Here is a 72,089-nt window from a genome sequence, read left to right as displayed (position 1 = left end):
AAACCACTTTGAGTTCCAACAAACTTGGCAAACACATTGCCATTCTTATCCTTCCCTAGAGAATAATCATTATCAACAATTATAGAGTTAGATAAGGTACCACCTAAGCAAGAAGAAGCAAAGTGCCCCTTCTCACGACATAAGTAGCAAGTGTTCCCCTTTCTCTTCTTTATTGATTTCCTCTCTTGGGGAACAATATCTTGATTCTTCTTGGGAAGTGGCCTATCTTCAACTTGAGGTCGAGCATGAGCTTGACCTTTACCTTGTGGCCGTTTCCCTTGTTGTTTCTCACTCAAGTGCTTCTTCTTCTTCTTCAATGGGCATGATCTAACATGATGCCCTTCAACCTTGCACTTGAAACAAACCAACTTGGCCGGATCCTTGACTTTGTCTTGGCCCTTCTTCTTGTTGCTCTTGCTCTTGGACTTGCTCTTGTTATTGGAGTTGAATCCAAGTCCACTCTTGTCATTGGGGGATTGTTGCACACTTAGCATCTTGTCAAGTGCGGATTTCCCTTCATGACGCTTTTCCAAGTCTTTCTTCAAAGAAAGAACTTGAGCCTCGAGCTCTTTTATTTCCTCTACATGGTTAGTAGAAATACAAGTACTAGAGGAAGTAGAAGCTTCATTGTTAGAGCAACAAGGCAAAGTGAGTAATCCAACACAAGGTGTATCACTAGTTTGACTAGATGGATTACAAGGACTAGCACATGGCAATATAACATTTGTAGTAGAGATTGTGCTAACATCCATATGAGGCTCACAAGATGTTACCTTAGTGATACTTGCCTCATTAGCTAACTTTAGCCCATCATAGGAAATTAGAAGATCATCATGAGAGCTTGAGAGCTTTTTATGACTTTCTTCCAATTCCCTATAATTGCTAGTTAGCAACTCAAGTTGAGCCCTTAGCTCAACATTCTCCTTTAAGGTCGATGCTTCACAAGAATTAGAGTTAGTAGCACAAGCATCAACAATAGTTTTCTCATTTTCATGCATATAGGATTCAATTTTTTGTGTAAGCATGAAATTAGCATGCTTCTCATCTTTTAGCTCATGCTTGAGGAGAGTGAATCTCATTTCCCCATTTTCAATATGGGACTCCAACTCCACTATGGTTTCCCTATATTTATTCAAGGTATCCATAGAGTGTTCGAGATAAGCACGAGCTTCTTTATTACCACGAAGAGAAGCATATACCATTGCCATATCATGCACCAAGATATTATGTTCTTCATCATTATCATCATCATCACTGTCATCATTAGGGGATGTGTTAGGAGTCAAAGTAGGAGATACCTTTGGTCCATTTGCCATAAGGCACAAGTGCATACCGGAGGATGAAGATGAAGATATTCTTGAATCCTCATTTGAAATCATGTCTTGATCCATAGAGTGTTCGGTTTCCTCTACAATGTTAGTCAACAAGCAACTAGAGGAAATAGAAACATTTTGATTATGGGAGCAAGACAAGGCAAGCATATCCTCATGAGATCTATGTAAGAAATTTACACATGATATGCAAGAACTATCAACACAAGCATGTAGATTATTTTCAATGCTAGATGTGTTTACGTCCAAAGAGGAAACATTGCAATGAGATAGAGATGAAGAGTCATCACTATTGAGCACAATATCAACATTGCAATTTCCCTCACCACTCACCATATCATTACCTTGTGTCTTGCAACACGTTGGTGAAGTGGAAGAAGATGATGAATCATCACGGCCGGAGGTGGAAGCAACTTGGAACTCTTCATGATGTGAAGGGGAAGAGAGCTCCTCGGAGTCACCACCGACCAAATGAGAAGTGGATCCACCAAACATTTCTTTAAGCTTGATCCACATCTCATGAGACGACTTTCGCTTTATATATATCAAGAACCTACGAAAATCGGGTCTCAAAGAGAATAAAAGCTCATTAGATACTTGAGCTTCAAGATGTAAGTTTTTCTCATCCTCTAAAGATAGATTTTGAGGATCCATCGGAGGAGAAAAACCCACATCTAGAAATTGCTCAATATTTGGACACAAGGTCCGAAGTTTACAAAGCAAGCAATTTCGCCACAAATGATAATTTGTGCCAACAAAGATAATTGTGTCATTGTGCACTAAACTAGCCGACATCTTTACTCTCAAGGCGGTGAAGCCTAAAACAAGGAGAGACCTTGCTCTGATACCAATTGAAAGATCGAGATGTCGCCTAGAGGGGGTGAATAGGCAATTACAAACTCTTGCGGATTTGTCTTGTAAGAGTGCGGAATTAAACTATCGTTTGGTTTACAAGCACAAACCCTAAATATGCTAAGCTCAACTAAGTGTAACAATAGCAACTAGAGCTAAGCAAGATAGGCACAAGATATATGTAACACAAGGCTAAGCAAGATAGGCACAAGATATATGTAGCACAAGTGATAGCAAGATATATATACTTCAAGCACGATGGCTATCACAAGGAAAGAGAGCTCGGGTATAGAGATAACCGAGGCACGCGGAGACGAGGATGTATTCCCGTGTTCCCTTGCTTTGCAACAAGGTACGTCACGTTTGGAGGAGTGGAGGTCCCACGAAGGATTCCCCGCGCCACGAAGGCTCACCCTATTCTCCGAACCACACCCACGAAGGATAATGGCCCTTTCCTTATGGTTAGCTTTTCCTCCGCTCCGGAGATGGCAAGCTCCACAACCACTTCACAAGCTCCACGAAGGAGAAGCCCGGGCCTCTTCACAATCTTCTTGAAGAGATCACCGGAGCACCAATCACCAAGCCAACTAGGAGGTCACCCTCCAAGAGTAACAAGCTCACGGTCTCTCACTCGAACAAATCGTGGTGGAGAGCTCAACACTATGCAATGATGCAAAGCAAGAACACCGGTGGTGTTCAAATCCTTCACACTCAAATCCCACCAAAGCAACGAATGCTAGGATGAGATTGGAGAGGAAGAACAAGGGGGAAAGTCAACCAAAGACTCCAAGATCTAGATCCCAAGAGATTCCCTCACTTAGAGAAGAAACGGTTTGGTGGAAGTGTAGATCTAGATCTCCTCTCTCAAATCCTCAAATATGAGCAAGATTGATTGGAGGAATCAAGGGAGAGAGCAAGTTCTTCAAATAGGAACAATGGAGGTGAGAGAGAGTGAAGAACTAGTTGCTCAAGGTGGAAGAAGGGCTATTTATAGTCTAGGGAGAAAAATAACCGTTGGGGAGAAAACCGGGTGAAAATCGCATTAAAATCGGGCAAAAAAAGTGCCCAGGCCGGCTGCCAGGACGGTTGACCGGAGCCTGGGCTGGGGAGGCCGGCGGCCTGCCCGGTCCGACCGGCCCAGCAACCGGTCAGGCAGATGCCGCGCTGGGCGGCGGAAATGCTTCAGGCCGCGGCTGGGCCGGTGAGGCGGTGAGGCCCAGCACCGGCCAGGAGGCCAGCCAGGCAAGGGCGCTCGGGCCGCACGGGGGAGCCCACGGCCCAATTGCGCACGGGCGGCGCGGAGGCTACAGGCCGCGCGGGGGAGCGATGAGGCCGCGTGGGCCGAAGGCGGAGAAGAGGCCCGGTGCGGGAACCGGTCGAGCCGGGAGGCGGCCGAGCGGGCCGGCGTGCAGCCCGGCGAACCGGTCGCCAACCGGCTGCCCGGGTGGGCCGGCGTGCAGCCCGGCGGACCGGTCGCCAACCGGCTGCCCTTCCTCCTCTTTTTCTTTTTCCTTTTATATTTTCTCTTTTTCCTTTTTCTTTAATAACTATTGCTCCTGAACTCCGATTGACATGAAACAAATTCCGTTGGAGAGATAATAACAAATGACATCCAATAGAAAGTGCAAACTCAAGAAATTGTAGGAGGGAATTTTATCATGAATATAAAAGGGTAGAACCTTATATCATGAATAACCGGTAAAATCACCCAACCTCGAAAACGCAATAGAAGATGCATGCGAACTCCGTTTTCGATGAACTTGGGCTTGTTGTAAAGCTAGCAACAAGCTCAAGAACCTCACATAGAGAAATACCAAGAAGCAATAAGGATATGCAAAGTATGCAAAGGGTTGAGCTCCCTAAGACGATGTGATCAAGTTACCCAACCGAAAGCCCCTCTTAATAGTGCGGCTATCTATCCTATAATCCGGTCTCCCATCAACCACCTCGAGACCGGTAAAAGGAAAACCTATCAAGGTCATACCTTTGCCTTGCGCATCCCGATTGATCTTGATGATAACACTTCACGCTCCACTCAAGCCGGAAAGCATCACTTGGTCAATGTTGCTTCATGTATACTAACAAATGCTCCCCCATACACTAAGATGGGAAAGCTCCATTGATGCACATCTTCACATGTCCATTATCACCAAATGGACGGCAAGCTTCAAGCACGTGATCCACTCAAGATGCTCATCTTGAACTTGCCCAACTCAACCTTGTATCTTCTCATACTCACATAAGATAGAGCATGGCTAGTATTGAGTTCCACATAAGAACTCCATATGTATCTTCAAATCGATGATCTTGATGCCAATCCACAAGGTATATCTTTATCTTCATGGCATCCATACTTGAATCCAACGCATGGAGAACAAGTAGAACCTATGGAATATTCCTTCATATAAACTCAATGAAAACATTAGTCCATAGGGGTTGTCATTGATTACCAAAACCACACATAGGGGCAATATACCCTTACAAATTCTCTCATCGGACGAAAAATAATTAATCACAGCGGTAGTGCTTGCCAATCACCGTAACACAGCTCATACATATAAGGTTCTTGCTCTAAAATGCCAACACCCTTCGTAAAGAGGGTGGAGTGACAATCTGAATCCAGAAATGAAGATGAACAAATAAAAGGAGAGCAGAAATTTACGTAGGTCAATCCGTGAATGGGGGAACAAATAATCTGCTGGTTTGCCTCAAACAGTGCTGCACCACCTCGTTCGCATCTCCACGGCTGAGCGTGACCACAGGAGGGAGGACCTACCAGCCTCAGAAATCTAGGATTTTGTAGTTGACAGAGACGGAAGATGAACAAATAAAAGAAGAGCAGAAATTTACCTAGGTCAAGTCGTGAATGGAGAAATAATCTACTGCTTTGCCTCAAACAGCGCTGGACCTCCTCATCCGCATCTCCAGGATGAGCGCGACCACGGGAGGGAGGGCCTAGCGGTGGCAGAACCTGGGATTTGTAGTCGACAGAGACGGCGACGTAAGCGAAGAAAGGACGACGACGATGGCTCAAAGATCCACCCCGCTGAGGACAACGACATCAATCCTACGCCATTGAGCCATCTCTCGGTACCAGTGACATGGATGAAGAAATGTCGACGACATCGGTGCCACGCTCCACCACGCCGGCCGAGGACGACGCTATCTATCTTGTGCCCTTGAGACATCTCCCGGCTGCCTCCTTGTCCCGTGCAGAGGAGATGGAACTTGGCAAGCTGCTAGGCCCGCCGAAAACGAGACGGTCGCATGCGAAGAAGAGGGCGGATGGGAGGAGACGAAACGGTCATGCTAGGGTTTCACCGCGAGCGGGTCGGTGCAATCTTTTATCTCTGGTAGTGAAACAGATGGAAAACTGGGATTTGCTGGGAGGTCCATCGGATGGCCAGAAATCCAAAAAAAAAAGCAGGAGGCTTCGTGAGGGTGCAATGTATATACCCGTGGATTATAAGGGCGAAGCATATACTAGTGTTTTACCAATGGCACGAGGAAAATCTTGTAAGTCAGCCTCGTCCAACAAGGAAGGTTTTTCTAATTCTATGAATCTGCCTAGAATCATTTTCTCTTGAATAGAAGTTAATAAGATAGTTTCGAATTGTCAGGTATTCCACCAATTCTTAATCCAAAGTTCCATACATTTGCTAATGGAGAAAGTCCCGTGGAAAAAGTACAAATAAATACAAGATATATTAATGAAGGCAATGATTTTTGTTCTATTTTTTGATATGTGGGTTGTTATTGAACCCGCTTCATTCACTATTTCATTCCCGTACTTCATATGATGTCTCTTTTTTTGAAGCCAAAAATCTATAGCAGGGTTTGATACCATGTATCTATTATTCTCCTTTTTTGTATATTAGTGGAATTTTGTTGTGTTCTTAGATCTAGATGGGGTGGAATCGTGAAACAGAATAAAAATAGACCTTTCGGATGAAAATGGAAGAATAGTATGGGAGATATATCACTTGGACAAAATAAATTAAAAACATTGTTCTCGTATCCTCATTTCTTCCCTTCTTAAGATAAATACTCAAAAACACCCTTACAATAACAAATCCAATTTCGAGGGGACTTCCTCTCTGTGTTAAGAAAAATGTTCTTCTTTGAATTATTCTTCATTTAGTTCAGTTCAAAAAAGGGTACTGATACCTTCGATCCGGATTGCGGATTGTAGTGTGATAAGTTTTTTCTCTAGAAGATCTAGGTTTAATCGAATCTTGGGAAGCATTGCTAAAATGGTGTAAACAAAATGTCTACAAGACCTGCTAGTGTATTTTATCTTCAGTTTACCGGACCTATCTAGTTTACTTTTAAGGAGGTTGTGTTCAATGATGAAAATAAGTCAGGGTTAAGGTTTCTCCTACATCTATGCACACACACACACACACACACACACACACACACACATATATATATATATATATATATATATATATATATATATATATATATATATATATATATATATATGTATGTGTGTGTGTGTGTGTGTATAGGTAAACTAACTGGTGCACCATGGTGCCTGGGCACCACGAATCACAAAAGGAAACCTGCACGACAAACTGGAAAGTGATTTGTCTCTGTTTCTGATAATTGGAAAATGCATTCTCTCTCTTGTTGATTTTCGGTAAGTGATTTGTCTCTGTTTCTGATATATATATATATAAAGAAGGACATATTCATACTACACCCGGGTGTAGTTACACCCACGTGTATTTCTCATAATGTAGAGAGTATCTATCATACCAATGAGTATGTACATGTAGTATGAAGTATATAAGACCATTTTGGTAGTATATATACTATTTTGTAGGAAGTATGCACAATTTTGTACGTAGACTCTTTTTTTACATATATATATATATATATATATATATATATATATATATATATATATATATATATATATATATATGCATGTATTTTATATGTATAGTGCAAACTACGTGGTCACATGGAATTTTTTCACCAAACTTGGTTTGAAGTATCTTAGATATAGTGTATGAACATGTACAAACTGATAAAGTATGATATATACTTCTGTATGGTAGTATATGAGACGTGGGTGTAGTTACACCCAGGGGTAGGAAGTATTTATCCTATAAAGAACATATGTGTAACAAATGAAATAGAGATAAAAGATTTGTGAGTAGTACATCTGTAAATACTCTTACCTCTAAACCCAAAGGTGACAAGATCATCTTGGTTCAACCACTATCCTTACAGCCGCAAGCAACAATAATTATTGAGTAAATGAATATAGACAAAAGCCTTAAGCTAGATGATTGTGCCATAATCTCGAATAAATCACTAAACATGTACCGTCATTTTCCCCTTTCTGTCACTGAGTTTTCGCGGTAGCACGTTGTTATGCACTCATTCCACCTCTTTCCTTGATCGAATCGAATGATATGTGTATTTGCAGATCACCGAGACGAGGCAAAGAGACAAGGATACAAGATTGTAAAACTCCTATTTCATATTTACACATATAATAAGATTAGATGCACATAAACGCTACGAGGATTCACCCCAACCCGCAACACGTGAGGACTACTCACACATAATATCAAGATCAAATACAAAGATAGAAATCATTGTGCAAACTTAGATTGAAATCACAATATTCTTGCAATGGTCACCAATTCTCAAGGATATCTATATTACAATAGTGATGGCTATGGAGGAGATGGAAGATGGGATGGATGAACTATGGTGGTGGATCACCTTCGGTGTCGGGTAGATGAATCTGACAGATGGTGGCTCTTTTTAGCGACGAATGGCTCTCTATTTGGCATCGGCCCCTTTACGAAATTTATAGGGTTTAACCTCGGGAATGCAGTGGCACATGGTACGGGCGGTGCTTGCCCGTACCGATGCCCGTTAAAGCCCCTTGAATCGCCTTTTCGAGCGTAATCAACTTTGCCATGCTCCTGACACGATTTTCTTCAGTAATTGCAGGTCCATTTGTCATTATGACGTGATTTCCTGCACAACATCAAAAAATAGAAGAGATTGCACATCTTTGCATTAATTAGTCATTAGTGGAAAGTTGAGAGGTAAACTTAGTCAATTTCTTGACTTAGCTAAGGGTTTAAACGCGATAAAAGTGGCGTATTTCACAGCCATCAACTTCCACAAGCTTAAACTTGATTGTCCTCGAGCAAGAAACAAAGAACCATAAGGAACTTGGCGTTTCAACCAAAACAACGAGAAAGCAAAGTCACTTACAGGTAATAGTCTTATGAATCCAACACTTCTTCCATTTGAAAGCTTAGCATAGTTAGAGAAGTGCCAAGAATATAATACAAGCATTGGCAACTCGAGACAATCACACTAAAGATTATAAGTATGAATAGCTAGTTGTGTAAACAATCACTCTAGCTTAATTAGTTAACTCTCAGTTTCCCAGTAGATTATAAGTATGATGGAGTAAACCTGGTTGCTACTTACAATTAACTTGGTGGTTTTCCAGTAGATTATCAAATTTTTGCATCATTTTTTACTTCTTCTCATGATTTGCAACATAATCTAATGGTTAATACATGACCGGTTATCTATTACTGATTTTTTTTGTGCCAAATAACTTTTGCAGTTTTTAGGTGGCAACTGTGATGTAATAAATCTGGTAGCTACGCACAATTAACTTGGCAATTTTTAATTACATTATCAAATTCATACATCCTTTAGTTCTTTTGGCATGGTTTGCAGTAGAATCTAATGGCAAATACATCACTGCTTATTTGTTCATGCTAATATGTGTTTGTTGAAGCTACTTGAACTGATAAAGTAGCATTAGGCGCATCTCATCCTTTAATTTCTGTGATGTTCATCTTCTGCACCCTGCAAATCAAAATCTAGGTTAGTTTCTAATACTATTGTTTACCCCTTTTTTGTAATGTAGGAAGTAGGTGTGCTAATTCTTGTTTTGGAAGTTGACCAATGTAAAGTGCACATGAAAAAATATTAATGTAGAGGGAAGCAAGATAAATGCAGAGCGAAGGAAGTTGATCCTACTGGCTGTGTAGTTTTGTTTTTGGCTTTTTTTTTAGCATGTGGTACTCTTGATTTTAGAAACCTACCAGGCAAGTGCTACTTCTTTTGATTTTTAGCAAGTGCATGGAACTCTTCTATCATGTCCTAATGGACATGGTAATCAACAAAACCCTAGCAGGCAAGTGCATTTGAATCTTGGTTTTAGAAACCTGACAGATTTTTTTTTGTCTTGATGGACATGGTGATCAACGAAATCCTACCAGAAAAGTGCATGTGACTCAATGCTTCAAATATTTTTCCCAATATGATGTTTTTTCCAAGTGTATGATGTCCTTTTTCTCTGGGGTTATGGATCATGATTTTCTGTACCTAGATGATGAAATCAACTTGTTAAGGGGGATGAAGGAGGGTGAAAAGTTTGGGGATTGGTGAAACATGGTGGTTGTTTGGTAAAGAGAGAGGATGTTTTTTCAGTTCATGTCTTGATTTGCAATTCCCTTTGAAATCTGCTAGTTTTGACCCTTTTGGACAAGGTGGTCACCTCATCTAGCATGGATCTGCGTTCTTCTCTTTTCTCCTAATTTCTTCTACCAGATCTACTTTTCTGTTATTTTGGAGAAAACTTGAGGAAGAAGAAGATGGATCCCGCTGTATGTGATGGAGGCCACGACACTTATGGCTGCCAGGACGAGAAGCTTGAGGAAGGAGAAGTCATGCACGTGATTGTGTCTACCTGGACCAAATCATGGTAGGGCCCACCTGGTTGTTTTGATTGGTTAGAAATATCAGGGGTGGGGCCGGTAGAACAGTTCGCCGCTCACTCCTCATGCTAGCGCGCGACGCGCGCCCTCGGTTCCATCACATTGGTGGTCCCAAGCAAAATCATCGCACGGTGGACTGCCCTGTGAGGCGCCGCCGTGTAGTGCGGTCCTTTTATCATATCCCATCCCCAAAACGAAAATCGAGAGGAATATTTTGAAAGAAAAACGAGAGGAATGCAAGCAAAGGGATACCATACGAGAAATCTCTAGCTCCCATGAAGTCCCAGGTCGGAGAAGGACCTCCTTTGCACGGAATCCGAGCCCTTCGTTGGGTGGTACCCCTGCCCCCGCAGGAAACCACTGCCAACTGGCCGCTCGGGACCAGCCGCGACGAGGAGGAGCGGCACGCAGTGGTTGTGCTACTGGGGTGGATCGGCTCCTCTCCTCCAGCCCCCTCATTCCTCTCTCTATCCCCCTCTGTCCTTTTCTTTTCCACATGAAACTGAGGCCATTACACACCAGCATCGGCGTGGTCGTCGCCTGGTGCGATCGATTGCACGCCGTGACAGAATCTATAAAACATGGCTTCCTGTTTTTCCAACGTACGAAGCTAGGACGATCTAGCCATGTTTTATTGATGGACGAAACGGTTTTTTCGACCTACCAACACCATCGATTGCTATATAATAGTTAAAAAAAGATTAAAATAGCGAGAGCACTGGAGCTCGGGAGTGAAAAGCACTTTTCACACAACATGTCAATACAAGCGTGCACCGCAATGCTCAAGCAGGTACATGTGAAGGCAAGAACCCTACTAGTCTCAGGGGCGGCCCTCTGGCAATGAGACGCTCCCCAGCGGGCAAAACATCTTTTATAGCGTTCATCCGCACTCAGCACCGTACGTTCATGTTTATTTCTACGAATTATCCACGTGTGATGCTCATCCCGCAAACTATAATCGCGGCACGCATAGCTCGATCTTGCAGAAAATCGCGAGAGATTGTGTGCTCCAATTCAGTCCAACAATCGTAACGGGTACATCATGTTCCTCAGAGGTCTCGCTGCTGCCTAGATTGCACAAGCTAGGCTGTTGGCCCGATCAGAAGATAAAAGTTGTGCCCCAGGCGAGCTCCATCAGCAGTACAACCTTCTCCCTTCTGACTAAGCATTTCGTTCCTGGTGCCTCATATTCTCACCCTAGCCTCATTTTAGAGGTGATTGAAGCTTCATTGGTGGTCTCCTATTCACGAAGCACGGAGAAATATGCTCCGTCTCCATGGGTACTCGTATTTATATATGATGGTTCGTCAGTAGTCACACATGCTGCAGTTGCTGGAAATATTTATACAAGGTAAATTTCATCAGATATTTCTGCACCAAAGGTCTTCAGAAATTATGGTGTCCATAGGGCTACAGAAAGGGCATGTGCTATTTGTTGTTTTGTACGTGGTTCAGACTCATAATTTCAAGTTCGATAAATTAACAACTCATCATCCCCCGGCGATGAAGAGGAGCAAGTATTTCTTCCGTTCACTGTTTCAAAAGTTCTTTTCTTTAGGTAACAGACCTAATCTTGGTTTTATACATAGAGCCCCTAAGGACCAAGCTAGGTAGCATACAGATATGAAGACCAACAAGTTCGACAAACAAAGCCGAAACTAAACGGTTTCAAACTTAGGGAGCTAACACGTATGATAGCAAAAGAAAACACACACAAACGGTGGACGAATCACTCGGGCAAGGCGGATTCATTAGCATGCAGGGCCGGTCGCGAGGGAGGTGTAGTCCAGCTACTGCACTTGACGCCGGAGTTCAGCGATCTTGGCTTGATGCTAACGAGCAGGGAAGAGGTTGGGTCTTGATTCATGCTTCGGCCCAGCGGCTTCTATACCTAAAAATAGATAACAACTTCGTAAATATTGTCAGCAACTCAGCATGGCACCTAATAAAAACGCCCTCAATAAGGGCTTTGTTGCGGATATTCCAAAGAGCTCATGCCATGGCCGCAAAAGCCAACCGCTACATGTGTTTAGATTTTCCATTCATACCCTGAAAAAGGGTAAACGCATGTGCAAAGGAGTTGGGAGCCTATTTACACATTAAGAGATGAGATAAATTCGTCATCTTGTTTGGACAGGATTTCGAGAAGCACAAATCACTTGAATATTAGGTATTGTAGTGCAAAGTACTCAGGCATAGTAGTAGGAAAGTGTTTTTTTTTTTGAAACTCATATATATTAAGCCAGCAAGCCGCCTCATTAAAAACCTTCCAGCCCCCTTCGGTACCCTGGAAGGAAAAGAGTGCGTCTGGTACTTGCTACTTTTCGAACACAAAGGATTACATCGTGAAGAGGTTTACATCGTTTGCTAGTACAGCCCCTATACAATCAGGTGGTTCATCAATCCAAACGACAGATTGATACCCACTAGCACTAGCAGCTAACCTATGAGCAGCTTGATTATTCTCTCTTGGGCAAAAACTAAAGCTCACCTTAGAAAAGCCCCTAGCTAGAAAAGCACACTCCTCAAAAATCGCCGATGCTACCCCCGCTGAATTGCCATTGTCTATCATAGTCTCAATAACCTCCATGCAATCGCTTTCAACCTCAACCTTGTTGCAACCAATCTGTCCCGCCAGGAGTAGCCCGTCCCGGACCGCTCTGGCCTCTGCCGTGGTAGCATCACAAATGTGCTCAATGCCACAGCTACTCCCAGCTATAAACACCCCTTTCTCATCTCTAATTACAGCTCCCGTTGCCCCCGAGCAAGAATCCGGGGAGAAAGCCGCATCAATGTTTAATTTCACATAGTCTTCCTTCGGCTTCTCCCACCCGAGGCTTCGGTCTCTCGCATTCTTCTTTAGCGCACGCCAGTAATTAAGAGCAATAGCCGCTATCGCCTGCGCCGATTTAGCTGGTTTCTGAACTTTTTCATCATGAGCAATTTTCCTTCTCTCCCACCAAATATACCAGCAAGCTATTGTGATCAGCTCCTTCAAACCGAGTTCAGGCATCAGAGGCGACTTCTTGTCAGGAAGTCTGAGCATAGCCTCAAGAGCTCCAGACCCCTCTCTATCTACAGTGCAAGCCTCCAATATCTCATTAGCTATACCCAGATTTTCTCAAATCTCTACCGCCCTTGAGCACTTAAAAAACAGATGCTGGGTATCCTCGCAATGCACCAAGCAAACTGGGCAGACACTACTAGTGATGATATGTCTATTAGCCAGTGTTGCCTTACATGGTATGGCCCCGTGCAGAAACCGCCACGCAAATATTTTCATCTTGGCCGGGATTCGGAGAGACCACACCTTTGCCCATACAGGATTCACACTTGCCGATCTCTGCTGCATCGTTCTACGTAGCTTCTCCCCATGTTGGTGATCCCATTCCAAGTGATAAGCAGTCCGAACAGAAAAAATGCCAGTTTTCGTAGCATTCCAGGAAACAAAATCATCCATCATTCCAACTGAGTGGAATTCTTAAAATTCTCATCACATCGACACTCCTGAATATGGATCTAATCAAAGGTTCATCCCATAATCGTATCGGGGTGGATGAGTTCAGCTACTTTTGTAAGAACCATATTCCCTCGAGGAGTAATAATCTTCCTGGAACAAGCAGACAATATCCAGTAGTCAGACCAGATATTAATATTTGACCCGTCCCCAACTCTCCAAATATGGCCGCGCTTCAACGTTTGTAACCCGGCCCAGATACTCTGCCAAGAGTAAGAAGATCCCTTTTTCAGCTGTGCATTGAGAATATCGCCTGAAGGATAATATTTTGCTCTAAGAATCTGAGCACATAGTGACTCTGGTTCACACAGGAGCCTCCGGCTCTGTTTAGCTAGCATAGCAAGATTGAAACAATATAGGTCTCTAAACCCCATTCCACCTTTCGACTTCGGAACGCACATCTTCCACCAAGCAAACCAGTGCATATGTTTCTGCTCCTCATCATCTCCCCACCAGTAACGGGACATAGCATCTTGTATCCCTTTAATTACTTGTTTGGGCAGCTTGAAGACTGACATAGCATATGCAGGGATCGCCTGAATCACAGCTTTCAACAGCACCTCCTTCCCACCATAGGATAGTAACCTCTCCTTGTATCCTGCTAGCCGAGCACAAATTCGATCAATAAGATGTAAGAAGCAATCAGTTCTGTCCATCCCAATCAGAGGCGGTAGACCCAGATATTTATCCGTAATCGCTTCCGTCATAATATCCAATTCAGTGCAAACTTCTTCCCTGACCTCTACACGAGTACACGGACTAAAGAATATGCTGGATTTCGCCCCACTCACCAGCTGACCCGAGGCATTACAGTAATCCTCCAAAATATTCCTGAGACACCTGGTGTTTTGTAAATCTGCTCTCATAAGAATAAGAGAGTCGTCAGCAAATAATAAATGAGAAACCGCCGGTGCCCCTCGACAAACCTTGACCCCGATGATATTACCCGCCTCCTCCTCATGCCGAAGCAGACTAGACAGTCCTTCAGCACACAAAAGAAATAAATAAGGGGACATGGGATCACCCTGCCGAAGGCCCCTTGTTGGGCGAAATTGGTCTGTCTCCTTCCCATTAAAGCGGACTTGGTATTTAACCGACTCCACACAGGACATAATCAGATCAATCCATACCTGGTCAAAACCCAACCTGGATAAGATCTTTCTCAGGAAACTCCATTCAACTCGGTCATAGGCCTTATGCATATCTAGTTTGATCGCACATGTACCATATTTACCTTCTCTCTTCCTCTTTATTGCATGGTAGCACTCAAACGCCACCAACACATTATCAGTAATCATCCTTCCAGGGACAAACGCACTCTGTGTAGGTGAAATAATTTCAGGAAGAATAACTTTTAATCTTGCTGCCAAGACCTTAGAAATCACCTTGTATAGAACATTGCAGAGACTTATCGGCCTATACTGTGATATACTCTCTGGATTATCAACCTTAGGTATAAGCACGATATTGGTGTTGTTCCAACCCTCTGGCACAACCCCAGAATTGATAGCCTTTAAAACCTCATCAGTAAGCTCCTCCCCAATAACACTCCAATACCGCTTATAGAAAATAGCATGAAGGCCGTCCGGCCCTGGAGCTTTCAGATCCCCAATATTAAACAGCGCTTTCTTCACCTCCTCACGAGAGTAGGGGGCACAAAGAGCTGCATTCATATCGTTCGTAACACAGGGCTTGACCTTGTTAATCACTTCCTCCTCTGGATCAGACACCTCCCTGGAAAACAAATTTTCAAAATAGTTATTAATATGCACTTCCAGGGCCTTATCTTCTTCTATCCACCCTCCCCCTTCGTCTTTCAGCCGTTTTATAAAATTCCTCTTCTTACGAGAAGTCGCAAAATTGTGGAAAAAAGATGTATTTCGGTCCCCCGACTTCATCCAATTAGCCCTGCTCCTCTGCACCCATCTGATCTCCTCTTGTTCATGGAGGTTTTCAATCTGTATTTGAATATTTTACGCCGCTGTCGTTGCATCATCAAAAAGTGGCCCCCACAGAATTGCATTGAGCTCATCTTGTAGCTCCTTCAAGCGCCTCTTCGGCTCCCCCAAGACTTGGCGGTCCCATGCATGGACCTCGGCGCCAAGTTAGATGAAGCCGCTGTGAGGACCCGATTAACCTCTGAGGGGGTCCTCAGGCAATGGGACGCTCTCCAAAGAGCACATCTTTTATACTTCTCATGTTCATTACTAGAACTATATAACACGTTTTAGAAAGCCAATTAGTTTTTCAAAACGTTTTATCGTTTACCTGTGTTGTTTATTTGCACGAATTATCCACGTGTCAAGCTAATTCCACAAAGAAAAATCCTAAAACGCAGTTGTAGACAATCACCAGAGGTTCTATGCTTCAGTTGAATTTTTGTCAAGAAGAACCACTAGCTTCGATGAAATACCAAAATAGACTGCTTCTCATAAAAAAAATGGCAAAATTGTCATAGCAGCATGGTTGACAAGTGGCACATAGCATGTGTCGCGACAAGTTGAGGCAGCAAGGCGTGCCGTGACAAGTCCACGAGCTCTGGCGGCAGGTTCGCTAGGACTCGCGGCCCTGCCGCCTCCCTCCATGGCTGCAAGGTGACGCAACAAACTCAAAAGCAGCCTCAGCTCACTCAACGCGCCTATTGCCATGTGTTTCTTGATGTTCTCTTATCCAATTGCAAAACTCAGTTGGTGATTATATAAGTGGTTGTAGGTCCACGGGAGGTGCATTCGTTCTTTCTTTACGAATAAATAGCCACTCGCGTCTCGCTATGCATTGCCAAACCAGTGAAACCACTTGAGGAAGCAAGCTAGTGTATGCCGCCTGGTCAACTTGCCGCCATGGAGGGACAGTCGCGGCATGCCTTGCCGCCTCAAATTGTGGCGGCACGTGACACGTGGCACTTGCCGGCCGTGCTGTCGACCGTGCTGTCACAGTAGTTTTGCCAATTTTGATGAGGTTATCATTTATGGCATTTCAATGAAGGTAGTGATCTTTCGAGACAAAAAATCCTTGGATTCAGCAGGACAGTACATTTCATTTCTTAGAGGTGTGGCTACTGCCTAGATTGCACAAGCTACGTTGTTGGCCCGGTTAACAGAGAATAATTCTGCTCCGGCTGATAATCGTCGGCCATACTGTATCCTCAAAAAAGACCAGGGGTATGTTTGGTTTGAGCCCCAACTTGCCCCACCAAAATTTTGGCATGACCAAATCAAGGGCATGACCAAAATTTTGGTTCCTTGTTGTTGTTTGGATGGTAGCTAACGCACCTTCCAAAATTTTGGCAAAATGGAGATTTTATTTGGTTTGCAGACACCTGTGACTCCGTGACAGAACTCACCACGAGCATGTCAACTGTCAAGTGATTGTTACCGCTGCGCTGGAAATAGCTGAACATTCCGAGCTGCATGCACTCCATAATCGCAAGAGACAAAGGACCCAGGGCTTAATCAAAGGCTAAAAGAATCAAACAGCTGTTCTCCATGCACTAGAAGACAGAAAAAGTAAATAGAAAATTACATGGGGCCACCTGGGAGAGAGTGGCAAGTACCACGCCAATTTTTTGGCGGAGCTTCTCCACGCCCTCAATTCGCCCGCGCGGCAGCAAAATTAGCACAGGCGTGGGGCGGGCGTCGCTGGCGAGCCAAATAATTGGCACCGATCCAAACGGGTACCAAATTTTTGGGGCGAGCCAACATTTTGGTATGGTTGCCCCAAGCATTTCATTCCCGGTGCCTCCTAATCACACCCTAGCCTCATTTTAGAGGTGTTTGAAGCTTCATCGGTGGTTTCCTATTCACGAAGCGCAGAACAATACGTTCCATGGGTGCTCGTATTTATATATGATTGTTAGTCACACGTGATGCAGTTGCTGGAAATATTTATACAAGCCGAGGTTCACCAGATATTTCTGCACGAAAGGTCTTTGGAAATTAGGGCTTATACAGGGCTACAGCAAGGGCATGTGCTACCTTTTGTTTTGTACGTTAAAAAAAAGTTTTCTTGTTTTTAAATTGGCTGAGACTCGTTGTGTTGATAAGTAACTGGCCATAAAAGGGAAAGAGTTGTGGCCCATATATCAAGTATTTCTCCAGCTCACTAACCAAGTCCTAACTCCTAATTTAGAGATCAGAAATCAAACTCCCATTCACATAGTAAAAGAAGAGACGAATTCGCTGCCTGGTTACTTGTTTGGGCAGGTTTCGAGAAGCAAAAATCACTTGACAGACCATGTTATTAATTCGATGACTGTAGACCCTCCAAATCATCATATCGACAACAAAACAGAGAATCGTGAAGCTCCAAATCATCATATTGAGAGAACAAAACAGAGAATCGTGAAGCGTTGGACACGATAATTGCAAGATAAACATTTGTTACCCCATTGAACAACTAAGCAGGTCATCTTGCAAAGTTTCTTCTAAAATTTTAAAATAATAACCTGGTCAGACTGTTACAAACTTTTGAAGTGAATACAATTAGCTCAGCTCAGCACAACAATATTCGACATATCTATCCTATGCACAGGACTTGGGCAAGTACGACAGTGAGGCATGTTCCACAACTTCTCCGTATATGGGCAAATCAGATCCTCGATCGGTGCTGCATAAGATACAAGTACGAGCCTTTAGTTTATAGGTTTACTACAGCCAGAACATGTAATAGAATAAAGAGAGCACAAAGTTGAACACAATGTACCGCCATGTTGGAAAACAACATTACCTCCACCAATTGTTGCTTCAGGAAGTCGTTCTATCGAGTACCTGTGTTGTGTGATGTACATTATGGGAACACCAGGAACCTGCCAAACCAACATGTACACGATATCAGCATAAAAGCATTGCTTATCTGAATACTGATATCAGCTTTGAATGCTGAGCTGTAAGGCTGGAAGACATAGCTTTCTTATTCTCCTCTTCAAATCTCTATGACAAGTGGCAACAATGTAAATTTTGTGCTGTTACATAAAACGCTTGGTTTAGTAAAATTAAAAGGAATGCTTGACATAAAAAGTAACAGATGCAAAGAATGATTATGGACTAGCTTTCTAAAGATGAACTTTGTAACAAAAAGCAATATAGTATGAGAAAATGTTGTAGGATAGCCAGTGCACGGGCCATTGGTCATAGTAGAACTGGACATAGTATATTCATGGGCACACAAAAGTATTGAAGCTTCTACAAATGCTCCCTCTGCTCACTAATGTAAGACCTTTTTTGCTTTTTGTAGATTCACTTATTTTAGTCGGTACCTAGTCTACTTGTAGTGTGTAGATTCACTCATTTTGATCCGTATCTAGTCTATTTTAAAATATATAAAAGGTCTTACATTAGTGAACAGAGGGAGTAGTACATATCACCTAATAGGGATTAATAGGTTCACTTGGAAGAAATTTGGATGACACGAATGGGGACATAAATAAAGAATGCAAATCAACATCCACTATCATGTGAATCTAAATAAGTGTCACTTTTTATGTTGAATTCTTAATAACTTCTTATGATCTTCAATTTCAAGGAGTGACCAAAACCGAATACCGAAATTGTCAATATAGACTAGCACAAAGATGGAGGGTGATTGATTTTAGCTGAAAGGTTGGAACACCAAAAGGATATGGCCTTAAAAATACCAGTGAGATATAGATATGCAGATTATACAGGACATCAACATGTTTCAGCAAGTAAACTAGCATGATCTATATACCACCTAAAGATAAAGAGCGTAACTTGTACTTAAAAATAATCCGAGAAGGCGAATTCGACCTGAGTGATCCTGTCCACAATGCAGTCATCAGCATAAGTTCCCTTGTGTGTGCTTGCTAATATCTCGAATCTAGGGTCCTTGGCAATTCTGTAACACGAATTTTAAGTATTAATGGATAACAATTGAACAACATCCAACACTAATCAAACATATGTGGCAGAAACAAACTCATACCTCAAAGCCACACGATATATTTGTCCTAACTTTTCAAGCTCAGCCATAACACAGTCGGTTATACAAGGGGTACCTTCAGAATAAGAAGGCTGAATTTATCAGGAAGAAAATATATACAGTTTGAAATACGTCAAAGGAATAGCACAAGTCCATACTTATCAAAATGGCTATCCAAAGTTGCGACCCATGATTGGACCTGACCGGTCCTAGCTCAGCGTGTTGCATGTATTTCTCGAGACAGTCCCCTTTGGCCATGGAAGCTCACTTGGCCATGAGTTTTTGTGCTAGTAAACCACAGGCCCCCAACCTCCCATGTAGTCAAGTGGGCTCGAGGGTTTCCATCTTACGTGGTGCGAGTCCCGAGCGAAGGGGTTGGCACATGTTACTGACGATTGTATTGCTCTCTGAATGGTACCAGCGCATTATTGGATGCGCCGGTATAGCTCAAAACAGCACCAGACGCCCAAACAGGAGGTTGCTATTAGAGCGGCCTGTGGAGATGCTCTAAGCCCCAGGGCCCCAACCTCCTTGAGAGTACACATAGAACTCCGTTTGCTCCTTGGGAGTACACATAGAGCTCCATTTAAAATCCAAAATATTGCATACCATCAAATCAAAGCATTAATCAAGTCCTAACCGCTAATGTGGTGATCAGAAAACAAACTCGTATTCACACAGTAAGAGAGGGGATGAATTAGTTGTCTGATCAGTTGTTTTGACAGGTTTCGAGAAGCACAAATCACTTGAATGTTTGGTACTGTACACTGGGTATGGTGCAAATTACCGAGCTAGGCGCAACCGCTGGCTACCCCGCAAGGCTTGAGGAGATACGTGAAGGCGAGGAGCCTCGGGGCCGCTAGCTCAGGCAATGAGACGCTTAGGTATTTCCTCATGCAATGTGAATGGAGGGAGTAGCGTTCGTCGGCACCATGTGTTGCTGCTTATTCCCACAAATTATCCACGAGTCAAGCTAATCCCGCAAACTAGAATCGCCGCACGCACAACTCTTGCATAAAATCGCGAGAGATTATGTGTTCCAATTCAGCTATGCAGTTGCAGTAGGTACATCACATTTATGAGAGGTCTTGCTACTGCCTGGAATGCACAAGCTAGGTTGTTGGCCCACTTAGCAGAGAATAATTCTGCTCGGAGTGAGAAACATCAGTCGTACAGAATCCTCATGTTAGACTAAGCACTTCATTCCCGGTGTCTCCTATTCTCACTCTAGCCTCGTTTTAGAGGTGTTTGAAGCTTCATTGGTGATCTCATATTCACCAAGCACGGGGACATAGGGATCCATGGGTGCTCGCATTTATATAGGATGGTTACTGGTTAGTCACACGTGATGCACTTGCTGGAAATAAAGGTCTTCAGAATTATGGCATCCACGGGGCTACAGCAAGGGCATGTGCTACTTATTATTTTCTACTCGGCTGAGACTCATAATTTCAAGTTCGATGAGTAACTCATTTGCACTCTGTTACTAATCAAGGCCATAAAATGGAAGGAGCTGTCACGTATACATCATCCCCCATTATTCCAAAAGATTTCATACCAGCAAAGCAAGCAAAACAAAAAAAAAAAAGCAAAGCAAGGGAAAAGATAAATTTGTCGGCTGGTCAGTTGTTTTGACAGGTTTCGAGAAGCATAGATAATTTGACAACATAGGACCATATTATTAATTCAAGAAGCACAGATAATCATCATATCCAATGCAGAGAAGCTTGAAGCGTTGATCAAAACAATAGCAAGATAAACATTCGTTGCCCCATTCAACAACTAAGCCGGTCCTTTTCTATTGAAGTTTTAAAATAATAACCCAGTCAGGTTGTACCAAATTTTTAGGTAAATGCAATTAGCTCAGCTCAGCATAACAATATTCGACATATCGGTCCTATGCACAGGACTTGCGCAAGTGCGACAGTGAGACATGCCCCGCAACTTCTCCGTTATGGGCAAATCAGATCCTCGGTGCTGCATAAGATAATAGTACGGGCATTTAGGTAGGTTTTACTACACAGCCAGAAACATAAAATATAAAATAGAATAAAGAGAGCACAAAATTGAACACAATGTACCACCAGGTTAGAAAACAATATTACCTCCACCAATTGTTGCTTCAGGAAGTCGTTCTATCGAGTACCTATGTTGGGTGATGTACATGATGGGAACACCAGGTACCTGCCAAGCCAACAACATGAACACGATATCAGCATAAAAGCATTGCTTATGTGTGTGAATACTTATATCAGGTTTGAATGCTGAGCTGTAAGGCTGCAAGACATACCTTTCTTATTCTCCTCTTCAAATCTCTATCACAAGTGGCAACAATGTAACATTTGTGCTGTTACAGAAAACGCTTGGTTTAGAAAAATTAAAAAGAATGCATGCTTAACATAAAAAAGTAACATATGCAAAGAATGATTAGAGCATCTCCAAGAGATGATTTATTTTACATCGCATGTGATGTATTTTAGATCACCTGTTTTTGCTCTTTTTCCTGTTTTTACATCACCTGTTTTTGCTCACAGAAGTCAGATGATGTCAAATACACCACCTCTCCTGTGAAAGTGCTCCTGGAGATGATGTATTTTACATCACCTCTTACGAAAGTTCAAATAAAAATTCAAACTTTGGCCATTTCAAATGCAATTTAAACCTTGACTACTTAATTAAACCTTGGCAGATAGTTTGATCGATAGTAGAGACAATTTGACACTAATAATAACTTGAAATTGAAACTAGATAATGATGACAGTTCGATACTCGACACTCCGACACTACAAACTCGATACTCGACACTAGTCCCAGATTTTAGCTGAAATTTTGGAACACCAAAGGGCATGGCCTTAAAATACCAGTGATATATAGTTATGCAGATTTTACAGGAAATTGGCAGGTTTCAGAAAGTCCGCTAAAATGAGCTATACTCCACCACAAAGGTAGAGAACATAACTTGTACTTTGAGTTCAATAGCACAAAAACACAATTCGTGAAGGCAGAATTCTACCTGAGTGATCCTGTCCACGATGCAGTCATCAGCATAAGTTCCCTTGTGTGTGCATGCTAATCTCTGGAATCTAGGGTCCTTGGCAATTCTGTAACACGAATTTTAAGTATTAATGGATAACAATTGAACAAGATCCAACACTAATCAAACATATGTGACAGAAACAAACTCATACCTCAAAGCCACACGATATTTTTGTCCTAACTTTTCAAGCTCAGCCATAACACAGTCAGTTATACAAGGGGTACCTTGAGAATAAGAAGGCTGAATTTATCAGGAAGAGAATATATACAGTTCTAAACACGTCAAAGGAATAGCACAAATCCAACGAAGCCAACAGAAAGCAAGAGAACATCGCAATAAGCTTACATTTTGCATAAAGGCAGTCCATCATTCCTTTTTCCAAATCCAACTGCATAGTAGAAATGAAGCATTCAGTTTTCACACAGACAATGTCCTATCCATGAAGACAACTCTGGCTTAAATGGAATGAAAACTAGCAACCTACATCTAATGGCTATATAACCCGTTTATCCTGGCAGTTTGAAATAGAGCTGTCCATAATGTTAGGTTACCTAGTAAGAATTGGCAGCTCCAGGTTAGGGTAGAAGCTGCTTACATTCGTGTATGGATGCAGACAGCACACAACAAGATACAAACAAGTGGATTGTGAATGGAGAAAAAAAAAAGATATGGAAGGACGGACCTTGTTCTGGATGGAGAAATTGATGAAGTTGGTGTCCACAATAACCCGGTACGGCGGCCCGAGCGCCATGTTGTAGCTGAAGAAGAGCGCCGAGGACACCTGCGGCCTGCAAGCAGATACAGAGCCCAAGCAGCATGATACATCAGAACGAGTACCCAATGAAAACGACAAAGTAGCCCAAAATCCAGCCGCGAGAAGGCACCCACACATTCCGGCCGAGCTTCTCCGCCTCGGCGTCCTTCTTCCTAGGGTCCAGCACCTCGTCCTTGTACCTAAGCGGCGCAGATTTCAGGGCTCTCAGCATACAAATCCACGAAATCGTAGATGAGCGGGATTGGGGGAAGGGAGATGGCCGCTTACTTCTTGATGGTCTTCTTGCTGATGATCTTCTTGACGGCGGCGAACTTGGCGCCGTTTCGCTTCGCCTTCCCCATCCTCAAATCGAAGCCTATGATCAGCTGCAGCAGCTCAGCGCTCTAAACTGCAGTCGGCGGCGGCGGCGGCGGTAGCGGTGGCGGCGGCTCCGTGTAATAGCTGTCGAGGTCGGCGGGCGAGAGGAAGAACGGCGGCGGGCGGTGGCTCCTGGGCTGAGTACTTCTTCGTAGTCTATTGGGCCGGGCCGGGCCTAATTATATGGGCCGCGGGTTCCCCTTCTCTTACTTGCCCATGCTTCTTCCAGCCCAAGTTCTAACCCAATCGGTGGTTCTTCCCCTGATCCCACCCCGAGCACTGGACGACGGCGGCCTCGGGCAGACAGCCTGCGCCGGCGCGCGGCGTCGCGATTCCGGCGTTCCCTGGTCACCCCAATTCCCATCGAGCGAGGCAGCGAGACGCGCTCGCTGCGCTAGCCCCTCGGCATCCACTCCCGCTGGCTCCGGCTAGGTGAGGTGAGGAACCGATGAATCATCGACTATTTCGATTGTGATTGTTGACTCCATTCACAATGCTTGCAAATTATATGAGTGCTCTTTTGATCCATGTTGAGTTAAACTTTGAATTGTTAAATTTCACAACTTGTGAGGGATTTCATTTTACCAAGTTCTTACTGGAGTACCTCTTCTCTTTGCCAACAAAATAAATAAATAAACTATAGTTCTATTAGTCACGGTGAGATATTTCCTGGTGTGTCCGATCCTTTTATCTGAAAAAAGGGTGTAGCACTCTTTTGCTCTCAAAGCTAATACCATTGCTGGGCTTCTCTAGAAAAATATGCTTTCGATAGCCGCCGGTAGAATTGTAAGGTCTACCTGAAGGAATTTTTGTATTTTATTTTGACATACATTTTGCTTTTGGTTTGCCTAGGCTCGGCCTGTTGGAGAATGGCGGCGGCAACGCTGCGATGGGTAGTCCAAATGCACCGGGACGTGCCGCGGGCAGCGCGCTTTTATGCGGAGGGGCTCGATTTCAGCGTCAACGTCTGCACGCTCCGTTTTGCAGAGCTGCAATCTGGGCCGCTCAAGCTCGCACTCATGCACACCAATGACAGGTTTTGGAAACGCACTGCTCTCTCCTCTTTTCGCTTGTTATAGTTCCTAGGATTTGAGGGTTGTAGTGGATGTGACTAAAGAGTTGTCTGATGGAGGACGCCTTGCTAAGGCATGACGTCCATGTGTTTGTTGAAATGTTGAATGGCATCTCTCGGGCATTTCATTTTGTCAGTTGATGAAAATTGTATAGCCTGTATGCTGGTTGTGTCCAAGAAGAAGAAATCTGGTCAACAACAATCTGGTTCATATGGGTGAAAAGTTGAGCTCTGCGAATAAGATTATCCAGAAACTTTAATTATTGCGCTCTTCCAATTTCTTCATTCACCACAGGTTGCAAATGAGCTCCACAAATTCTTGCTTTTTCATTACAACTGTAGAAGATTATTTGTGTTGATCTGATTAGACTTGTGCTAGGTACTATGCTGAGTTCAATACATATCAATTTTCAAACATGCATCGTACTCTATCAGAATAACAGTAGCACTGCTCCCATGCAGTACAGGAGTGTTGGATCTGCTGGGTTACTGGTTTGCCCATATTCTTCACTATACTACCACCATGCTGAGTAATAGCCTGATTTTAGATACTATATGAACAATATTGTACTGTATGGTTAAGTCTCATATAGTACGTGTTCCTTGTTCCATTATATAAAGTCTCTTTGCAAAGGAGGCATACATCATGTGCTATGTTCATCAGTATGATGATTTGAGATGTTTAAAGTATTACACATTGTAGTAATGCCAAATTTATTCAGAAGTTTTTTGAAACTAAAAATGTGATATAGTTATGCTAGTTTCCTGAATTGAAGCTAGGTTACTTTGCATTTTGTGTTCTGCTTGTTCTGTCACTTTGACCTTTTTTTCTGATAGTTATGGTTGTTCTTTTGTAGTGTATGAAAAAAAAAATACTTCATTTGATGCATATCTTCTTAGAGATTGTTCTGTTTTTCTTGTGGATTTCTTATATGATCATTGTTTTGATATGAGATATAGCACATCATGTCTATATGGAGATAGCTCTATGTTGAGAAAGTAGTATGCAATGTACAAAATATGAAGTTTTGTAGTGCCTTTGTATTGGGATATTCTGGCATCTTGTTGCAATTAACCAGCATAATATTGTAACTGCTTTTATCTGAATGTTGATACATATCTTTACAGTACCCTTGCAACACAGAGAGCCTATTCTTCAATGCTGTCCTTCACCGTACCGGACATAAGCAGTACGGTAACAAAGTTAATGGCTCTGGGAGCTGAGTTGGATGGTCCCATCAAATATGAGATCCATGGAAAAGTAGGCTATCTATATCCCACAACGTTCATATATGATAGTGCCCGTTTGTGGTTTCCTTGCAACATTTGTCATGACATTATATTTATTTTTTATGCAGGTTGCAGCCTTACGATGCATCGACGGACACGTGCTAGGTCTTTACGAGCCAGCCTGAAGAACCTATTGCACAGTGCACGCGATGAGAAGTCATTTTAGCCGCTTGCAGATTAGAGACACTATATGAGCTTAATAATCGTGGAAAGGAGATGTTTTGCCATGGCAACTGACTCGGTGTACAATATCTGGATGTTAGGTGTGTGTGGGGAATTAGGATGTCAGTGTGCTGCTAACTGTTTAGCTCATATTGCCGGTGGTGAAGCACATTTTTGTCACAACCAGCTGCCCAGCAGCTAGGATGAAACTATCTTTAGTGGTAGTGCTTGATCGATAATCATAGCCTTGACTATAATTAGTGTAGCAAGTAAACTTTTCCTCATATTTCAGTTTTTTAATGTATTGGATGGATATTCTGTGCCGGATAAAAGTCTTTTATCTGTCTACCACAAGGAGTACAATGTCATCACTATATATCTCGCATGACTTGTCGAGTGAAGTGGTTAATGTCTTCTCGCAGCAATCAGTTAAAAAATTTGGCACCAAATAGGCGTACGACCCGTCAGAGACCTAAGACCAACTAGGCAGGTCCACGGAGAAGAGAGCCAACCCGGGTCGGTCCACGCAGAAGACGATCATGTTCCAGCCAACCTGCCCCCACTATTATCAACAGTGACATGAGCACATCAACCCATAAGCGAGACATTCTGTGATCACCCTATACCATATATTTCTCGACAGATTTGGAACGGATCCAGTACTAATCGGTTACGAATTTGAATGCGAATATACAAGACCACATATTTAGAACGAAATCGGAGCAGACTCAGGATGGAAACAAAATTGATCTGACATGTAGGTTGGCAAACCATACACAACGAAAAATAATTGATAGAAAGAGTTTAACGAATCATTCATAAAGTAAATAATGTTACATGATAGAATGAATAAATATATCATAAGCATATGAACAAAGGAGTTTTATATGGATGTAATAACACAAACGCAAAGGTTAGGATGCCACCGATGCATACTTCAGCAGTTCAATATTCCAACAAGTTTGGACTCCATATCCAATAGAGTGACCAGTAAGTTAGCTATTGCTTAATGAACGAACTCGGTAACTCACTAATTGCAATATATGCTCTATTAGCTTCAGCATTTCAGATGAAAATCAGATTATCCGGATAAAACCATCGAATGATCCTAAATAAGTTTCGAATACATGTATACAAGTGCTTTTTGCATACCATATCCAGTGTCAAATTGGAAATCGAATATCCTTATTCATTAGATTCTTTTAAACCGGATAAGAAAACTCTAAAATGGATACGAAAACCATCTGGGCGTGAGATCCTATACTCGATTCGATCTATTGGCGGACCTCCCATTGTTGAAGGGGATTTCGCGGAGTGGTGGACACTGGTGGTGCGTTCCAACCCACATCATATGCGCAAAGGAACCTCATCGCTGGTCATTCTCACGGCGTGGTGGATCTGGAAGCATAGGAATGTGATTGTCTTCGACAACGAGCTGTCTTCGGTGACCTCCCTAGTCGACATGGTCAAGGTGCGGGCAAGATCATGGGCGGATGCGGGAGCACGAGGGCTACGTCAAGTTCTCCCTTAGGCTAGGTTTTCCGAGTTGAGTTGTATGGCTTGTGAGTGTCGGCCCACTCTTTGAACTTGTAAATACAATTTCTTTTTCTATCGATGCAGCGTAACGCAAAGCTTTTTACTTTTTCGTGATAAAATAGATACGAAAACAAATTCCGTAGGAAAATTATCCTACCCCTCCACGCCGCTACTTGTACCATTAGCAATACGAATTCAAAATGATGATTTTAGTATGATGATGGGAGAGTCAACCCGGCCTGCCGCGCGCCGCCCCGTAAAGCTGCCGCACTACAGGAACTCCGGTGACGCATGTTCCCGTTGTAAATTAGGTGCTCTGCCATCAACTGCTCCATTTGAGGCAGGGCCTGTTGTGAAACGCAGGACTTTCGAAAAGTGCTGCAGATGTTCAACAAAGCATCACACGAAGAAATACTCTCTCGTTCCAATAGAGAGGATTTGTTTCGCTCAAGGCAGTGACACCGGGCCCCCTAAATAAAGCAAACCATTTCCCTCCTCTGGTGATACCAGCCTCTCGCGCGTCCTCCGTTCCGGCCACCGCCAGCTTCCACCGTTCCGACGGGAAGCCGGTCCCGGTCGATCCCTCCGTCGAGATGGCGGCGTCCTCCAGCCGCCGCCACGTACGAAAGCGTTAGCCGTCCATGCACAGAAGCTACCTACAATGGCGATCACGTCATCGCCCATGCTGTCGCTGCTCCTTCTCGCGTTGCTGTGCCATTCCTCTCCGTCCGCGGCGCAGGATCACGGCGCCGTCATCAACATCTCGGCCGTCGAGGCGGCCGTCCGCGACCGCGCGTTCGAGCTGCTCCGCCGCACCAACCAGCTCGTCGCCGTCGCGCCCCTCCCGGACCACGTCTCAGCTTCCGCCGGCGCCGAGGTCGAGGCCTCGGCGCTGCGCGTGCGGAGCAACTCCCTCTGGGCCGACGGCGTCAACGAGACCGGCGCCACCGCGGGGTTCACCGTCCCGCCGCGCGTCGTGCCGGCCCCGTTCGCCCGCCGCGTCGACGTCGTCTTCCTGCGCTTCCTCCTCCCCGACGGCGCCGCGCTCTTCGTCGCGCCGCCAGGGTACGCGCTGGCGGCCCCCGTGGTCGCGCTGCTCGCGTACGACGTGTCTTCCGGGCCCAACGGCAGCGAGGTCGCGCTCCGGGCGCTCGGCGCGCCGGTGCGCGTCGAGTTCGGGAACCTCTCGCTCTCGTCGTCGGTCAACGCCACGGAGGCGCCGAGGTGCGTCACCTTCGCGGCGGCCAGCGGGAAGGCCGTGGCCACGCACGCCATGGCGTCGGCGACCGAGTGCACGGTGACCGGCACGGGGCACTACGGCGTTGCTGTGCGGCTGGAGGTGCCGCCGCCTCCGACGCCGACGCCTGCGGCGGTGAGGCAGCGGTGGTGGGCGTGGACGGTGGTCGCAGGCGCCGGCGGGGTTGTGGCCGTGAGCTTCTTGGCGGTCACCGTGGCCGGAGCGGTGCGGTGGAGCAGGAGGCGCAGGAGGGAGGAGATGGAGCTGCGGGCACTGGCGGGCGAGGATCTGGGGCGGATGGCAGTGCGAGGGAGCAGGATGCCGTCGGCGAAGATGGTGCGGACACGGCCTGAGATGGAGGAAGGCAGCCCGCTGCCCTGGCGGCGCTAGCTAGCTCCTCCGCGAGTTGCACCGGCGCATCATTGTTCAGCTAGGTGTAGTTTTCAGTATGGGACTTTGTTGTACAGTACTACATACATTGTACTCTATAATTTTTGGTGTGTACTCTATAAAAGTGTAAACTCAGCTCAAATCAGATTTAAATGTACATTACTTGCAGTAGGCTGTTCTGGGAGTAGACTGCAATAGATTATGATGAATCTGTTTTTGTGTTCCATCCAGGATAGATACTGACAATAAGTGGAACTACTACGGTAAGCCAGTACAGCAAAGTATAATGTATACAAACTAGTATATGCTCGGTTATGAAAAATATATCATCGTAATCAGATCATTTGTTCTCCTAAGAAGTTCCAACAATATATCACCAGAATGAGATCATTTGTTCTCCTAAGCAGTTCCAACAATATATGAATGGTGACAGCAGGGTTACAGATTTGAAGTCCCTCCCATTTAGACATCGATGGATGTCTGACTGCTGGAGCAAAACAAATGCTCATGATTTATTTCAGCCTCAGCGCTTCTGAATAGTGGCAAAACTGTCAACGGAGATAAGCTAAATCGTATGTTGCTCCAAAAACACATTGCAAAAGATATTTCCAGGCAATAACTGGAAGATAGCTCTGTATTTTCTTCAGATCTCGGATAGATGAATCCCATTGAGGTACAGCAACAGATCACCTGTTATATTTTCAAGGCAAAACATATCACTTTCTGAAACTGATTCTAGCATATCTCCTGAGAAACTGCAGCTGTATACACACACCATCGATAATCTCTCCTAAATGTTTCCATTCGATGTGTATGACCAGTACTCGTTGACCAGCTCGCGGAACAGCGACCCTTCAGTTTCCATGAGCTTCTTGGGTTCGTCATACTCCGCTACTCTCCCTGGAAAAGTAAATGGCTCATTAGTATGGAAATATGGACTATGGAGCTCTATGCTCCAAAACCCTAATAAGTAGGCCATAAGAGAAACATACAACATACCATCCCTCATTGCAAGCACCATATCGCAGTCCATGACTGTCGGTATACGGTGGGCGACTGTAATAACGGTGCAGTGTTTGAACTCGGTCCGGATCGTTTTCTGAAGGATGGCATCTGTTGCATTGTCTATAGAGGCTGTTGCTTCGTCAAGAACTAAGATACGACACCTTCTCAAAAGTGTGCGACCTAAACAAAAGAGCTGCCTTTGACCCATGCTCCAGTTTGACCCATCTTCTGCAACTGTATTGCAAGATCTTAATTAGTACTATGAACAAGACAATTCCAGACACCCTGCTAGAAATTGCCTAGGACTGCTAACATTTTGAAAATTTAGTAGCACATGTATTTTAAGACCCCTATTTTTGAATTCTGAAACAACTGGATCAGAATTTTATGTTGGCCCAGTTTGTTAGGGGCAGAAGATGAACTCCAGAGATCAAATTATAGATACACTGAGGTTCCTACCAAGTGAATCCAATCCCTGCTCCTTCTCCTGGACAACTTCAAGATTGCCAAGAACCTGCAGAATAACAAAATATGAATCAACCAATTTAAAGATTACTTTCAAGATGTATGAATGCCTTAAACAGAGAACGGTAACTTGTTATTTGACATGCCCCTAAATATGGTTCATCTGGTTATTCATCCCAATTTGATAAGATGCTGAATTTTCTATTGTACGTATATTACACATCTTACCTCCCATATTTGTTGATCCGAGAATTTCCCAAGAGGATCTAGATTATATCTTACTGTACCCTGAAAAAGTGTTGGCTCTTGTGGAATGATACCCAAACGCGAACGCAAGTCATGTAAGCCTAGTGTGGTGATATCCACAGAGTCGATACTTATATACCCTCCAGCAGGTTCAACAAGACGGAATAGTGCACCAATTAGAGTTGTCTTGCCACTTCCTGTCCGACCAACTATGCCAATCTTATCTCTACCTTCAAACTTGCAAGTGATACCATGTAGTACCAGGGGAGCATCTTTTCTATACCTAATCTGTCAAACAAAAATCAATCACATACATTCGTAAGAATCTTTAAAGGGTTTCACCTAGTCAGGCATGCATGTATATTTGGTTACCTTCAAATCTTTAAGCTCCACACTGCCAACTTGGGGCCAGTCTGGTAATGGTCGATTTTCTTCAATAACTTCTGCTGCTTCACTCTGTATGTCCATGTACTGGTTTACTCGTTCCACAGATATTATTTTATTTGCAAGGTCGCATTGCTTTTGAATAGAGTTCACAAAAGAATTATTTAGGGAAAGGCCATAGGACAATGCCATACCAACAAAACCTGTGCAAGAATGTTATAAAGTAACTAGTTAACTGATGGTCATGTTAATTTCTCTATAACCTGGTTGATGCTAAACAGGTATATTTCTTAATGACTGGCACATAGACATTATATACTGTGTTGCTAAAGAGAAGATTGGATATGTGAGTACCAGACTACCACTAGGGTTTTGAGCCATTCACTATTATTATCATAACAAAGTTTAACCCTCATAACACTTAATACCAGGAGCCTATGGAAATATAGAGAAAAATTCTTTGCTATGCATATAACAATTCACTGCCAAATGCTTGCAGGAATGAATCGTCTTAAAGCTTGTAAGCTACTATAATATTTTCCAGCATGTGAATCTTTCTTTTGTGATGGTTTTACCTACAATAAGCTACTTACCAGGGCTAAATGTTCCCGGAGGAAGGAGAGCCATGACAAAAGCAGAAAAGGAAAGAACTGCAGCACTCATTATTTCCAGACGTTGGATCAACCATTCAGTTGCTGCGAAATTATAGAAGTATGGACCAGCATTCTTGTCAACTAGCTCCAAATTTTTAGCAAAAAAACGATCTTCTTCTCCAAAGGCACGTATTGTTATAGCTCCTGAAATTGATTCACCCAAGTGATTTGCTAGAGCAGACTTGGTGGTGCCATTTATTCACATCAATTCCTTAGCAGAGGCTAAATAATACCTCTGCATGAATAAACATAGTGGACCTCAGCCAATGGTAATTATGAAACGAAAAGAGTAGACTAATTAACCTCTTGGATGAAGATAGCGGTAGAAGATATGATTCGGTGAATGAAATGCCCAAAGAATGGGGCTTTATAACAAAGAATAAAGCTTTAGCCATAGAGGAAAAAAGCAACACGAATCACCTGCAACCGAATTGCCAAAACAATCATCAGGACTGATACAAATAGAACTTGCCATATAACAACAGCAATTACACCCAGATTGCTATATGCATTTAAGCTGGAACTAAGGCCAAACATGAACGCAAATGGAATATCAAGGTCAATGATACTCAAATCTGAAGATACCTGTAAAAAATACATCATTAAAAAACTACAAAGCTAAAACACAACAGAACTGTAATTTATCATAATTGTCATTTGTTTCAGAACTTTTACCCGGCTAAGAACCCTTCCTAGAGGGGTAGAATCAAAAAAGGACATAGGTGCACGGAACAATGTATTAAGTAATTGGGAAAACAAGGATCTTGAAGTCTGGACTCCAAGAACAACGACGAATAAAGACCTTGATAGCACAAAGAACATTGTGCAAACTCCAAGACCAATGTACACAGAAATTAACTTCAGCGTACTAACACGAGGGTTTTGGACATTAGCAGCCATCCATGAATTCTGTGATATTTGCCCAGCTATGAAAATTATGTGAGATATAGCACAAAGAGAGGCATACAAGAAGCCTTTGTTCTGGTGCAGGTAAAGTATATAAGGCTTAAGACCTGTATCCCCCGATTCTCTTTCCTCTCTCTTGATCAGTTGATCTACTGGTGATGGCTTCACAGACTCTATATATCTGTTTCTATGAATATCACCAGTTTCCTTTGTTGGTATTTCTTTCTCTTGGCGATAAGCCATATTATTAATATCTGAAACACCAAAAGTGTCTTGATGGGCATTTACAAGGTATTTAAATTCTTGACAATCTGCCAACAAAACTTGATATGGTGCTGACTGAATAACCTCTCCATCTGACATTAACTGCCAAAAAATATCACTAGTTTAAGATCAAATAGACAAATAAATACAGCTCACTGTAAAAATATGTAAATCATAGTACCAAATAAATAATGAGAGAGAGAGAGAGAGAGAGAGAGAGAGAGAGAGACCGACCAGAATGGAATCAAATATGGGTAGAAAATCCACTTGGTGTGTCACCAAAAGAACAGTCTTCTCCGATAGAGCACTCATCACATATTCCTGTCACACAGCTAAGAACGTCATAACACAGTCATAATCAAGTAGTAATGCTATCTGCACCTGCTGATGTGATACTTACGTTGAAGAGACTTGTTGCTGTATGGGCATCAACAGCACTGAAGGGGTCATCGAGAAGATAGATGTCTGCATTCTGGTATAATGCACGGGCAAGCTGAACACGCTGCTTCTGACCACCACTAAGATTTACTCCTCTCTCCCCAATTTGGGTAAGGTCGCCAAATGGAAGCACTTCAAGGTCCTTGACCAACGAGCACCTCACAAGTGTCTCTTGGTATATTTGTCTGTCCATTAAAGACCCAAAGAGTATATTATCTTGTACAGTTCCTGTTTGGATCCACGCAGTCTGAGAAACATATGCTATTTTCCCACAGACTTGAATCTGAAATATGTACACAAAGATAAATGATGATGATCTGATATCAAGTTCTTATCAAAAAGGATCTAGTTAACATATGTTATGTTGGCAACTATTATGAACCAGAATTATCAAAACAACTTGGCAAAACGAAACATGGTGCAGTGGTCAACGGTCTGTATGTTGATAAAGAAATTAGCAACTAAACGTTGACCAATGGGGGAATGATCCCTCCCTTGGCTATACGTTGTTAGGTAGAAATGAGACTCTCCCCGCGGATGGACGCTAGGATGATAACCCGATTAAAGTTCGCCCCTCCCGCGAAATTACCGCGAGATGGGGATTCGAACCCGGGTGGGCTGGCTGCGCACTCGCCTTGCCTTGCCACTGCCATACTGAGCGATATTGTGTTTCCCATGCTCAATGAATATGGCATTTGGACTTGCAGTATGGTGGAAGAACATATCATCATACAAAATCTACAATCCGATAAAAAGGGGCCTAATGAATGTGCCAATAACAATACATTGCAAGACCAGCAAATTATTTAGTGCATGAGAAACCCCAATAGGGGTAGCAAAAGTACATGTTTCGAGATAAGCTCACCACAGCCATTTGATTTTCTAGTTCATAAAATAGATGAAGGTGATAGGCTATCATACCGTGCCTTCTGTTTTGGGAACCTCTCCAAGTATAGCAGCCAAAAGCGTGGACTTTCCTGATCCTACCTCTCCACAAATTGCAATCTTTTCTCCAGTTCTAACTTCCAAATTTATATTCTTTAGAGTTGTTTTTGATGAAATCTCATCCCATGAGAAACCACATGAGTTCATCGCTATCGGGTAATCAATGCCCATACTGTATTTCTTCCTAACTTCCCCATTCAGCTCAGGTGCATCAAGGAACTTTGATACCCTAGTGAAAGAAACCTTAGCTTGTATGAACACTGCAATAACAATTGGTATTGACCTAACTGGGTCTTGCACAAGACGCAGAGTTGCCACAGTGGTAAAGACGTTGCTAGCGTCAAGAGGGATTTTCAAAAGATAGCATGTTAGAAAGGTTGCCGCTGAAACTAAAACAGGTGATGACCAGAACAGGAAACTGTTGTATGCCCTCCTAATCAGGAATGCTGATAACCACTTATATTCAACCTCCCTCAACCCTTCAATAACCTTCTTGAAATGAGCTTCCCATGCATAAAGTTTCAAGATCTTCATATGAACTAAGGATTCAGACATGGCCTTCAATCTCACATCTTGCGCTTCCATAAGCTTACTCTGAAATTTATTTTGCAGCTTGGCCAATGGAGCATTAGCAACTACAGTGATAATGATGACAGCCAACGATGAAGCCGATGCAGTACCAACTGAATTGTACAGAATTGCCAGAGCAATGCAAAGTTGAACACTTGTTGTCCAAGTTTGGTGGAACCAGTATGGGAATTCCCCAATCCGGTAAGCATCGACAGTCACATAGTTCATAATTTCTCCAGAAGAGTGCCTCATTTTTGCAGAGTTAGACAGCTTCTGTTGCTTCTTATAAATAGCTGCTGACAGGAATGATCTCGCCTGTAGACCTAATCTCCGAGTGCGGAAGTACCACTGCCTCTGTGACAAAGATTCACAACATTTGCAGAAAAACATTGTTGCAGCCAGCACAAAGCCTTCATATTTAAAGGTCCCTTTCCCAAGCGATATATTGATGAATGCCTTGAGAAGTATTGGGCCTGTAGATATGGTTAAAACCTTGAGCAAAGCAAAGAAACCTGACACGAAGATCGCACGCTTATGACAAGAAATGATAGTCCACAAGATTGACGGTATGTCGTGTGACTGGGACTGCTTATTGTTCAGTTCCTCCAAGAACATCAAGTATTGGTTATGTGCACGGTCTGTGGTTGGTAGAAGTGGCACATCTTTGTCCTCAAGAGGTTTCTCATAACCCTTCTTCATCAAATGATTCAGCCACCAAAATGACATGTTGCTGAAAAAACCAGCTTTAGCTAAAGGAGTCACCTTACTGTCAGAATCAGCCATATCACTATCTTCCCCCGTGTTCAGGGGCTTGTATAAATTATTTCCGGTTCCTTGGTAACCCTCTTCATCATGGCTGCACCGAATGACATGAAATAGAAGAAGAATTGCACCTGGTAGGGACAGAACATCTAAGAAAGCCTTGATGGTGATCGCCTTTTCTGTAACAATGTGAAGAACTGAGGAACAACAGATAAATGCTGCATAGATGGTCAGCGAGACTGACCAGAACAGAACAAATCCCGATTCAAGAAACCGAGCCCTGATGCTGAAAGCAATGCTGGGAAAGATCGAACTGAATCCTTGAGATAATGTCACCAGCCACAAGTGTGGCAGGTAAACATAAGCATCCTGACTGAAGATATTCAGCAGCATCCACAGTCCTAAGCCAAGATAAACCAAACCCAAGCAGAAATTGAACACTACCGCAGCCAACTGCAGTGGTGAACTGAGTGTGACAAGCTGTCGCACAGATGCTGTACTCTTCAGTACTTTGACAATCAATTGGAGTGCGAGCACGACTATGAGCAGGACACCGGTGGCAATCACCACCAGATGATTTATGCAAGTGGAAGAGTCGAATACTTCCTTCAGCACACATGAAAGTACAGCTTGGTTGGAGCATACTGGGCTCCCACACAAGTTTGTCATCCAATTACCTGAAGAAATGTCCAAGTATTGGAGTGAGATTTCCAGCATGCTTTTTTCCCGAACAAAGTTGATGGTAGGAGGTAGCAATAATGATGTAGCAAGCTATGCTTCAAAAAGTTGATGTAGCAATGTAATTTGAGAAAGATGAAGATAGGACCACTAACTTGTGAGGGAACCCATCTGCACAATCACCATTGCACTGCCGGGTGGATCAGCTCCTCTTTCGGCCCTGCACGAACCCAAGGATAGGAATCTAGTTAAGACAAAGAACAGATATAAAAACGAAAACATTTGTTTTACTGAAGAAACGGACAAAGAGCAAAGAATAAAAACACTTGTACTGGAGACTCCGAGACTGTTTATTTATTTATTATGCAACCACTGATCTTTTCTTATAAAAATGTAGCCACAGAAATTCACACGCTCACACAAGACAAAGAACCCGGAAAGCTACACTTGCTTTTAGAATTCCAAAGCTGCACAGTTCTTCATGATCAATTGGCCGATGACAACAACAAAGTACCACCTTGCCACGCCATTCACCATGAATGTCAAGGAAATGAATCAGCGACAGCGGAGAAGAAGAAATCAAAACTGCGTTGCCGAGAAAGGATTGACAAAAGAAGCCAGAAATCCTACCTAAACTAAACCCCATTCCCGAATTGACCTTGACCCTAGTTAAAAAAAAAGATCCCCTTTTTTCTTCCCGTACCAGTTCCTCTAGCGGCTACGGCGGCCTCCCCGCCGTCGGCACCGGCCGCGATCTTTCCAGTGTATTAACTGGCGGGCGGACGAACGGTGGAACGCCACTCAGTAGCTGCCCCTGGGCTTGTGGTCGCGGGCCTTTTTCATCAGTGGATGCCGGAGCTAGGAGCCGCGGCGCTAGATGACAGGATGCGAGAGGGACGGAGGGCACGCGGGCGCGCGCGTTCGTCACTGCTCGCGTCGTCGCGGCCGGCCGGCATACCTGCACCCGGCCTGTGGCTATCGGGCGTGCCGTGCCCCGCATCGCTTCTCCACCGCCGGCCTACCCTCGCGACTGGGACCGGGATGACATTGCACAGTGAGGGCATCTCCAGCGGCGCAACGACCCATTTTAGCCTCCAGAAATGTCCCCGCGCTGTTTGCATCCGCCGAAATGGTCGAAATCGATCGTGTGTTCGTTTGCCTCGGGGTGACATTTTTTGGCCGAATCATTTTTTTAACATAAAAACATAATTTACATAGTTTAACACATGAAAATAAACCTAAACGTGTGCGCCTACTGCTGCTCATCGTCGCTGTCGAGCACGATGAGCTCCGGTACCGTCCACGGCCAGTTGGAAACCGGGCGGTGCTGGAGGTGGAGGTGCCCTGGGCTGTGGCGGCGGTGGAGGCGCCCAAGGATGCGGCTGTGGAGGAGGAGCCCAGGGGTTGTACGGCGGCGGTTGTGGCGCGCCCGAGTCCTGTAGCGCCTGTCGAAGGGCTTCATCCTCCGACAGGCCCGGCGGCATGACGCCGGTGGCGTAGCGGGGCAGCGGCGGCTGCACAGGTGGGTCGTTCTCGGAGACGAGGACGCCGAGCTTCGCCATCTCGTCGTCCGTCATGTTCTCGGGGAACTCAAATTTCCGGCCCTCCGCCATGGCCTGCTGCCATTCGTGGAAGACGGTCGCGACGTAGTCATCGCTTTCGTCCTTGACCTCCTCCTTATGGTACGCGAGCGCCTCGATGTAGTCGTCGTTGTGGTCTTCGTTGTCATGGTCGTCGTCGTCGTTGTACTGCGCGCGCGTCGGCGCCTGCTGTCTTCGTGGACGAGTCGGCGGTGGACGGTCGAAGGGAATAACTCAGTCGCCCATGAAGCCCGCCCTCCTCCTCCTATCTGTCTCGGTCGACAGATAGGTACGCCAACTTTCAGAGTCGATGGCGTACGCCGGATCGGCGCGGAGGTCCGGCGGCAGGTACCGCCTCCTTCGCCGGATCTCCGTGGTCCGATCAGGCTCACGCGTAGGGACGGGAGGGATGGGCACCCGGCGGCAGCTGAGCCGCCAGCCGCCAGGCAGTTGCACGCCCGACCAGGCCTCGCACGGCATCCATTTCCCATGCATCAGCCTCCCTAGCGTGACGGGCAGCGGCACCCTATGCGTCCCCTTCTTGCTGCCGCTGCCGGAGGCCTCGAAGTCGTTCTTCTTCCCCATGGCGATGCGACTGTGGTGGTGCGAGTGAAGGTGTGGGCGAAGGAGGAACGGGACCGGTGGACTTTTAAGGGCGGCCGCGCGCGGGATACGATGCCATTGAAGGCGGCGTAGAAGCCCAGCCGCCGCCCGCCAGTGCGAGCGCAGAACAGGCAGCCGCGCCATTGATGGCGAACACTGCGGCGCAGACACGGAAGCGCTGACCGCCGAAGCGATGCCCTCGATGCAGACTCGCTGTCAGGCGGGCCCAGTGGAGACACGAGCGGACACTTTGCGCGTTCGCACAGCGTCCGCAGAGACGCAAACCTGCCGCAAATATGCGCCAGGTTTGCTTCTCTGCGGACGGCCCAGTCACTTTGCGTCGCGCCGCTGGAGGTGGTGCCAGACACATTTTCGGTCAAGACGGACGCAAACGGTCGCTCAGCGTCCGTTTGCGTCGCGCCGCTGGAGATGCCCTGACGATACCACGAGCATCTTCACTCGCCCTCGCCAAAGACCCCAATAGCTCCCCAGATCAAACTCAATCTACAAGGAGAGAAGTCCATCCATTTTACCCCCTCAACTTGTCCTAGAGTTCAGATTACAACCCTGGACTGTGTTGCGGTCAGAAACCCACCGGCGGGCAGCGACGGGCAACACCGTAGAGCCGGGAATCTCCCAGGACTGCGGCTGGCCCTGGTCCCTCCGAGCGACGGCCCGCAAAGCCTTCGGCACGCACGTCCGATGCTGATGCAAGGGCGTGCCACCTGACCTATACCCGGTCGGGGAAGGTGTTGGATGATGCCTCGCTTAGTTTCCTGCATGGCATACACGTAAACGTTAAATACGAGCCTCGATCGGCTCTCGGGTTGTCCCGTGAATCGGCTCAAAGAGCCGATCCACCCATGATACGTACGAGGTGTACGATCGGATGGTGGTCCCGCTTGATCAAGATAAAGCTAAAGCGACCTACTACGATTTGGGGTTTTCACCGCATAATCGGAACATCCTACTCGTGATTGAGCCTCGCGGCCACGCACGGTGATCGTAAACCGACCCTAGACAAGGCCTAAAAACCAACACGAAGTTGATCCTCCGAACATCCTGTCTAGGGCTAGCAAACTACACCCTACGCGCCACTGGATCCTTCAACCCGTTTGTAAGGCCTAACGATGCAGATATTAAACTAATCCTTGAAGAGCAAGGAGCAATCATAACGGATCGGATCTACTAAACAATGATCAAGCGGGGTGCCGCCCTTACACCCAAGATAGGTGTAAGGGCGGCTAGATGCCTAAGGGTTGCACGACGATAGCATATGATACGAAGAACAATGCTAACCCTAAAATATCTATGATAACTACGTTGCTCGCCATCAAAAAGGCTTCAGTACGAGCAACGCATGAACGGCGAATACACGTGTGCTGCCTAGATCGCAAGATGCGATCTAGGCAGCATGGTGCTTACCCGGAAGAAACCCTCGAGACGGGGAGTTGGCGATGCGCCGAGATTGGTTTGTGGTGAACGTTGATTGTTGTTTATTTCATAAACCCTAGATACATATTTATAGTCCGGGGACTTTCTAATTCAGGCGTGCACCTAACCGTGCACGGGTTAAACTCTAACTTCTACATTAAGATGCGATCTACTATAATACGGATACACGGGCAATTTAGCCCAACTTCTTCGTGTCGGGCCGCTTCGGAGATCCTCCACGCGTATACCCTTTAAGCCCATCTCACTTACGGCCCATCTCCCGATTTGGCCAAAATCCGGTGATAACACATGCCCCCTGGTTTTGGTAATGATAATTTCAAAACCACTCTGTTTTTCCTTCGAGGGGTCATGTCGTGGCAGAGCAGAACCGTCGCAGTATTTTCATCATGACGACTTGCCTTCCCAACTTCTCTGCACGATTTGAATGTTTTTTGGCACCACATCCTCGAAAACTGCTCGAACATTAAACCTCCACTCCATCTTCTTTTATTTAACCGCATCGAACAGTTCTCCTCTCCATCCTCTCCGCATTAGCACTCCAAAAGCCCTCCTGCGCACCATGTCTTCTTCTTCCTCCGCCTCATCGGGACTTTCCATCGAGTCCTCCTCCTCCCACGAGCCGACGCCAGAACGGGACCCACAGGAGGTCCATGCGACCAACATCCGCCGCGCCATAGAAGCCGGGGAGGAGTCCACCCATGACTTCTCCGTCTGGTCCGAGGACGACAAGTCCTCGACGGACGGGGAGAGCGACCTCCGCTTCCTTGCCGACGGGGAATCGGAGGAGGAGAGCGATGACGATCGCTTCTCCGGGACGACTTCACCTCCTCCGAGGAGGCGAAGGAGGAGGAGGAGGAGGACGACGACGACGGCTCCTCCGGACGAGCCGCCGGCCAAGCGCTCGCGCCCGGCCGGGGAACCTCGGCGACTTCGACGGCGACGACGACGACGGCGACGAGGAGGACGAGGACAACGAGGGTCCCGCCGGCGGTCGCTACGGCGAGCGACGACGAGCCCGCCGGGAGTAGCGCCGAGCGGCGGCGGCGACGACGGCGACGACGAGGGCAGCGACGGCCCGTAGATAGGGCCCTTAGCATAGTATCAGTAGTAGATGGGGCAATGTATCCCCTTAGTACTTCCTTTTGAGAGCAATCAGCTCTTTATGTAAGAAATTTCGTTTATCAATGAAGAAATTCCCCAACTTGATTTTGCCGACTTCCTTTATGCCAATTTAGCCGATTTCCCTCATACTGATTTTGCCGATCGTCACTTAGCCAATGCTCAATGAACCGATTGCCACGCATCGGTCCCCCATAATCCGCTCTTCATCTCTTTGACGTCGGAGTGATCGTGAACTTGGTCAATGCTCAATAAGCCGATGTCAACGTATCAATCCTTCACGATCTATCCTTCACCTTTTTGACCGATGACTTTGAGCTCTGGTGGACAATGAGGCAGACCAATGCCTTCAAAAGAGTCCTAGAACCGCTGCTGAAACAACTTGTCGTTGAAGCCGAAACTTCTGCAGAACAGATATCACTTGCTCTTGTTCCTTTACAGCAACCAGATAGCCCAGAGCCAACTCTCTATCGGTGATGATGGATCCCTCTTCTGCAAGAACTCGCCGCCTTAGAGAGGAATTGCGTTGCGGGACCAGCCGATGACTCTCCAATCGGCTTTTAAAAACAGAGCATCTACCAGGCCAGCTGCCCCCCGAGCCTCAGTCGAGGTGAAAACAGTGATGAGGACACGTAATTCAGACAAATGGACCTGAGCCATTCGTGCCTTGAACACGCAGCGGGTAGATCCTGTATAATTGTGCTGGAGTCGATGGCTATGCATCGGCTTTGTTCCTTGCATATCATGTGAATTTTTTTTTTACGGGGCCGATTTTTCTATCGGCCCCCAATATTTTCACTGCACATGTATCGCACATGTTCATCTGATTAGGTGCCCCCCGAGCCGATTCTGCCAGGTAACTGCTGATATCGGCTCTATGGTTAGCCAAGGCACTACGATGTGAACGTCGGCTCTGTTAGGAACAATGTGGATTTCTTCCAGTGCATCAGCCGACGCAAACCCATTGCCCATTAGATCGACGTTGAACCCAGGCGAGAATGAATGGTGAGGATAATTTTGGCCGATTGCTTGGAATCGGCCTCCATGTTGCTTGCTCGATGAAGGTTTTGCAATGTTCCTCCATAAATCCTTGGGGCCGATCACCTGGATCGGCATCGCCACGTTTGTCCATCGATGTTGCTTTTGTTACACGGTCAGGCCGGTGGATAAAACCAGCCTAACCCCGTCTTTTGTCACGTCGATGCGCTCGCAGTCATCCAAATTGATGCCTGAGAGTGGCTCTTGGCCTGATGTCTCCCAAACGTTCATGCCAGCCGTTGAAATCTCGGCTGAATCATCTGCGTGGACGACTTCTACTTCATCTCCATCCCATCGTATTAGGCATTGGTGCATCGTGGATGGAATGCAACGATTGGCGTGGATCCAATCTCTCCCTAGTAGGACAGCATAGGAGCTCTTGCTGTCGACAATAAAGAACGTCGTAGGGACGGTTTTCCTTCCTACGGTCAGATCCACGTTCAGAACAACTTGTGCGTCAGATGCTTGGCCGTTTAAATCGCTCAGTGTCACATTGGTCTTGATCAGATCCGAGCTAGAGCGTCCCAACCGACGTAGCATGGAGTATGGCATAATGTTAACTGCCGCTCCGGTGTCCACCAACATCTTGTTGACAGGCTGCCCATTGATGTAACCTCGCAAGTACAGGGCCTTCAGATGCCTGTAGCTTCTCTCTCGTGGCTTCTCAAAGATGACCGGCCGTGGGCCGCAGTCAAGTTGTGCCACAGGTGCTTCGTCTAATCCTGGAGCACTAAACTCCGTTGGAAGGATGAAGACCATGTTTGTGCCGGCCGATGTCTCATCATCGGCTTTCTTTGTCACGGGGCGCCACTCTTTCCTTTGTGGCCGACCTTCTTCGTCCGGGGTTCGCTGAATTTTAGCGGCCGGATCAGGCCGCGCCTTCCTCAACGTGTGCAGGTATAACCTTTCAGCTTCCTCCAACCCACGTAGACGCTGAACCCTTCGCTTTTGGGAACGGCTGAGCCCATCAGGGCACCACCTTGGTCGATGATACTTGTCTTCTTCTTCACCATCGTCCTCTAGTTCCTCGAGATCTTCCATCCGAGCGGACTCAACATTCTTATTCCGAGGCGGGAGAGGCCCTAGACGTTTGAACACAGACACGTTAGCTGCATCCTTCTTCTTTTGTTTACATTCCGGCGCGTTGCCGATTGTAGGCAATCGGCTCATTCCCGAATCCCAGCGAGTGTCCGAAGAAGGGGCAGTCCCAGTGCCTATCCACGTCGTCTTGCTCCCTCGACTTTTCCTTGGCGTGGCGCTCATATCGCTCCTCGTCGTGATCATGCCGACGACGTCTCCTGTCGTCCCTAGCCAGACGATCTTTTTCATCATCGTCGTTGTATCGCCGGCGTCGGTCGTATTGACCCACATACTTGTTGAGGAGGTGATCGAGAGAGGTCGGCGATATCTTACGTTCCTCACTTCTCCCTCCGTGATGTAGCGCTTGCCATCGTGACGGAGCCGATCGCGTGGAGCGGCTTCCTCTGTGTCCTTGCTATGAGAGCAGCTGCCCTCATCTCCGTCCTTACCGAGTGGTGCCCGGGTCCTACCATGTTGATATTGCACGAGAAATCTGGCTGGCACCCTCCATGGTAAGTATACTCCACCATGTTAACGGCGGGGAAGGGGTGTGCGTCGACCTTCATGGCGTGCTGGCTGAAAATTAGCCGCCCTTGTTCTATCGCCATTTGGACCTGTTGACGCCACACCCTGCGGTCGTTGGTGGCGTGGGTGAACGTGTTATGCCATTTGCGGTATGGCTTTCCGTTCAGCTCTTGCACCGTGGGGATCTTGTGGCCTTCGGGTAACTTTAGTCGCTTCTCCTTGAGTAAGAGGTCGAAAATCTGCTCGGCTTTGGTCACGTCGAAGTCAAACCCTTTTGGAGGACCTTGTGGCTTAACCCATTTACGGGACACGGGGCTTGCCCCCGAGTCCATTCAGCCACTTGCTACCTCTTGATCTCCCGCAGCACCTTCATCTTCATCTGCCTCAACCAGGACCACCGCACGCTTGAATTTATCCCGGTAAACATCCGGGTGGCGCTTGTTCATATGCCGACAGCTTCGCACCATGTGCGCCGGTGAAGGGTAGTCCGCTTGGGAGGCCACGTCCTTGATCGATGATGAGAGACCCACCACCGCCAACTCGGCTGCTTCTTTTTCACTTACATGAACCGAATAGCATCGGTTCCTAACGGTCTCGAAGCGGCCGGACGTATTCGCCACTGTTTCCCCGCGCTTCGTCGTACTTGTGCTAGATCGGCAATACCAGCCTCGGAAGCCTCGAGTGATACCGCACGTGGAGCTGTTCTTCCAAGCTGCTTCCAAGTCCGGATTGAGTTTGGTGGCAGCGATGTGTACCACCCGAAAGCCGATCCGTGAGGGACTGTGCGAAGAACCTCACACGCAGCTCGTCCGATGCTTGAGATCGTGCCCGACTGTGCCAAATATCGGCTCACATGCTCGATGGAGCTGGAACCATCCGATCCATTAAACTTTGTGAAATCGGGGAGCCGATATTTGGGTGGTAGCGGGATCAATTCGTACTCGTTGGGGTACGGCTTGGAATAGCCGATTGTCCTCCTTTTCGGCATCATGCCGAACTGGTCTTTCGAATTGTACAAATCTGATCCGCGGTGATGGCCGTAGGCGTCGAACCACGAAGATTCGGCGGGGTGGCATACTTAGCCAGCCATGCTTGCTTTTCCGGTTACGAGCCAAGCTGCGGGAGCTGAGCTGCGGAGGTTTGTCGGAGTGGCATACTTAGCTAGCCACGTACGCTTCTCAAGATACTGTTCCCGACGTTCCTCCTGCTGTTCCGGAAGTCCCTCGCTGCTGCAGCACTGGTTCGAGAGTGCCCGATTCATTGCGGTCGGCACGTATGCGCACGTGTATCCGTGGGGGATCTCCTTGGGCGCCTCGTGTAAGAATTGGTAGTCACTAGGGTCACCACCAATCTTGTAGACGACGTATGCCGATGAGCTCGGCACTTCCGGTGCTGCCAATGCGAACGGCAGCGGTGGACGGGACTGGAGTGGCATCTCTCCTTGGTAAGTCCCCAGAGCTGGTCCTGACGGAGAATGCTGATGGCTCATGATTTCCTGGATCACGCGCAGAGCGACACGCTCCAAAGTGTTCACCAGGCTCTCGGAATGGCGGTGCAGCGAATGAGCCACCATGAAGTTGATCTCTCGACGCGGCGACCTGGTGCGTTCTTCTTACGGGGTGGACAGGGTCCACTCCATCGAGCGCGCCTTCGGTGAGAACCCTTTCCACTGATACCATGTGAGCGGGTTCGTGGAAAGAGCCGATGAGGTCGGCTTCGAGGAGCTGCTTTGATCTCGTCATGCTTCTTCTTGAGTTCCTCGGTCGGATCCTCGTACTTGACCGGAGTGCCTTCCGCCATCTCGAGATGTAGATGGCGACGCGGTTGATGTCGAAGATTGTCCCACCGGGCGTGCCGAATGTGTTGCGGTCGGAAACCCACCGGCGGGCAGCGACGGGCAGCACCGTAGAGCCGGGAATCTCCCGGGACTGCGGCTGGCCCTGGTCCCTCCGAGTGACGGCCCGCAAAGCCTTCGGCACGCACGTCCGATGCTGATGCAAGGGCGTGCCACCGACCTATACCGGTCGGGGAAGGTGTTGGATGATGCCTCGCTTAGTTTCCTGCATGGCATACACGTAGACGTTAAATACGAGCCTCGATCGGCTCTCGGGTTGTCTCGTGAATCGGCTCAAAGAGCCGATCCACCCATGATACGTACGAGGTGTACGATCAGATGGTGGTCCTGCTTGATCAAGATAAAGCTAAAGCGACCTACTACGATTTGGGGTTTTCACCGCATAATCGGAACATCCTACTCGTGATTGAGCCTCGCGGCCACGCACGGTGATCGTAAACCGACCCTAGACAAGGCCTAAAAACCAACACGAAGTTGATCCTCGGAACATCCTGTCTAGGGCTAGCAAACTACACCCTACGCGCCATTGGATCCTTCAACCCGTTTGTAAGGCCTAACGATGCGAGATATTAAACTAATCCTTGAAGAACAAGGAGCAATCATAACGGATCGGATCTACTAAACAATGATCAAGCGGGGTGCCGCCCTTACACCCAAGATAGGTGTAAGGGCGGCTAGATGCCTAAGGGTTGCACGACGATAGCATATGATACGAAGAACAATGCTAACCCTAAAACATCTATGATAACTACGTTGCTCGCCATCAAAAAGGCTTCAGTACGAGCAACGCATGAACGGCGAATACACGTGTGCTGCCTAGATCGCAAGATGCGATCTAGGCAGCATGGTGCTTACCCGAAAGAAACCCTCGAGACAGGGAGTTGGCGATGCGCCGAGATTGATTTGTGGTGAACGTTGATTGTTGTTTATTTCATAAACCCTAGATACATATTTATAGTCCGGGGGACTTTCTAATTCAGGCGTGCACCTAACCGTGCACGGGTTAAACTCTAACTTCTACATTAAGATGCGATCTACTATAATACAGATACACGGGCAATTTAGCCCAACTTCTTCGTGTCAGGCCGCTTCAGAGATCCTCCACGCGTATACCCTTTAAGCCCATCTCACTTACGGCCCATCTCCTGATTTGGCCAAAATCCGGTGATAACAGACTGTTATTTGATTCAACTTTCAACCCTAAATTATGAAAACCGTTCAAAATTACCCCTCACTCCACTTGGACCGATTCCAAGCCAGCGTTCTTTCCGTATCTTGGTCAAAATACCATGTACATGTATTTGTCCTCTTACATGCATGAGCTACGGATGCTGGTGGCTAGACCTAAACAGTGCCAGATCACGTAGAAGAAATCTTCTGCAGCAGGATTGTGTAGCAGCCAGCCCACCCGGGTTCGAATCCCCATCTCGCGGTAATTTCGCAGGAGGGCTAAACTTTAATCGGGTTATCATCCTAGCGTCCATCCACAGGGAGAGTATCATTTCTACCTAACAACGTATAGCCAAGAAGGGATCATTTCCCCGTTGGTCAACGTTTTTAGGATTGTGTAACAGCACCACAAGGCTAGCAGATTACTTTGCACTCTGCCCTAGAGACTGAGACTTGAGGCAATCGGCAGTAGCAGCAACACTTCATCTTTGTCTCACCATTAGGAGCACTTCGTGTTGATAGTTAAGTGTTTACACCCACTAAAATACACTAGCTTAGTTAAATCGGAATCGCTAGCGAGGTGCAGATCTTCATCTTTCTCTCACCATTAGGAGTACAAGTGTCAGATTTTTAATTTCACTCACTTCCTCTGCAAATTAGCAACCGGTAATAGCAGCAGCACACATCTTCCATGCAATAGGGATGACGCTTCTTCCCCCTCTACTGCTCGTGCACCTTTCCCTATCTACACCCACTAGTAGAAAATCTCTCATGCGTACCGGTTCCAGAGGGGCATTCGTACCGGTTTTGCAACCGGTACAAATTATTCGGCACTAAAGCCCCCCCCCCTTTCGTACCGGTTGCTTACGAGACGGTATAAAACGGGCCTCCACGTGGGCCACCAGGAGAGCTCAGGGCTAAGGATCTTTGGTACCGGTTGGTAATACGAACCGGTACCAAAGGTTCCCCCCGCGGCAGGGAATTTGCCCAAATCTCTGCCGCGGCGAGAATTGGCTTTTTAGGGTTTTGGAGAGGTTTAGGGATATCGGTTTGTTTCATATCGCGTCGATGCACCAGAAACGCGTTTGGGTTTAGGTAGTACATGAAGATCAAGATGATGCATAGCAAGTTGGTGCATATAATATAACACACATGTTATTGCATAAGATCGCAAATTAAGTAGCACTATGCATGAAGATCGATCTTCATGCATAGTGGTGCTCTCCGAGGCGTACTCTATATATGTCTATTACATGTAGCATAGTGGTACTCTTCGAGTCAACTATATATGTAACATGTACATCTTCATTCATAGTGGTGCTCTGCGAGTTGTGGTATGACGTCCGAAGGAAAAATCCCGCCAATTCCTCGCCTATTGCTATGAAGCGGTCATCGATTGAGAGCTTGTTCCGCTTTCTTGCCAACTATAAAAGAATAAGATACAAATGAATACATGAAACAACTATTACTTGAAACTCAGCACAACTTATGATAACAAAACAAATTTGTGAAGATTGTTTTTGTACCTCTTTATTTCTTTCATTATTCGTTCTCTCGTTGACAATTCTGCGGATGTACTCGCAAACGAAGAATCCACAGAGATCGGTCCCTGGAGGTTGTTGCGGGCATTTCTTTACAAGAATATAATTCAATCAAACAATAGTCAAGTATGATAATTGAAAGGTGTGTGGACCTAGGTAGTACTACTTACTTTCGCACGCCATCGCAGCTTCGGTGGCCATTCACGGGACGTATCTTCCTTGATGAAAGTTTTCCATACGCTGCTCGACAAAAGAAAATGCATAAAAGAGTCATCAATTAGTTCAAAGCAGGAATTTAACGAAACAAACCGATAAGAATTAAAATTACCTTCTGAGCATTAAAAAACAAGACACGTATAGATCCTTTTCTTTGCTTAGTGAGTCCAAGACTTCAACTTCTCCAATTTCCAAATTGATGACGAGAAGAATAAAGTGAAACCTACGCACGTTTCAATATGTAGTCATTAGTTAAAATTTTGACATACGGTGAGCAAAATATAATGTGTTATAAGACGAGTAAGACTCACTCGAAGTTGTAAGGCCAAAGTATTAGCTTTTTGTCACGTTGTCGCTTCAAAAACCTTAGCAAAGTCTGCGGTGTATCCTTGTTATAGAGGGGATTGTCTATGGTTTTGACATGCATTGTGTTCGGGTCAATGAACCCAATGTACGTGATATCGTCCCTTTTGCATTCGAGCATCTTCGATCTGCATAATATAGCGCACAAAAGATTATAATCTGCAGACAATGAACGACTTCTCAAATTAAATAAATAAATCACTTACGGACAATAGCAAGCTGATGATTGATTTGTCGAGGGCCCGGAGATTGTATAATTGAAAGAGTTCGGCGAAGTCAACGTTCACACGGTACTCCTGGAAGTAGTGCTCTTCCCTAACTCGCACCATGATAGTCTCGATCCCTTCCTTTGAGGCCTTAAGGTACCACGAATGCAAGTTACGCATACTTGTTGGTACCTTCCCGACATTCTCGACCAAATCTTTCCCTTGAACAAACTGATATGCTCGTTCAGCTAAGGCGTAATCAGTTCCGTCTTGTCGAGAACTTTGAACGGTCTTCCCGTCGGACACCTTGAGAGGGTCGACCGATTGAACGGGTTGTTGTCCGAGCTGGTAGACTTGGTGTATCCCTTTTATCTCCACGATACCCGATTGAACGGGTTTTGTCGCCTCGATCATCTTGTCATACGACCTTTCAATAGAACGCACATAGTCGGATGGCGGCGATGGTACAGGGTCATATAGATTGTCAACGGTACGCACAACTTTCTCCCGATCTAGTGTCTTCTCGAAAGGTATCTCCGGCACTTTCGGTGCAAAAAATTTCTTCACCTCGGCCTGAACGGCCTCCGCGTTTTCCTCTGGAGTTTTTTCCCAAGGTAACTTCTCAGTAGGCGGCAGTTTTTTCTCCTTTCTAGCTTTCTTCCTAGGCGGCGTACCGTTCCGCTTAACGGACGCTGTCTTACGCGGAGGATCTCGAGATGGTGGACTCACGCTGGGGTCCCTCCTAGTGATAATGCAATGGCATCATATTGCTAATCGTTTGCTAAAAATGTAGCAAACTAAGAACGAGAACAACATGTATAACCCCACGAGGTAGAACGTCAGCCCCACCGCCGCGAGAACCGCGACGCCGGCGCCGGCCGCGCTGAGCCCCACCACCAGCGCATTCTTGTTTTTCCCGTTGTTGCCTGGCGTCGGCGTCCTCCCATTGGCGACGACGATCCTCGACAGCGTTCGGTGGTATAGTGCAAGGCTGGCACACGGCGAGCTCTACGTCGCTAACCCCGCCGCCGGTGCCGCAGAGCGCCCCGAGCCGGAGACGACGTCGCATTGGCAGCTGGTCTTGTTGGTGCATGCCCCGGGCAGGGTCGCTGTTGAAGACGAGATGATTCCCGTCGAAGCGGCCGTCCTTGGCCCAGGCACACGACGGAGTAGTTGCTGGTCATGACGGCGCACACGGTGTCGCCGTCGGCCTCGATGGACGCGAAGCTGGTGCGAGTGTACTCCTTGGGCACCTTGACGCCCCAGCACTCGACGGTGCCGTTCCCGGCGAGGATGCACGTGGTGTTGTGGCCGAGCGCCATGGCCGTCATGTCGGCCGGCAGCTCCTCCCGGAGGACGTCCGGGTTGCCGTCGCCCCAGCACACGAGCCCGCCCATGGCGTCCACCGCGCACGCGTGTCGGCGGCCGGCGGTGACGGCCTTGTAGGCGACGTCCCCGTACGTGAAGGCGGGCGGCGACTGCATGCCGCCGCCGTAGCAGCGCATGGCGGTGCCGTTGGTCTTGTCGACGCCGCAGAGGAAGTTCTGGCCGAGGGCGATGATGGAGAAGTCGAGGCCCTTGGGCAGGGAGAGGCTGGGCCACTCCCAGCAGTTGGGCTCGTGGTCGTCGGAGAGGCCGCAGACGTGGCCGCCGCCGGCGGACATGGAGCGGAGCGAGGGGCCCCAGTAGCTCGTGGTTGGGGCTGACGTTCTACCGCGGCGGCATTTTGTCGAACACATGGCCGGCCCTGGCGTGGGAGGTGGGGAGCGGCGTGCGGAGGCGAGCTAGGCTGCAGGCGCCGTCGAGGTGGCCGAGGCGTGCGGAGGCGAGGTGGCCGCGGCGTGCGGAGGCGAGGTGGCCGCGACGACGAGCTCCGCCCCCGTGCGGAGGCGACGGCGTGAGGAGAAAGGGAGGGAAAGAAGGAGGAGAGGGCCGGGGAGGTTACCTACGGGCGGCGGCGGCTGCGTCGGCGGTGGCGGCTGCGTCGGCGGCGGCGGCTGCGTCGGCGGCGGCGTGGTTGCGTCGGCGGCGTCGGCGGCGTGTGGGTGCGTCGGCGGCTCTCTGGTTTGTGCGTCGCGCGGCTAAGGGAGAAGGGATTTGGGGATTTCGTCGCGCGCCGCTAAGTCTAAAACAGGGGGATGGGCCTTTAGTACCGGTTGGTACCACCAACCGGTACGAAAGACCTTTCGTACCGGTTGGTGGTACCAACCGGTACTAAAGGGTTTTTTTTTGTTTTCTTTTTTCTTTTACTTGTTTTCTTTTCTTTTTCTTGTTTCTTTTTTCTTTTACTTGTTTTCTTCTTTCTTTTCGTTTCTTTTTCCTTTTATTTTGTGTTTCTTTTCTTTTCTTCTCATTTTCTATTTCTTTTCATTTTCTATTTCTTTTCTTTTCATTTTCTATTTCTTTTCATTTTCTATTTCTTTTCTTTTCATTTTCGTTCCCCTTTCTTTTGTGTTTCTTTTCTTTTATATTTCTTTTCTATTTATTTTGTTTTCTGTTTCTTCTTTCTTTTCTTTTATGTTTTTTTCTTTTCTTTTGTGTTTCTTTTCTTTTCTTTTTATTTTCTCGTTTCTTTTCTTCTCTATTTCTTTTCTATTTCTTTTTCTATTTCCGTTTGTTTTCTTTTCTATTTGTTTTCTATATCCTTTTTTATATTTCTTTTCTATATATTTTCTAATTCTTTTCTATATATTATCTATTTCTATTCTTTACTCTTGCCACGACGCCGTCCGCGCGGGAAACTTTCCCGCCACGTACGACGGAAAAAGGCGGGAAAGAAAGGGCGGGAATAAAATTTTATTACGATTGAACTCGAATTAAAATACATAGCTTAACTGAAAATTAAAGATACATGGCCAAATTCTACTGTTGGAGTCATTCAGTCATACTCGTGCCTAGCCCTGTAGTAGTCGCCACTGTAGTCGTCGTAGTCGCCGTCATCATCGTCACTGGCATCGGGGTCGCGGTACTCTCCGGTCGGCGGGTGAGCACGCGTGGGCTACACGCCCTATGGCATCTTCGGAAGTTCCGCCTCGGAAAAATTTCCCTGCAAGCCCGTGGAAGACTCCATCTCCTCTAACAAATGTTGGGGAAAGGGTTGGGAAATCTCCCGTGGCGGAACTTGTCGAAGATGCCCTTGGTGCACACGCCATATGGCATCTTCGGAAGTTCCGCCTCGGAATTTTTTTCCTGCAAGCCCGTGGAAGACTCCATCTCCTCTAACAATGTTGCGGAAAGGGTTGGGAAATCTCCAGTGGCGGAACTTCTCGAATATGCCCTTGGTGCACATGCCCTATATATGGCATATTCGGAAGTTCCGCCTCGGAAAATTTCCCTGCAAGCCCGTGACTTAACTAGTAAAACAAGCCAACCATCTCCATTGTTAATATCTTACATACGGTAACATCATTACACAAAAGTGATTTCCATATTGAGATACACAAGTTATGATCCCTATATGTAGCTAGCTAGTCTTCCGAGTTTTCTTCGCTCGTTTCCCTTTCTTCTTACTCGCGACGCAACCATGGACAATCTTCATTGTTTAAGATGATGCTTGGGTCAATTTTTACCTTGAAGGGTGGAATATCGTCAAACTTATTATAATCTTCCGACATGTCTGTCTTGTCCTCTACTCCCACGATGTTTCTTTTTCTCGAAAGAACTATGTGCCGCTTTGGCTCATCGTATGATGTGTCCTCTTGCCTTTCTTTTCTTTTTTTCGGTTTGCTAGACATATCCTTCACATAAAAACCTGAGCCACTTCACCGGCTAGGACGAATGGTTCGGTGTCGTACCCAAGATTCTTGAAATCCACTGTAGTCATTCCGTCATCGCGGGTCTACACTGTACCCCGTCTTTCGGGTTGAACCATTTACACCGGAACAAAGGGACCTTGAAATTAGGTCCATAGTCAAGTTCCCATATCTCCTCTATGTACCCATAATATGTGACCTTGTTCCCATTGCCATCTTCTCGCATCAAAGCGGACACCACTCGTTTTGGTTGGTGCTCTTTTTGTCTTGGGCGAAAGTGTAAAATGTGTTCCCATTAATCTCGTACCCTTGAAAAGTCGATATAGTAGAAGATGGTTGCTTGGCCAACAAGTACAGCTGCTCGTCATCGGTGACATTCATGAGACGTGTTTGCAACCAACCGCCGAAAGTCTTCATGTGTTCTCCATCAATCCAATCTTCACGTTGCTCCGGGTATTTAGAGCGTAAGATCTCCTTGTGTTCCTCTTTGTACGGAGCCACCAAGATGGAATTAAGTAGAACCGTGTAGTGTGCTTGAGTGAAAGAATGTCCGTCCATACACGTTGCTGATTTCTTTCCTAGCGTGCCTTTTCCACGCAGTCTCCCCTCATAGCGCGATTCGGGAACACCGATCGGCTTAAGGTCGAGAATAAAGTCAACACAAAACTCAATGACCTCCTCTGTTCCATAGCCCTTGGAGATGCTTCCTTCCGGCCTAGCACGGTTATGAACGTACTTCTTTAAGACTCCCATGAATCTCTCAAAGGGGAACATGTTGTGTAGAAATACGGGACCGAGAACGCCAATCTCTTCGACCGGGTGAACTAGGAGATGTGTCATAATATTGAAGAAGGATGGTGGGAACACCAACTCGAAGCTGACTAGACATTGGACCACATCCTTCCGTAAATTTTGTAGAGTAAGTGGATTGATCACCTTCCGAGAAATTGCATTGAGGAACGCACATAGCTTCACAATGGGTACTCGAACATTTTCCGGCAGAAGCCCCCTCAATGCGACCGGAAGTAATTGTGTCATAATCACGTGGCAGTCATGAGACTTTAGGTTTTGAAACTTTTTCTCCGACATGTTTATTATTCCCTTTATATTCGACGAGAAGCCAGACGGGACCTTGATGCTACTCAGGACTTCAAAAAAGATCTCCTTCTCCTCTTTGGTAAGAGCATAGGCGGCGGGACCTTGATACTTCTCCGGATTCAGGTTGTTTCCTTCGTGGATACTTTGCCTGGTCCTGCCGTGCATCCGGTGTATCTTTTGTCTTCCCATACACGCCCAAGAAGTTTAGCGAGGTTCACGCAAAGATTTTTCGTCACGTGCATCACGTCGATTGCGAGTGAACCTCTAAGAATTTCCAGTAGGGTAGCTCCCAAAATATCGACTTCTTCTTCCACATGGGTACGTGTCCGTCAACATCATGCGGAACAGATTGTCCGCCGGGACCCTTTCCAAAGATCACTTCTAAATCCTTGACCATATCATATATAACTTCCCCATTAGGGCGGGTAGGCTTGGTTCGGTTATCCGCCTCACCTCCGAAATGCTTTCCTCTCTTTCTTACGTGATGTTGTTTTGGAAGAAATCGACGATGCCCTGTGTACACATTCTTGTTTCCCAAATAAATACTATCGGTCTCACCTAAACGAGTGTGTGCATGCATTGTATCCCTTGTTTGACTGCCCTGAAATGTTACCAAGAGCAGGCCAATCATTGATGGTTACAAATAACAACGCTCGTAGGTTAAATTCCTTTTGTTCGTGCTCATCCCACACAGGTACACCTTCGTCACGCCACAACTCTAAAAGTTCTTCAACCAATGGCCTCGGGTACACATCAATGTCGTTGCCGGGTTGCTTCGGGCCCTGGATGAGCACCGGCATCATAATGAACTTCCGCTTCATGCACAACCAAGGAGGAAGGTTATAGATACATAGAGTCACCGGCCAGGTGCTATGACTGGAGCTCTGCTCCCCGAAAGGATTAAAGCCATCCGTACTTAGACCAAATCTTAAGTTCCTTGCGTCATCTGAAAATGACTTGAACTCTCTGTCGATTTTTCTCCACCTGCGACCCGTCGGCGGGGTGTCTCGAAGCATCACATCTTTCTTACGGTCCTCTTTGTGCCATCGCAACAACTTGGCATGCTCTTTGTTCCGGAACAAACGTTTCAACCGTGGTATTATAGGAGCATACCACATCACCTTCGCAGGAATCCTCTTCCCGGGGGTGGACTCACCCTCAACATCGCCGGGGTCATCTCGCCTGATCTTATACCTCAATGCACTACATACCGGGCATGCATTCAAATTCTCGTACTCCCCGCGGTAGAGGATGCGAGTCATTGATGCATGCATGTATCTTCCGCACCTCTAATCCTAGAGGGCAGACAACCTTCTTTGCTTCGTACGTGCTAGAGGGCAACACGTTCTCCCCCGGAAGCATCTTCTTTATTATTTTCAGCAACTTTTCAAATCCCTTGTCGAAGTACCATTCTCCGCCTTCCACTGCAGCAATTCCAGCGTGGTACCCGGCTTTTTCCGACCATTTTCGCAATTTGGGTACAACAGTTTGTTGTGATCCTCTAACATTTTCTCCAACTTCAACCTCTCCTTTTCATTTCCGCGAGTTCATCTTCGCATCAAGAATGGCCCGACCCAAATCGTCATCCGGGTCATCAAAAATCGGCTCATCGAAAATGAGCTCTTCTTCAGCTTCGTCTTCCCCCATTCTACTACCACCGTCTTCAGTGAATAAGCTGGGATAGTTGTCACTATCCTCTTCTTCTTCGTTGTCTTCCAATATAACCCCTCTTTCTCCGTGCTTGGTCCAACAATTATAGCTGGGCATGAAACCATTCTCCAGCAGGTGGACGTGAAGGGTCTTCGAGGTAGAGTAATCCTTCATATTCTTACAGGAACTACATGGACAATACATGAAACCATTCGACCGCCTGTTTGCCTCAGCCACGTTGAGAAAGTAATGCATGCCAGTAATGAACTCGGGATGGCACCGGTCACCGATACATCCATTGTCGACTCATCTCGCATTTTATATGTATATCAAAAATCATTAAGTACACAACATCATGGATATATGAGTGACCAACTTAACTAATATTCAAGTTCATCACATAAAACTAAGTTTTTTTTATAAAAAAGAAGAGGCTCACCGAGGTTGTACGAGTGTCGAGCTAGGGACGACGCTAGCGATCGACGGCGGTGAGGACGGGGATGATACTAATTAAAACCTACAAAATATACCATAATTTCAGCTCAAATTGATTATAAAAAAGTAAAATCCCTAACTTAGGCATTTCATCAAACACCTTGCTAGCACTAGAAAAATAGTACGAGTTAAACTACCAAAGAAATGAGCTAAATTAGGAACGCCGGAAGAAAGGATGATATTGCTAACCCTTGGATAGATGGAGGTCGTTAATCTTGTTAAAATGGTGGAGAAAAATAAAGATTATTGGAGTGTGAGAGGTGGAGAAAAATTTAGAGTGTGAGGAAGAAGAGAAAAATGAGAGCCACAGCAGGGGGCTCGGGCGATCTGGCGATTTGATATGGCTGGGTACCCTTTGGTACCGGTTCGTGTTACGAACCGGTACCAAAGGTCCAGCCCGGGCCCCACCACGCGTCTGAATTTTGGCCGAAGACCTTTCGTACCGGTTCCTAACACGAACCGGTACGAAAGCCCCTCCCAAACCGGTACCAAAGCTCCTCGCCCACCTGAGCCCTCAAACCGGTACAAATGGCCCCATTGGTACCGGTTCGTAAGGGAACCGGTACCAATGGCTTAGATGGATGAGAGGTTTTCTACTAGTGACCACTCAAATTTTTCCATGGCAGTACACCTCTACCTGAGCTTCCTCTCCTCCTGATCATCGTTACCTCGTTTGAGAGAGGAAGACGAACATGATGAATTGGTACGAGGGGAACATGTGTTCAGATGTTAGTTTTACTAGATTGTGTATTGGTACATATACGGAAAAAAACCGTTGATGTGGTGACAAAAACCGGCTCAAAACCTGTTAAAGTGATGGTAGGGTTTATTCCGAACGGTTTTCAAAGTTTAGGGTTGAAAGTTGAACCAAATAAGAGTTCAGTGATGTAAACTGAACCTTAGGACAAGTTCGGGGGGGGGGGTAATAAGGACTTCTCTCATCTACAAGGGCTAGCAGGGACACCGACGGGGCGAGAAAACGCCGCATGCCATCCTATCGACGACTACAGCCAAAAAAGCACAAATATTTTCCTCCTTTTCACCGCACGACCACTATCGCCGTCATAATCACCCTCTGAAAGGACACGAATGTCGCCTAGAGGGGGGTGAATAGGCGGTTTAAAACTTTTACGAGATGGTTTTAACAAATGCGAAATAAAACTAGCGTTTACTTTGTCAAGCCCAAAACCTATATACTATGGTTCACCTATGTGCACCAACAACTTATGCTAAGCAATACAAGCAACTATGGATAACAAGATATATAACTTCAAGCACGATGGCTATCACAAAGTAAAGTGCATAAGTAAAGAGCTCGGGTATAGAGATAACCGAGGCACGCGGGAGATGATGATTTAACCCGAAGTTCACACTCTTGCGAGTGCTAATCTCCGTTGGAGAGGTGCGATGACTTAGTGCTCCCGAACGCCACTAATGGCCTCACCTTGAGGTTTGGCTGCTCGATGCACACCAACGCCACAAAAGCTTCACCCCAAGATGCGGTAGTCACAATACACACCGAGCGCCACGAAGGTGCCTCACCTTATTCTCCGGTGACCCTCGCCACAAAGGCATAGGTCACAGTTCCACTAAGGGATTTCCTTCTAGACGGAAACCAGGCCTTACACAAAGCTTGGGGCACGCATCCACAACTTAATTGGAGGCTCCCAAAAAATCGCCACAAAGGCCTCAAATTCGTCTAGAGTTCCAAGAACCCAAGACTAACAACTTTCTTGCTTTCGTTTCCACGAATCACCATGGAGAACTCAAACCGATGCACCAAATGCAATGGCAAGTCCCTCACTATCAAATTCCACCAAAGCTACAAAAGCTATTGGGGAATAAGAGAGGAATAACAAAGGAATTTCACAAAGAACACCAAGATCAAGATCTAGAGGATTTCACTCACAAAGAGATGGATTTGATTGGTATAAATGTAGATCTAGATCTCCTCTTACTTTTCCCTCAAAAAGATTCAAGAAGCATTGGAGGAGTAGAGAGATATGGCAAGCTCTCAAGGTCAACAATGGTGGAGAGAGAGAGAGAGTAAGAGTAGCTCGGATTTTGGGGAAGAAGACCCCTTAAATAGGTCCCAACAGATCTAACCATTATGGTCAAAATTGTGCCTGGCCAGCAGTGCTATCCCTATCCGGGCGGCAGTGCCGGGGTGCACCCTCCATACGGTCTCTAAAACGGCTGCGCCAGACGCCGTATGAGGAGAACGAGTGGAGATGCTCTAACCATACACCACCGAAAGCCTTCTATCGAGGAATCCGTACCAACCACTCGGTATCACTGTCTACCTCACAAAGTATTTATGCCCACGTGTTATTTAACTAGCCTCTGTTTTCAAACATTTCCAAAAAAATATTAAAAAATCCAATATAATTGAAAAATATAAAAAAAATTGAAAGTTCAGATTATCCATTTAAAATATTTATCAATTTTTTTTTGTAAGATTCAACAAAAAAAAAAATTATGACATGTAGACGCTGCATCATCACTGGCATGTGGGTCATGGCCGTCAGATTTGTTGGTAAATAGTTTAATATCAAATTTAGGCATTTATAGTCGGTGATGGGTAAGTTGTGCAAGAAAGATAGTAATAATGAGCGGTTTGTGCAATTGTCTCCCTACTGTTGCATAAGCTCGCAATGTTGGATCTAAGAGCATATCTGAAGCGTCCTTTATAATGTCTTGACGGCTTTAGATTGTTTTCGCTTTGGGATGTCTAGCCTTAGAATACTTAAATTTAAAGGTGTTGGCCAATTTTATACAATTCTTTTATCTATATTACACTCGAATTTAAATGAATTTCACTGAAATATAAGGTAAACTAACCCTAAACATAAACATAGTTGATAACTACGATGTCAGCCTCAGCCATGGATGCGCAGATGGCGGCGCCCATGATGCCTGACGTGGGCATTACCCTTCGGGTAACTATTATTGCCCTATCATGTGCGGTCCAACTGGAGGCCCATGAAGACACCCGATAGCAAGGTGGGCCACTATGATGGTGCCGAAGGAGGTTCCTTGAAGAACAAGACGAAGAAACGAAGAATACAAGGAAAGTCTAGAGTTAGGGTCTTTTGTAACCTAGTCGTACCCGGACAGATCTCTCGAGACCTGGTCCCCTATATAAGGGCCAGGAGAGGGGCTGCCGTGGGACACATGCAATTTTAGCAACTTTAGTCATCATAAGTCCAGAGCTAGGTACCCGTAGCACTTAGCCTCTCGACGAGATCACAGCCAAAACCTTCAGCACCCCATTGTAACCCGATATTTTCATAATCAAGATCAGACAAGCAGGACGTAAGGGTTTTACCTCATCGAGGGCCCCGAACCTGGGTAAATCGCTCTCCCCGCTTGTTTGATAACTGATGTCTCGTGTAAGACTACAGGATTCCATCTACCCTAAGCCCCAAACGGAGGGCATTGCCGAGGAGTACCCTCGACAATGCCCGACATGTCCTCTTGGTCGCCCTCCTCGCTCGGTGGCAGCAGGAAGCTCCGCCAAAGTCGGATGCAGTCTCATCTGGTTCTCCAACGAATTCGCGGTGAGGTCATCCCGATCGATCTTGCCGTCAGGATCCTCGTTCAAGATTGGTGACAAGTAGAGGGAAGACCTGACATGTCCTTCATGTCGCCCTCCTCGTTCACGATTACATATTGGTGGCGACGCGGGGAAGTCGTGGCCAGTTAGCTCCTCCAGCTCCATCTTGGGCTTATGGATGGACGGTGTGCCCCTTTGCGGTGGTGGGGGCAGCGCCATCCCCTCAGCGGTTTGATGGGTTGCAGCTACAAAGGTGTCTACTAATGGATTGATGGACGTTGGTAGTTCACTAACATCCCAAACCCACTAGTGAAGGTTGGTCGGCATCCTATGTGGCACGTGTTTCTGGACAAGTCTGGGCACCCCTAGCCGCCCCGAAAAGTTGGGGCGAATAAGGGCTTTTGGACATTTTTGGGGCTATCGTACCGATGGGAGGTGTTGTTGGGGTTGTTTATTGTCGGGGATACCATTGGAGCAATGGGAGATGCTCTAAGGAACAAGTGTGTAGGCTTATGTAGTATGATAATGTTGCATGGTGGAGTAGGCTAGGAACATTTCAGCGACAAAGCCAGTGTAGAATGCTCCACCAGTGGAGGGACGATCAACCGAGAATGATATGCTAGTTGTCTCAAAAAGATGAGAAACATCTTGAAGATTGTTTTGAAGGGAAAAATCTTTGTGGAGGGGAAGAAATGAATCATAATTCTCGAGGGAAATTGATGAGTAAATTGGTGAGGTGTTGGCTGGTGTGGTTTAGGGTTCATACTCTAAACCCTTCAGTCGCGTGGCAATGTTCAAATAGATGCAGAATACTTGTATTGTGTCACAAGATGTCACTTTTAAAGATATGGTATTAAATTTGTTCCTCGTTCAATTTCAGTGTTTGGGGTATTGGAATAAGGTGATGGAGGGTGGTCCAGGTTGGCTCTCATTTTGGCAAAATATAATGGGTTTTTTTCGGTGTTCAAGATTATAACCTTGATAAACATGAGGACCTGAAATAATGTTTTTTAAATAATGATAAGAACCCAAATATGGGTCCGTGAGAACTTAAACCTGACTGGTTGGATTGTACATCCACTTCCCTAATGAAGTTAGCTTGGCTCACTTCTTGATCCCACGAAGGGTTGATGGACAAGAAGGATTTTGGTGAGAAGGTGGCTAAGAAAGTTGGGAGACACATACCACATTGATAGATAATGAAGGTAGGATAAATCTTATGAAGTATTTGCGAGCTAGAGTTCACCTTTAGGTTGTTGATTGCCAATTGAGACATTGACCACATGTTAAATTCGAACCTACATCCCTACAGGGGCTTGCAGAGGTGGAGGACCCTAGGGAGGCTTGGGTGGACGAGGTAGAGGCAGGGGAAGAAAAATAGATGCGACTAATGAGTTCGAAAATGATGATTTGGACCTAAGTTTTGAAGATGCATCCAATAATTTCGAGGTTCACGAAAAATGCTAATATGACCTAGGCTTTAAATATGTGTCCAATGGCTTTTGAGGTTCACGGAAAAGGATGATTTGAACCTACGAATTGACGATGTGTCAAATGTTTCCTCTCATCATCTTGAAGATTTCCGCCAAATTGGGTTCATTTTTTTCTGCAAATTCACAAGAACTAGGGTTTGACTTCCGGTTATATTGGTCATTTGTGCCTTACCGGTCCTCGTTCATTCAACAATTTTAATAGTAAAGACTTTATTGGTTAGGACAAAGAGTTGCATCATTATTTATAGCCATCTCAATACAAATAATGTTTTTCTTTGAGCATTAATAAAAGTATTGATGGTCTCCTCAAGTTACTGGTGGTTACCGTTACTTAATCCATTATTATTCTCATAATTGTTGGATGCTCCTCTAGGATTATAATGCTCTGGAAGTTGGAGCCGTAGTTTTGGCTCCTCTATGCAAGGTTAATGGTATCACGGGCAATAAAATCAATTCCTCGACTTTAGCTTTAGTGATGACATTAACTTGAGTTTATTTTTTACCTTTACTATCAGCTCATCCACTTTAGGTCAGAGCTCTTCATCTTCTCCTCGATTGTCTAGTCTACCTTTCTCGAGGTGGATCTTTAACATGTCGATGGGAACGTTTGTCTTGCATGTCATCGAGGAGTTTCCATGTGATAGCTATTTTTCCCATGAATGTTCCTCTTTTGGTGACCGAGCATAGACATTTACATTAGTGTAAATATGAGTTGTTGAATGTTCTTCTTTTGGTGACCGAGCATAAACTTTTACATTAGTGTAAATATGAGTTGTTGAATGTTCCAGTAATTTTGGCCATCCACATCTCCCACAAAGTAGAAAGTAGTGCATCGTCTAATGGCGTCCCTAGAGGAAGTGTGGAGCCATCATGACGGTACGTGCACCACAGTGTGTCGAGTCATGAGATTCCCCCTTGTGTGCCTTCTTCATGTGCGCTCGCCCTGCCCTACGTGGTTGTATCCTTGTGACACCACAACCTATTGCCGCGGAACTGCGGATTCAACTTTACAACCTTACCCATATTCCATCTTGCAGGGTTGCCTCGGTTACGAAGATGATAAATGTATCAACGCTTTAGTGTTTCGTGATATCACCCTAGAGAATTACTTCGAACTACTGTACTATCCTTACCGTCATGGGTTTCAAGCGTCGCCTCCCACTCTCCTATGCTTACGGATCTACCTTAATTGATCTTTGGGGTCTTGAGTACCTTACAAGTCCTAGTATCGAGGTCTAGACGAGAGAATAAATATATGCAAACATAGGGGGTCAATTGCACCAATAAATCCATCTTGTAGTGCACATGTGTTGCAAGCGTAGACCTCAACCGTCAGCCCGAGAAAACTACTCACACATCGTGATTACATTAACAATATAATAGACATTGTAGAAAGAAATAATCTAAGATGAATGATTGATAGTCTAAATTTTTCGTGAATCATAATCTCTAGATCGGTTGTACTGTAGATAGTATTTGGGTGGAAGCAATGCCGTATTTAACACATGTGTCTCAACTCTATTCCCGCCTTAATGGTATTCTTCAGTGGTATCGAGCAATTCTTTGGATTAGTTCCTTGACGATTATATGGTCCAGCAAGCCAAAAGTCGAGTTATTGTCTTGTATGCAATGCGAGCAATGCGGCATCCAACAACAATAAAATGGCTCTAGCTTCATCACAGTGAAAATCTGTACACGTCGAGGTTTGACCGGTGGCTATCACCCTATCTTGGATGATGTGTCGGCGTGTGGGATAATATGGTGTGCTTGGAGGTAGGTTATTGCCTTGTTGAGGGAGGATCCAATGCACTCCTTCTACAAGACCAGATGGAATTGACGGATGTAGATCTAAGAAGCATGTGAACGATCCTCGGTCAACACACCAGAACGACTTCGTCCCTTTCTCTTGGCGGTTCTCTTATCGAAAAGGACATTTTACGATGATGGTGCTTGGTAATAATGTATCCCTGGCAAGCGCCTAGGCGGCTCTTTGTATCGACAATTTTCAGTGATGATGGCGATTGCAGCGATCTCTAGGTGCTTCGATGTAAATTTTATTTTTGCGAGGTCTTTTCTTAAAATGCCCCTCGATAATTTCCTCTCCCTCTTTAGGTATTTCAAATGTATGGCTTGTAATAATATTTCTATTAATATTTAATGAACATGTGGTGATTACTAAAAAATAATTAATTTTCTTATCAATTTCTATGTCGTGTGTTCGGAATACTGTTAGCATCAAAAAACAAAAGAAGAAAAGTACAATCACACAAGTTTTTAAATAAGCATTAATACTCTCTCCTTGCCACAATGTAGTGTATATAAGTTCTTCTAAATGTCAAGAGACATAAATTTTTACTAAGTTTATTCAAAAAAATTATATATATTACCACACCAAATGTATACCATATAAAAATATGCATCATAATGAATCTAATGGTATATTGATTTAACATTCTAGATGTTGACGTTCATTTTTATGCATATGTGGTCAAACTTTACATTGTTTGACCTGAAAAATATTGTGTGCACTACATTGGAAAAATATTATATTATAGGATGAATTTAAGATCGTCAACCGCCGAATTTCATGCTAGTTAATAAATATTATTTCAAAAACACAAATGACATGCACATGCAAAGTGTTGTGAAATGATCTTTATAGTGAATAAAACAATTTTGTTCAGCACGAAACAATCATAACAGGTGTTGACTGTCATTTGATAATGCCACCTTTTTTGTATATTAAAAAGGCACATTTTTTTATCAAGACCTCATGAATGATCACACTAAATTTCTTAGGAACTATATTTAGCATTTGAAAGTACCAATGAAGATTAGGATTTTTATGTGGTTCTTAAAGAAAAAGGTTTTATTTACAAAACATAATTTGGCTAAAAGAAATTGGACATGATCTAAGAGATGTGTTGTTTGTGATTTGGATGAAACGATTGAGCATTTATTTATTAGATGCCCCTTTAGGAAATTAATTTGGAGAGGGATGCATTTTAATTTCAATATATCCCCCTTGCTAATATCATAAATATATATGGAAATTGGATGAATGGGATGATAAGAAAATAAATGCTGTAATTCGCGTAGGAGTTTTTGCTTTGCTTTAGGCAATTTAAAATTGTCGCAATAATGCCATTTTTAACAGAGAAGGTGCGTTCTTTTAGCAGGTTACCCGCAAAGCTACTTATTGGATCCACATGTGGATTAGTGAAAACCTATGAAGTCTGGATGCACTCGGTTCGGTCAGGCTATTTTCAACCAGGGTGACTGGCATCATACTAAAAGTACACAAGATTTCTAGTGAACTTTTGTACTCTCTTTTTGGTTGGCTGATTCAATTTCATGATGTAAGAAGCTAGGGGACTCATCTCATGGGGGGATCCATCTCTATGGGGTGATCTGTTGGAGATGGGGATCTTGGGGAAGATTACTCTAAGGAAGTTAAATAGGTCTTGACCTACATTGAAAAGGAGGATGTTTTGCCTCCAATCGTTGTCCTATAGACACTATCAAAAAACTCATGCTTGACGCTCTCAGTTGCCAAGGATTACATTGCTCGCAAACTTGAGCAAGAATCAAAGCTTATTGAAGATGATAGAAAATCTATGAACAAGTACCAGCTTAGTAATTCAATTGTGACTTTCTGCAGCCTTTTCTCTCTGTTGCTATTCTCAAAACCTTTTACAATAGAATTAGTATTAAGAATAGCTTGGTTTGGTGCAAATGACATATAAAAAGGCATTCCCCTATATGTTGTTAGATGTACTGCAAAAAGGTTAAGTTAAAGAAATATTAGGCAAATTGTTTCAGTTGTGTGTGCTATCATTTGTCAAAGTAATAAATAAAATTCCTAACTCGATCGGTGGCCCATGGGGTTCCAATGGTTAGTTTTGGATTTTTGCAGGGTCGGGCAAGAAAGCAAAGAAAAAGGTAGGATTCTCTATTACCAACTTCCCCCATTGTCCTGTCCTCATTGGTCATTCATCTTAGGACTAGTTGAACTCTCTAGAACAGACACAACCTAGGTGGTTTGACTAACGTTTTGGCACATTAGACTAACATAAGACAACTCCTAGCCATATTCACTCCTATCGAGATACAAACTGTTACCAGCCTAATACAATGTGAGTCACAATTTTGACACAACGAGAATGGCTGCAACTGACAACTCTTGCAACAATATTGACACTCTCAACTGAGCTCAATCCACTGTGAATATAAACAACACTGAAAGTAAACAAAATGGTTATCACAAAACTTGGATTCTAAATTACAACACTGTAGGCAATGAACCACCTCTAACAGCCCATAACGTTGGTTGATAGCCGGCTGGGACGAGCGGCCCCATACCACGCGTAGCCACACGCACTCGTCTGTCCTTTTATAGTTAGTTTGATAGATAACTTTAATTAGAAAATCGTATCAAAATCTAGCAAGAAAATGGATGCGCTAACACACAACGTCTTTCTCCCTAGTTGCTCAATCCGTTTTCGGGTACATGTACCTTTTGTTGAAGGCCGTTTGATCCAACTACAAGGAAACTATTAGTGATGTATAGACCCCATTACTGTATACTCCCAATGTATGAGGGGCTTCCCTGCATATTGTATCACATATACATGTACTGGTCAACAGTGAATACTAGTTCCTCATTCACAACATGGTATTAGAGCGCTAGTTTTAGCTCTTTGCACGTTGCAACTCCGTGCTCGATCCGCGCCCCCGCCGATGATCTTTCCGGCCGCCGCTGCTCCACTTCCTTCTTTCTATCACGTTCTCGTCGGGATTGAGTTGTTTTCAAAAACATTTGGCCATTTCCATCGGTTTTAGAGCTCCATATCGAGCTCGATCTGCTGTTGCTCCCTGCTCCAGCCGACCCTCCTCTGGCCGCCCCCGCTGCTGGCCGGTCCTGCCCCGGCCGCCCTCGCCTCCGGCCGGCCTTATCCCGCCTGGCCCCGCCCCGGCCGCCCCCGCCCCCATCTCAGGCTGGCCTAGCCCTGGCTGCCCCACCACTGGCCGGCCCCGCCCCGGCTGCCCATCGCCTCCGACCGGCCCTACCCCGACTGGCTCCGCCCCAGGTCGGTCCTGCCCGGCCGGCCCTGCTCCGACCGCCCATGGTACTGCCTGGCCCGGCCATCTCTGCCTTCGGTTGGTAGATCTAGATCTCGTTTCAAAAAAGAAAAAAATGGCGTCCTCCGCATCGGGCTATGTCAGTATTACTCGGTGCCCAGTGATCTTTGATGGTACCAACTATGGGGAGTTTGCTGCCTTTATGCGCATCCATATGTGTGGTCTTCGGCTGTGGGGTGTTCTTACCGGCGAAGTCCCTTGTCTGCCGCATCCCAGTGCTCCACCGCCATTGTCACAGGCCCTTGCTGATGATGCTCCTCAGGATGCTGAGGAGGCAGCCAGGTCTGCCGAGCTTGCTGCTAATGAGGCATACGAGCAGCAGGTACTTGCTTATTCGCAGGCTGTTGGTTCCTATCGGGATAGTCTGGCGGCTTTTACTCAATGGTGTGATGAGGATGCCAGGGCTACTGCTGTTCTTTTGCAAAGTGTTCAGCCACAGTTTGCTTCAGAGTTTATGGGCCTTGGTACTGTTGCTGAGATGTGGTCTCACCTTCATCAGCGCTATCAGCCTTCTGGGGATTCTCTGTATTTATCTGTGTTGCATCAGGAGCATGATCTTCAGCAGGGTGACTCCACTATTGATGATTTCTACACTCAGAGTTCGGCGATCTGGCGCTAGCTTGACTCCCTTCGAAGTGCTATCTGTGGTACTTGCCAGTGTTGTTGGACATCACGTTCAGATATGGATTTTCAGAAGATCCATGAGTTTCACTGAGCAGGATATAGCGAGGCATCAGTGATGGCGTGTATTTCACACGTTCGTTGGGCAACCCCAAGAGGAAGGTATGATGCGCACAGCAGCAAGTTTTCCCTCAGAAAGAAACCAAGGTTTATCGAACCAGGAGGAGCCAAGAAGCACGTTGAAGGTTGATGGCGGCGGGATGTAGTGCGGCGCAACACCGGGGATTCCGGCGCCAACGTGGAACCTGCACAACACAACCAAAGTACTTTGCCCCAACGAAACAGTGAGGTTGTCAATCTCACCGGCTTGCTGTAACAAAGGATTAACCGTATTGTGTGGAAGATGATTGTTTGCGAGAGAAAATAGTAAAACAAGTATTGCGACAGATTTGTATTTCAGTATTAAAAGAATGGACCGGGGTCCACGAGTTCACTAGAGGTGTCTCTCCCATAAGATAAAAGCATGTTGGGTGAACAAATTACAGTCGGGCAATTGACAAATAGAGAGGGCATAACAATGCACATACATGTCATGATAAGTATAGTGAGATTTAATTGGGCATTACGACAAAGTACATAGACCGCCATCCAACTGCATCTATGCCTAAAAAGTCCACCTTCGGGTTATCGTCCGAACCCCTTCGAGTATTAAGTTGCAAAGCAACAGAGAATTGCATTAAGTATGGTGCGTAATGTAATCAATAACTACATCCTCGGACATAGCATCAATGTTTTATCCCTAGTGGCAACATCACAACACAACCTTAGAACTTTCCGTCACTGTCCCAGGTGTCAATGCAGGCATGAACCCACTATCGAGCATAAATACTCCCTCTTGGAGTTACTAGCATCAACTTGGCCAGAGCCTCTACTAATAACGGAGAGCATGCAAGATCATAAACAACACATATGCAATAACTTGATAATTAACATAACATGGTATTCTCTATCCATCGGATCCCGACAAACACAACATAGAGTATTACGGATAGATGATCTTGATCATGTTAGGCAGCTCACAAGATCCAACAATGAAGCACAATGAGGAGAAGACAACCATCTAGCTACTGCTATGGACCCATAGTCCAGGGGTGAACTACTCACTCATCACTCCGGAGGCGACCATGGCGGTGTAGAGTCCTCCGGGAGATGAATCCCCTCTCCGGCAGGGTGCCGGAGGAGATCTCCGTAATCCCCGAGATGGGATCGCGGCGGCGGCGTCTCGGTAAGGTTTTCCGTATCGTGGTTTTTTCCATCGGGGGTTTCGCGACGGAGGCTTTAAGTAGGCGGAAGGGCGAGTCGGGGGCTGACGAGGGGCCCACACCACGGGCGGCGCGGGCCCCCCTTGGCCGCGCCGCCTTGTGGTTTGGCCACCTCGTGGCCCCACTTCGTATGCTCTTCGGTCTTCTGGAAGGTTCGTGGCAAAATAGGCCCCCGGGTCTTGATTTCGTCCAATTCCGAGAATATTTCGTTACTAGGATTTCTGAAACCAAAAACAGCAGAAAACAGCAACTGGCACTTCGGCATCTTGTTAATAGGTTAGTTCCAGAAAATGCACGAATATGACATAAAGTGTAGGATAACGTTGCATAGAAAACAAAAAATTTCCTACCGCGAACACGCAATCCAAGCCAAGATGCAATCTAGAAGACGGTAGCAACGAGGGGGTATCGAGTCTCACCCTTGAAGAGATTCCAAAGCCTACAAGATGAGGCTCTTGTTGCTGCGGTAGACGTTCACTTGCCGCTTGCAAAAGCGCGTAGAAGATCTTGATCACGATCGGTTCCGGCGCCACGAACGGGCAGCACCTCCGTACTCGGTCACACGTTCGGTTGTTGATGAAGACGACGTCCACCTCCCGTTCCAGCGGGCAGCGGAAGTAGTAGCTCCTCTTGAATCCGACAAGCACGACGGCGTGGTGTCGGTGGCGGTGGAGAACTCCGGCGGAGCTTCGCTAAAGCACGCGGGAGCTATGGAGGAGAGGGGGCGGCTAGGGTTTGGGAGGGGGTGGCCGGCCACTCAAGGGGGCGGCCAGGCTGTGGTCTTGGGGTGGCCGGCCCCCTCCCTTGGCCCCTCATTATATAGGTGGAACCCCAAGAGGTGGTGTCCAAGTCTTCGAATAAGACCCGAACCAAAAACCTTCCATAGGAGGGGAAACCTAGCCAAGCTAGGACTCCCACCAAGGTGGGAGTTCCACCTCCCATGTGTGGGGTGGCCGGCCCCCTAAGGGGGAGTCCACTTGGGACTCCTCCCCCACTAGGGTTGGCCGGCCATGGAGGTGGAGTCCCATGTGGACTCCACCTTCCTTGGTGGTTTCTTCCGGACTTTTCTAGAACCTTCTAGAACCTTCCATAGAACCTTCCGCGACATTTTATTCACATAAAATGACATCCTATATATGAATCTTATTCTCCGGACCATTCCGAACTCCTCGTGATGTCCGGGATCACATCCGGGACTTCGAACAAATATTCCAACTCCATTCCATATTCAAGAACTACCATTTCAACATCCAACTTTAAGTGTGTCACCCTACGGTTCGTGAACTATGCGGACATGGTTGAGTACTCACTCCGACCAATAACCAATAGCGGGATCTGGAGATCCATAATGGCTCCCACATATTCAACGATGACTTTAGTGATCGAACGAACCATTCACATACGATACCAATTCCTTTTGTCACGCGATATTTTACTTGTCCGAGGTTTGATCTTCGGTATCACTCCATACCTTGTTCAACCTCGTTTCCTGACAAGTACTCTTTACTCGTACCGTGGTATGTGGTCTCTTATGAACTCATTCATATGCTTGCAAGACATTAGACGACATTCCACCGAGAGGGCCCGAGTATATCTATCCGTCATCGGGATGGACAAATCCCACTCGTTGATCCATATGCCTCAACTCATACTTTCCGGATACTTAATCCCACCTTTATAGCCACCCATTTACGCAGTGGTGTTTGATGTAATCAAAGTACCTTTCCGGTATAAGTGATTTATATGATCTCATGGTCATAAGGACTAGGTAACTATGTATCGAAAGCTTATAGCAAATAACTTAATGACGAGATCTTATGCTACGCTTAATTGGGTGTATCCATTACATCATTCATACAATGATATAACCTTGTTATTAATAACATCCAATGTTCATGATTATGAAACTAATCATCCATTAATCAACAAGCTAGTTAAGAGGCATACTAGGGACTCTTTGTTGTTTACATATCACACATGTATCAATGTTTCGGTTAATACAATTATAGCATGGTATATAAACATTTATCATAAACATAAGATATATAATAACCACTTTTATTATTGCCTCTTGGGCATATCTCCAACAGATCTCCCACTTGCACTAGAGTCAATAATCTAGATTACATTGTAAGGAACCTAACACCCATGGCATTCTCGGTGTTTGTCATGTTTTGCCCTAGGGAGAGCTTTAGTCAACGGATCCGCTACATTCAGATCAGTGTGTACTTTGCAAATCTTTACTTCTCCATCTTCGATGTACTCGCGAATCGAGTGGTAACGCAGCTTGATATGCTTCGGCCTCTTGTGTGACCTTGGTTCTTGTGCATTGGCGATGGCACCCATGTTGTCACAAGTATATGACTAGTGGGTCCAATGCACTAGGAACCACACCGAGCTCTACAATGAACCTCTTCATCCATACCGCTTCGATGAAGCCTCCGAAGCCGCTATGTACTCCGATTCTCGTTGAAGACTTCGCCACCGTGCACCGCTTCGAGCTTGCCCAGCCTATCGCAGCACCATTCAATATAAACACGTACCGCAGTTGTGACTTAGAGTCATCAGGATCAGTGTTCCAACTTGCATCGGTGTAACTTGTTACAACGAGCTCTTGGTCACCTCCATAACAAAGAAACATATCCTTGGTTCTTTTCAAGTACTTCAGGATATTCTTGACCGCTGTCCAGTGCTCCATTCCCGGATCACTTTGATATCCGCTAGTCAAACTAACGGCGATGCGCTATATCCGGTCTTGTACATAGCATGGCATACATAATAGAGCCTACTCGCCGAAGCATAGGGGATCTGATTCATCCTTTCTCTTTCTTCTGTCGTAGCCGGTCCTTGAGTCTTACTCAAGACCTTGCCCGGTAACATAGGTAAAAACCCTTTCTTACTTTCGTCCATTCTAAACTTCTTTAGAATCTTGTCCAGTATGTACTCGTGATAGCCCTATTAGGCGTCTTGATCTATCTCTATAAATCTTGATGCCTAATATATACGATGCTTCACCAAGGTCTTTCATTGAAAAACTATTATTCAAATAACCTTTTACACTCGCTTAATAGTTCTATATCATTCCCAATCAATAATATGTCATCTACATATAATATCAGGAATGCTACAGAGCTCCCACTCACTTTCTTGTAAATACAGGCCTCTCCATGACACTGTATAAACCCGAAGTCTTTGATCACCTTATCAAAGCGTCCGTTCCAACTTCTTGATGCTTGCTTCAGTCCATAGACTGAACGCTGAAGTTTGCATACTTTGTCAGCATTTTTAGGATCGACAAAACCTTTTGGTTGTACCATATACAACTCTTCCTCAATGTCTCCATTAAGGAACGCCGTTTTGACATCCATCTGCCAAATCTCATAATCGAAAAATGCAGCTATTGCTAACAAAATCCTCACAGATTTTAGCTTCGCTACGGGTGAGAAAGTCTCATCGTAGTCAACTCCTTGAATTTGTCGGAAACCCTTTGCAACAAGTCGAGCTTTATAGACAGTAATATTACCATCAGCATCTGTTTTTCTCTTGAAGATCCATTTATTCTCGACAGCCTTTCGGCTATCGAGTAAGTCTACCAAAGTCCATACTTTGTTATCATACATGGATC

The 72,089-nt window shown here is 45.7% G+C and overlaps 3 protein-coding genes and 1 pseudogene across 3 annotated transcripts; 2 read left to right on the top strand and 2 right to left on the bottom strand.

Annotated features, from left to right (window-relative positions):
* Positions 1–21,084: 21,084 nt before the first annotated feature.
* On the bottom strand, positions 21,085–23,623 carry LOC124666574 (rRNA-processing protein FCF1 homolog). Its single transcript, XM_047203918.1, has 9 exons — positions 23,492–23,623; positions 23,338–23,403; positions 23,132–23,237; positions 22,795–22,837; positions 22,601–22,673; positions 22,426–22,513; positions 21,703–21,759; positions 21,518–21,596; positions 21,085–21,389 (listed from the first exon to the last, which is right to left on the bottom strand). Exons 1-9 carry the CDS (start codon positions 23,563–23,565, stop codon positions 21,376–21,378), a joined length of 600 nt encoding a protein of 199 aa, XP_047059874.1. The 5' UTR covers positions 23,566–23,623; the 3' UTR covers positions 21,085–21,375.
* A 312-nt stretch (positions 23,624–23,935) lies between these two features.
* LOC124666566 lies at positions 23,936–26,453 on the top strand. The gene is made up of 4 exons (XM_047203909.1): positions 23,936–24,018; positions 24,434–24,617; positions 25,782–25,914; positions 26,012–26,453. Exons 2-4 carry the CDS (start codon positions 24,451–24,453, stop codon positions 26,066–26,068), a joined length of 357 nt encoding a protein of 118 aa, XP_047059865.1. The 5' UTR covers positions 23,936–24,018; positions 24,434–24,450; the 3' UTR covers positions 26,069–26,453.
* A 1,849-nt stretch (positions 26,454–28,302) lies between these two features.
* LOC124666555 lies at positions 28,303–29,268 on the top strand. Its single transcript, XM_047203899.1, has one exon. It carries the CDS (start codon positions 28,303–28,305, stop codon positions 29,266–29,268), a length of 966 nt encoding a protein of 321 aa, XP_047059855.1.
* A 246-nt stretch (positions 29,269–29,514) lies between these two features.
* LOC124684849 lies at positions 29,515–37,275 on the bottom strand (annotated as a pseudogene).
* Between the last annotated feature and the right edge of the window lie 34,814 nt (positions 37,276–72,089).

The sequence above is a fragment of the Lolium rigidum genome, chromosome 1, assembly GCF_022539505.1.
Source record: "Lolium rigidum isolate FL_2022 chromosome 1, APGP_CSIRO_Lrig_0.1, whole genome shotgun sequence".
In the NCBI taxonomy this organism is placed as follows: Eukaryota; Viridiplantae; Streptophyta; class Magnoliopsida; order Poales; family Poaceae; genus Lolium; species Lolium rigidum.
The sequence above is the reverse complement of the archived record's forward strand: the minus strand, read 5'-3'. Positions and strand labels throughout refer to the sequence as shown.

What these genes read in the sequence shown, in the direction of transcription:
- LOC124666566 (XM_047203909.1), top strand. Translation starts at nt 24,451, where the DNA reads ATGGCGGCGGCAACGCTGCGATGGGTAGTCCAAATGCACCGGGACGTG. An exon ending in CTCATGCACACCAATGACAG is followed by an intron (nt 24,618 to 25,781) that starts GTTTTGGAAACG and finishes ATATCTTTACAG; the next exon opens with TACCCTTGCAACACAGAGAG. An exon ending in AATATGAGATCCATGGAAAA is followed by an intron (nt 25,915 to 26,011) that starts GTAGGCTATCTA and finishes TTTTTTATGCAG; the next exon opens with GTTGCAGCCTTACGATGCAT.
- LOC124666574 (XM_047203918.1), bottom strand. Translation starts at nt 23,565, where the DNA reads ATGGGGAAGGCGAAGCGAAACGGCGCCAAGTTCGCCGCCGTCAAGAAG. An exon ending in AGCAAGAAGACCATCAAGAA is followed by an intron (nt 23,404 to 23,491) that starts GTAAGCGGCCAT and finishes TGCGCCGCTTAG; the next exon opens with GTACAAGGACGAGGTGCTGG. An exon ending in GGACTGCCTTTATGCAAAAT is followed by an intron (nt 22,674 to 22,794) that starts GTAAGCTTATTG and finishes CTTATTCTCAAG; the next exon opens with GTACCCCTTGTATAACTGAC.
- LOC124666555 (XM_047203899.1), top strand. Translation starts at nt 28,303, where the DNA reads ATGGCGATCACGTCATCGCCCATGCTGTCGCTGCTCCTTCTCGCGTTG.